Raw genomic sequence first — 72,089 nt, forward strand, 5'->3', positions numbered from 1 at the left:
TATATTCAAAGTTTTAACTCAAAGAACTGACTCTATATTAAGTCGATTTGACTAGAAAATGTTGTTTGTTGTGAATTATTGTTAATTCGAGAGAACTTAACATTTTAAATGTATAAGTGCTGCATTTTAAATCCTGCTCAGTAGAGTCAGTAAAGCACCATGCACATGTCAGGCTCTTCCAAAAGGGTCATCTGATGAGCCTGAGGTGTTTGTCATGACGATACATAAATCTGTTTCAGGCATGTCAGCACAGTTGGGAGATAAAATGTTACATGTCTTAAAACAACCACAAGTTGTTTTATATGCAAATGAAAAGTTGTGTTTTTATGTAAGAGTAATGGAAAGAAATCCTCAAACACATGGATTAGTAAGTCTGACATTGTTTGTTCAGGATGATCTGAGCCTTCAGAATCATCAGAATCAAAAAGAGTTTATTTATGCCTGGGGGAAATTCAGTCATTACAGTTGTTCTATACACAATAGGAGTAAGAATATTGGAGTATTTATAGAAAGTATGAATAAAATAAGAAAATAATACTAAATAATAAACAAAATAAAAATTGTACAGAAGTGCAGAATTTCTTAGAAATAAGCTTTTTTGCAAAAGAACCATCCCAAATGTTTGAGTATGTCTTCAGAGTGCTGAAACTTCTAAATCACATCAGTTTCGAGAGATTTTCTATAGTCCTTTTAATCCCCAAATCCTCTCTTTTGTTGTCTCTGTTTTAAGACGAGCCGCAGACTGTTTCTGTAGCATCATGTTTACCATGTGTGGGTTAGTCTGAGCTGTGTATCTTTTAATGCTGGAGGCAGTCACAGATTTCTACTTTAGTTTTATAGAATCAAAGTGTGGAAATAAGTTAGAGTTCAAAAACTTGCTTCAAGAGTGTGAGGTTTAAGCATCAACAAATATGTACAACAAGTAAAAGTACTCTTTATTTCCCATTATATATACTATATTAAATATATGTAATTATTGCATTAGCAGCTGGATCTTACTTTATTGACTATTCTAAGTTACTTATGCAGTCTGATATATGTAGAGTCATGGTTTCAGTACGTACCCTGCCTGTAATCAACAGACACTGTGTAAATTATTAGACTTTGTGAAACTGTGAACTTCTCATGTTTTATCTCAAACCCTGGAGACAAGGTCACATCTCCTGACCTGCTGTTCATCTCTCCCTTTGTACTATCCCAATATTTATCATATTTATTATTTTGTTATTATATTAATCTGCTAAAATGCTCACTCTGACTTAGGCTAATTTAACTAATTTATGTTTTTAAAAGTACTGCCATACTTTTCTTTGCACAGATAGTATTACTATTACTATTCTTTAGAGTCTTTAGATTAGATTTTAGGTTTCTACATTTATTGTCCTTACTATCTTGTTGTCAAGTACCAGTGTTTCAATCACCACGTTAAATTACTTGTTTGTGAGAATTCACATGGCAATACAGCTTTCTTGATTCTTGATTCTTGTTTCATGATATAATTTACTCCCTTCCCTTCCCTTGCTGAGTTTCTTTGAAAATTATTGTGATCCTCTGTATAGTTTGCTCCTTCCTGCAGGAATACAACTCACAGAGACAGTTTCATTGCTTAGAGAGGCTTATTGTTGAAACACCTCACTTGGTAATACAGATGTCCATTGCACTTGCATTGTTTTATCAGGTCAGAAACAGGCTGCAGTCAGTAGCACCAGCAGGGAGCAGTCTTGCTCTCTGTCTGCTTCCACCAGCTGATGCTCCGCTTCTCGCGAGATCTCCGTCCTCCTTGTCTTCTTTCCCTTACGTGTTGGTGTTAGTGACATTGAGTAGCAGCTGGTGAGAGCACCGGCTCAACGGGACTCTTCTTTTCTTTTAACGAGCCACCGAACTCACTTGGATCCCTTATGACATCGAAGTCGAAAGTAAACGGCAAAACCTCCCGGTGAGTTGAACCATCCTCGACTCACGGCTCCGTTCGTGTCCGTATTTAACGTCAGTTAGCCGGTGAAGCTACCTCGACTGACCTCCTGCCATTAGCCGCGTTGGCTAGCTGCTAACTCTGCTTCAGAGGGGGACCGGTTTATCTTTAATGAAAGGGATCTGATCAGCTTCAAGGGAAATATGTTGTTGATATCAGCAAAGAAAGTTAGTCCCGCAGATAGAGATGTCAGCCGTCAATAATGGTCCAGCTGATAGTAAAGATCAATAATGGGATACAGCGAGCTAACTGTTAGCATCCTTAGGTAAAAACACAGTGACCTCCAGCTGTTTCCTCTGCTGCATACTTTAAAGATTTTAAAGTGTTTATGCCTCTATAACTTACCCCTCTGTCATTTAAATTCAATAGTTATTGAGTTTTTTACCTGGATCTCATATTCAGATGTGTTTGCGCCCAAACTCTCTCCTGAAACATCTGATATTACAGCTCAGATTGTTTAAAATATGAGGTTTTAATGTGTTACAAGGTGTTATGGTCCACTCTTAGTCAGATTACTGAAAGGTCAAACCACCTGTGTCATGTGTAACAGAAAGACAACCACAAGGTGTTATATCTGTGATGTTATAGGTCATCCTCTCTCCTTTAATAAACAACAGCATGAAGAAGTGAGAGTGCTTCACAAAATGCTGCGTGTTAGATTCATGATTTTACGAGGTGACCTTTAGTTTATTGAGTAGAAACTTCCGAGTTTATAAACTCCATATCAAACATTTACCATCAGACAGATGCTTTGAGGAAGAATAACAAGGCCTATCATCCATCACACATGCAATACAAAATGTGGTGTACAATATTAAATAAATGAGCCTAAACGTGGTCCTTATTTTAAGACTGAGGTCGGTTTAAAGCACACTAGAGATTATTTTGTTTTAATAGCATAAGATGTGCATGAATTTAGTTCAAGAATGATGAATATGATTATAAAAAGCAAAATAAACAAAATATTTATTCATATTTTTGTGTCTTTTAATAAGATATCAAAAATAATGCTGTTATTATATGTAACAGTTTGTATCAAGGTGTTTTAATGAGGCCAATTCATAAGTTGCTTTCAGAACAACTGGGTCTAAGAGTATGGGAAAAATAATTGCTCCTCTTTTACAGAAAATATAACAAAGCTAGACTTATTGTAGTTTTAAAATCGTTAGAAGAGTAGAAATAATTAATTAGAAAATAATTATAATACATTTTTATTTTTTTATTGTTAAATATATTTAATTTATGTTTATTTTTCCATTTATGCATCTATTTATTTATTTTTATTTCTCCATTATATAGTTGGTAAGTAATTTAGAAATTGTGTGTCAAGATGTTAAAATCAAACTAAACAGTAAAAAAAAGAATAATACGATTTTATTTTTGTATTATTATTTTCATTTCATTAATACACACACACATATATATATGGGTTTTTTATTCATCTTTCTTCATCATATATTGGAAGTAATTTAGAAATTGAGTGTCCAGCGGTTAAAATAAAAATAAACAGTTTTAAAGAAAGAATATAATATATCTTTATTGTCATTGTATAAAAACAACTAACATGAATAATAAATAAAGCATACTTTTAGATACTTTTATTTTTGTGGGTATTTGAAGAGGTTTGAAGTGTTGACACTGTCACGTGGTCACACATAAAAGTGTTTGTTTAGAATTTATTGTGTCACTATATTATTGTAAAGGATGTAGGAGGATAAACTGAGTCAGAATAAAGAAAACTTTTATATAAACCCTGTGAACCTGACAGAAACACGAACGTGCTGAGCTGTGCAATGTTGCTCGTACATCTGAACTTAGCCTGTCACGTTTCCTCCTCGTTAATGATAAACAGAGTTATCAGAGGTAAACCTGCTCCCTGTAACTCCCTGTTATTCCCGGGTTAATAACTTATAGATGTAAATATGGTTTATTGTACACAGCACGGAGGTACCGCAGCAGCTTACGGTGCTCCGCGGGCCTCTTTACAGCAGCCCCCTCCCTCCTCTTCCTCTCCTTCCTCTCCTTCCTCTGCTGTGTGTACGTGTGGGCCGAGAGGCAGTGATGGCGGACAGGCAGAGAGCTGTTTCCTCATTCCTCTGAATCCGACACATACATAAACCTTAATTCACCCTCTCACTCTCTCTGTCACCGGCTGAATTGAGAGTCGAGGACGCGGCGTGTTGCGGATATTTTTGTTACCTGCTGGTTTATAACCTCTGAGTCATCAACATGAGGTACGATTACCGGTGATATACGGCTTTATCAGCACTGTTAGCTGTGAGGTTAGCCTCCACATGGCTCTGTTACTGAGTTAGTGAATATATAAGATGTACAGGACACTTGAGACCACCTTGAGTTAAGATCATAAGATATGATAAATGAAACCTAACAACTAAAGAGAGATATTAGAGGTAGCTCCTTTACTCTGTCATTAAATCCTGCTTTTAAAGTGCAAAATTCAAAGTGCAAAGCAGCATAAAATAATGGAATATAGTAACATATGTAAAAGCGCTTCTGGTGTTATAACACTAAATGTGAATCTTGTATTATGATTATTGGTGTTTTTAGTAATTAAAGCTCCAGTAAGGAGTTTTTGGCTGATAGAAACAGACTGATATTTATATGAATGTTTCCTTATGAGCCACACTATCCGCTTAAAGTCCGACCTTTTCTCTGTAGTTGTTTTTAATCCTGAAACCAATCGGTGTTGAAGGTGTCTGACAGTGAGATCAACCTGTAGAAATAGTCTTTTTGTTACATTTTCACATCAGAAAGGGATTCATTTGACTGCTTAAGTACACTTCTTACCCCTTTCCAACCAACGCAAATCTGGTTCTAGTTCCGGGATTTGACTCACACTGGTTTAACCTGCGAACCAACCTGGCACCAGTATGTTTTACCAACCGCTCGAGCCAGGGGAAGAGCCATGTTGTGACATTACTTCTACGTGACCGCTTTTCCCAGAGGCACTAGCATGAACCTTCCCTCATAATAACAACGATGGCGGACAACGTAGCATGCTTGCTGGTGTTGCTCCTGGCTTTTGGTAATCACCTGAGGTCCTTAAGAGAACTTATCCAACTTTACCAACACTTCACAGTAGCACTTTTGTGCTACTCGTCATGCTTTACGTAGGCGGCAACTTCGCCCCTCACCGCTGACATAAGAGGTTTGCAGTTCTAGACCAGCAAAGAGTTAATGCAGTTCTGGAACCTGTTTTCCTGGCCAGGAGCCGGTTCTATTGCAGTCGAAACACAAAGAACTGGTTCTCAATCGAGCACCTGCTCCGAACCGGCCTCGGTGGAAAAGGGGTACTTAAAGCTGCTGTGAGGAACTTTTGTTTTGTATCAATTCTGGCGCCCCCTTGTGGACAAAGCGATACCTCTTATCTCTTGTCCTATACATCTAAAAGCAGTGTTTTCAACAAAAACCTCATCCTGTTGTCTTTTAACAGTCAACTTTATCAGGCAATGTGATTCTTTTCCATGAAAACAGTCAAATAAAGGCTGTTTCTGAAGCAAGATGTCCATCATCTGGTCTGAAACCTACCCCCTCAGGGTGGTTTCAGGTATTAGAAATTACAACAGAGAAGGTGTCAGTGTTGCTGTTTATGGTCTTGTTTGCTATTGAAGGTCATAAAGAGGCATCTGTATCATTTCCAGTCTGTTTCTCAGCCAGCTCAAAACTCCTCACAGGGCCTTTAAGAGAACCGGCTCCTCGCCAGGAAAACAGTTTCCAGAGCAGCACCAACTCTTTGCTGGTCTAGAAGAACCGAGAACCGCTTACATCAGCGGAAAGGGGTGGAGTTGCTGTGACCAAAAAGACAAACCAAAAGATTTTCCGCCATTTTCCTTTAGTGAAAAAATAACAAAGACAAAGCTAATGGATTCCAAGGCTAAGCAGTGGTCGGTCCAGGAAACACCAGCAAGCATGCTGTGTTCCCCGCCATTGCTGTCATTGTGAAGGAAAGTTTGCTCTCGCGCTGCTGGGAAAAGCGGCCAAGTAGAAGTGACGTCATGACGTGGCTCTTCCACGGGTTCGGGTGGAAAAACGAACTGGTGCCGAGTTGGTTCGCAAGTTGAACCAGCTCTGAACCAGTGTGAGCAGCAGCCCGGAACTAGAACCAGGTTTGTGTTGGTTGAAAAAGGGTAGCAAGTTGAAACACAAAAAAAGTGTCCCTTAAACTGCCTCAGTGGATAAGGGGTTTTAAAACATCCTGTTCTTCCTGTTAGATTAAAGTAGTCATTTAGATAAGCTGTTAATCAGTTACTCTTTATATAGCAGAGTTTATTAATGAACTCGTCCTGTAATAATCTGATAACATCCATCAAAGGTTGATTATACTCAACATATTGATCACAGAGTCATGTTGAGACAGGTACAACCCTCTGGAGTCTGGTGATCAGCAAACAAGCCGATCAGTCAGATTAAAATGGCGTGGCTTTATTTACATTAATAAACAAGAACAAAACTTTATTAACAAACTCATATCTTTATTAATACTTGCATTAGTTGATGATAACTAGTTTGTTTACTGCTTTAACAACTTTTGTAAACCGTCTTTTCAAACTGAGGTAGGAGTATTGTGTTTACTTCTAGCATGGAGAGACTTAAAATGAAAGTGTAACACCAGTCATCATGTACGAAGGCTGTGTGATGGTCTGACTTCTGACATGTTTGAGCTCTTTGTGTTCGTAGAAAAATAAGATAACATTCTCTGGAGTATTGACCTCTCCCCTAGTGGAGCTGAAGCATGTTTTTGATGGATTATTCTGCTCTAAGATGAACGTGAGACCTGAGATTATTGTCTCAACAGGTCTGAGGTTGTGACAGCAGAACCAGGAAGTCAGTTTCTCCGTCTGTCAGCTCTGATGTTGAACCATCAGACGTTTTTTCCAGTGAAGGAAAGTGAAGTGTTATCAGACGCTCTGTTTACAGCTGATACTGCAGCTGCACCGCGCCCTCGCTCACCTCCATTGACACCAGGTCATGTGACACGTTATCAGCCTTTTCCTTGAAATCAGAGAATCGTAACAGCTAGGGTTCCTGGAGCTCGTGATTGGCTGCAAAGCGTTTTAAAATTCAAGATCACAGACAGAAAAACAAGTTTACCTCATAACCAGAGTCCTGCGATGAGTCTGGAAGCACCTCAAGTAGACTACCCTGTCTTGTAGTCCCTCTCAGCCCCGCCCCGGTGTCTCCAATGCTCGGGGTATTTTGGGGTTTTTGTGTCTGAAAATAGATGAGTGGTGAGACTACTTTTATCCCAGTGGATCCCAGTGAGTCAGGAAACCACCCACCAACCTCAGAATAAAACCCAGCTGTTCATAAACAGTTCAGCTGAGACCTTCACCACCACACAACAGACTGGATGAGCCCCTGATCCACAACCAGCTGAGTCAGACGCAGAACAGAACCTCACTTGTTGAACACAGTGACTCACCTGTGTGCTCTGATTCTGTTTTTAACCTGTGAGCCGAGCGGGCCGTGTGGTAAATATTGATTATACACCCTTTTTGTGTTTGATGTAATGCACTCCCTAAATGCTGCATCATTACAGAGGGTGAACAGGTTCATGTCTACAAAGGTGTTTTTGGACTGCAGGAACTTTACAACTGAACTACATGCATTTCGACCAGTGGACCCAGGGTCTAAATTTAGTTCAGGGGTAGTTAATCTCCCCCCTAAAAAGCCCTTGCTTGGGGTGTAGTACTTTTCAAAGGTCCCGGGACTTTCGGGGGGCAGGGCTTGCAATGCTGAACGTGTCTGATTGGTAGATTAACCACAGTGTTTTTATTCCGCCCTCCGTCCACAATAACATCACACACATCTGTGATTCACTTGATTTCTCTTTCTTTCATTAGTTTTTATTTGTTCTCTGTTTTGTATGTGTGTGTACTTTTCAAAAGAAGAAGCTGTGATTCTCTTGATTTAGCAGCTTGTAACAGTAGTCTTCTCTCAGCCCACTGTGAATGCGTCTCTCCCGGTGTTATGGTTTTAAAAGTGACCCTGTAAACTGGAGACCTTCAGCTGAACGTGTCAGTGTTTGTGGAGTTTACACAGCTGTTGAAACACAGAGGGAGTTCCTGGGAATGCAAACTAGTTTAGTTTTTATTAAGATTTCAAAATATCCTCATCAGATATTTAATGATCGTCTAAAGACGTTTATGAGGGATGCATCCTGGTGAAAGTCTACAGTTAACAGGGTCACTGTTTAAACCAAAACACCGTCTGATCTCTGCCACGGCCTTTTGAGTTCAAAAGGATTTTAAAGCCGTGTTGAAACGTCTTTGCTACTCACGCTTATCTCCTCTCACGTGTTGATTCAGTGAATCCATCTGTGATGAAATATAGCACCATCTAAAACAGCGCCAGCTGAGTCTCTTCATGCTAACAGGCTAACTGTTGTGTTGCTCATAATGATACCTGCCTGTCCATCTGCTTCTATGGTGTCATCTGTGATGAATGGCATTCGTCTTTGTTTTACTGCCCTCTACTGGTCTGGTGGTGTAGTGCATTTACTTTTTTTTTTCTCCATACGTCACTGGCCTGATTTACACAATCTACCCGGGACTTCAGCCCGGTGTCAAAACGTAGACAATAGGGGCACAGGAACCTTTTAGTTCCTGTAAAAGTGGTTCTGGGGGCCAGAAGATCCTGGAACTCTTGGTCAAAATGCACCTTGTGACAGAAAGTCCCGGCTCGTTTCAGACTGACACAGTTTAACCCAAAAACAAAACAACAATCAAAAAGCCCCGCTGTGAAAGTGATGATGTAAAGCAGAAGTGAAAGAAGAGGAACAGCTGTAGTGTTGGTGCAGGAAACAGAAATGAAAGTGTTGCACAAACGGAAAGTTGCTCTCACGTCTGTCCCAGAATAGAGAAGCTGAGGATCAGAGGAACGTTTTACCCTTCATGTTTGAGGAAACAGAAGTTTTATTTCCCAGCTGCAGGCGGGAGTTTTAGTAAAATCCCCCAAAGCTCAGAACTGTTCACTTTTGGTTCATTGATCGAGCTGCAGTTCATACCTGCTTATAAAACTCCACTGCAGTCTGACGTGGAGCCGCTTCTGTGTATCGTAACGCAGCGACCTAGTTTCTTTTTGACACATCATCTTTCTGTTTCCTGTCCAGGATGCCGTCAGCCGAGGCGGCAGTGAGCGGGCTGAAGCAGTGCCGGCAGGCCCAGGAGCAGCTGGAGGATGCCATCAGCAGGGTGACGAAGGCCGAGCAGGAGTTGAGGGAAAACGCCAGAGAGGTGAGGACCCTCCTCTTCTTCTTCTTCTTCTTCTTCCTTCTCTCTGTTTTTACATCTCATGATCTAGAAGAAAACAACACTTATCTACTTGTGGTGTGGATGATAGCCGGTGCTCTGCCTTGGTATGCTGCTGTCGTTACATCAGAGACTAGCAGCTGATGTTTATCCTCCATTCAGAGCTCTCTGCAAGTCTGTTAGTTTGATATGTGCTGAATGGTTCAGAGTAGGGATGTCAACAATTAATCCAGTATCAATTAATTGATTGTTAAGAACTTACTCGAACACATTTTTTGTTTAGATTTTCTGTCATGTGGAACAAACATCATGTGGTCTCATATTTGGTTCAGCTATCAGGGAGGTGTTTTAAGTTTAAAGTATGTTTGGATGTGAATCAGCTGACTGAAGGTGTTGCGCACAGCCGAGACACTCAGCTCGGGGCTGCGGCTGAGTGTCCAGGAGCCGTCGGACTGATTATGAGCCAGTTGCGCTCCCGGCTGACACCTGACCACATTCACATGCTTAATTTTCTCAATGAGAACGAGTTGACTGAAAACTGGACACTGTGAGTCTAAAATATGTTCCTGTTCAGTTCCCTTGTTGAAGTCTGAGCCTTTTCTTTTATGACTGTATATCTATTTGAAAATGACATCGCTATTTCAGAGAGGAGTCAGGAAGTCAGTCGGCTTTCAGCTTTGGTGTGGAGGAGGAAAATAAAAGTTAACGTATAAATGAGAGCTGCTGTAAAAATCATCAGAGGCGACAACGTGCAGGAGAAACACGTTTGCTGCAGCCGTCACACGACTGTCAGCGGTCCATTAGTCCTCCACACGAGGACTGCAGACCATCAATCTACAGTCAGGTGACCGTCACCCGACCATCAGCAAAAGTTACCAGCGATGTGTGTGTTGTAAGTTGGACTGCAGGTCACACATGTTTATTGATGTCTTCTGAAGTTTAGAGGAGGGTAAATCAGTTACATTTGAACCCCTGCCTCACAGTCTTTGTACACCAGGCTCATTTGGAAATCCGGTCACAACATATAAGGAATAACAACATATAACAAAGAGACAGTACGAAACAAACAGAGAGATAAACTCAAGGTACAAACTCTGATAAAACCTCATGAGACCAGAGGTACTGGTCTCTTTGAGCACAGTCTAAGCTTGACGGAATCCAGTCCGAGTCCTGCAGGTCCTGAGGTATTTCACACGTTGATCCCCGGAGCAGAAAAGGCCGCTTGTCTGAGCCCGTGACTCAAAGTGAACCACGACGTCTCAGAGCACCTGAGCGCCTGATTATGTCCACATTTATGGATCAGTTTAAGATTAGCAAACTCAATGGACTCATGAAGAAAACAGTGTTCATACACATACTGACCAGAGTGTGTGTGCATGTGTGAGAGAGAGAGAGAGAGAGAGAGAGAGAGACTATAAACATCTAAAGTCCTCTCATTGTTAAGTACTGCACTTGCGGTCGCCAGTCAGCTCACTTTGCTCAACCACCCACTGTCATGTTAGGTCACGATACTTATTTGTGTTTATGTGTTTGAGTGTGTGTGTGTGTGTGTGTGTGTGTGTGTGTGTGTGTGTGTGTGTGTGTGTGTGTGTGTGTGTGTGTGTGTGTGTGTGTGTGTGTGTGTGTGTGTGTGTGTGTGTGTGTGTGTGTGTGTGTGTGTGTGTGTGAGCGGAGGTGGAGTGATATTATAGAGTATACAGAGAGAAGTGGGCGTGGTAGAGTGAGTATATAATTGAGGGAAGAGATAGAGGAGCTCATATCACTGATGGACTGAACTCACCTTCAGCTGCTGCTCTCCCTGTTCTCACCTTCGTCCTTCGTCCTTCGTCCAGCAGGTAAAGCTGGGTGTGTGTATGTGTGTGCGTGGACTCTAGAGTCGGATGTCACAGTGTGTGCTGATTGGTCAGTAGCTGCAGCATCACCATCGCATCATGAGACTACAGCTGACAGATATCATCATTATTAACTAGTCTATTAATTAACGTCAGGATTGATTTTAAAAAACAGGGAAGGAGCAGGAACTGTTGGACATTCTGAAGTTTCCAAATCTCCAGACCCTCCAGTGAGCCCGTCTCACCAGTCTCTCTCCCTCCCTTTGTCTCTCTCAGGTCCGTGCGGAGCTGCAGAGCTGTGTGAGCCGCCAACAGGAGGCACTGCGCTGCAGGGAGGTGTGGCTGCTTGGACAGATCGAGCTGCTGGAACAACTCAAGACTGAAACTCTGCAGCAGCAGCTGCACCAGCTGCACAGGGTAACTGCTCATGGTTAATTACTGGTTATACTGGTCACTGACTGGTTACATGATGCCTCTGAAACTCCTCTCCTTACATACCAGAGAAGCATGAATCTGATTCTCTTTAGACTGAGCAAGATGCTAAACGTCTGCAGCATCTGATACTTAAACCTGGAGATCAGAGGATAAGAGAACAACGTGTGACCAGTTGGTGACCCTTCACTGTGACACTCATACACACTCATACACACTCTCACAAACACACACCACCATGTGTTTAACCCAGTCTACTGTGTTACAGCTCCGAGGTCAGTTTGATGTCCTAGTCCATCAGATGCACAGCTCCAACAGCAGCAACGACCTGAGCAACCAGCTGACCAGCTGCATGGAGAGGTAACACACACACACACACACACACACACACACACACACACACACACACACACACACACACACACACACACACACACACACACACACACACACACACACACACACACACACACAACCCTCACACACACAGACATTCACTCACTATGTAAAGACAGACAAAGTGAATCACTGTTTTGGGTTTCTTCTCAATGACAGTGTTTGTCATTGCGGTGTTTATGTGTCAGGAGATAAAGGCTGCAGTCTGCAGAGGTTCTGTTCTGACATGTCTAACTCTGTAGCATTCAGAGTTTAAAACCTACAGCAGGAATGAGCTCGGGGTTTGATACAAGCATATTTTTGGGGGCTTTTACACCTTTATTTAGAGAGGACGGGACAGTGGATAGAACAGGAAACCGAGAGAGAGTCAGGGAATGACATGTGGGAAAGGGGCCGTAGGCTGGAATCATACCCGGACTTCCTGGCTAAATCTGCGCCCAACATACCGTTTTAAACACCAGACAACATAATCAGGAGTCCTTACCCCTAAACGTCCATTTTTAAATTGGGACTTAGTGGCTGAGCAGTGTAATTACAACAACAATTGCTTAGAGGATATTTTTACGGCACATTAGCTTCCAGTTCTAAACAAATGTATCCTTTTTCACATCTATAAAGTCCTAAAAATGTTGAACTGACTATCCAGAATTATTTCCTCCAGTAAAGTGCCTCAGACGTGGAGGTGTTGGGAAGTGAGGTGTTGAAACAATAAAGTCTGATCTGTTTAATTTACTTGGAAATATAAAACATGGGTTTAGACATGGGTTAACACAGACGCTGAGAGCAAAGGTAGGAGACAAACATCTGATTGATCTTAAATCAACATGAAACTCTGACTGATGATGAAAAGGTTACAGATGTTTGATGCTATTTCACAACAGCTGTTTGTCCTGCACTCCTTGAACTCATCACCCATCATCTTTTTATTTTGCTCTCTTAAACCTGGACTCAACAAAGATGATGTTGTTGATGATCATGTCGATAAGAGGGATGATGAAGAAGGTGACCGTGTTCGTGCTGTAACCACTCTGCCTGCTTGTTTTCCCATGTCCGCAGGTTGTCCTCTCTCAGTCTGACTCCAGAGGAAACACCTGAGCTGAGTTTCCAAGGCGACGCTCGCTCTCTGAGGCAGGCCATCACCTCATTTGGCTGCATCACAGCTCAGGTAACACACACACATGCTCAGGAGTACTCTCACAAACACACACACATCAGGAGTACTCTCACAAACACACACACACACACACACACACACACACTGACTCACCCATGTGATGCTAACCGGGTGCGTTCCGATCTTCCTCTTCTGCAGCCCGTAGAAGGCGTGTCCTCTCAGAGCTCCGCCCACAACAGACGTCAGATGCAGAGCTGTCCTATTGCTGCCAAGAAACAGGTAACCCCGCCCACGTCATGCTTTCATGCTACAGAGGCAGACACACTCACATAGATGTAAATGTATTGATCTTTGATGTGGACCTGGCTGTGTGTCTGCAGAAGATGGAGGCTGCAGCTCTGGGTGAATGGCTGCTTGGAACTCAACCTGCGATCAGAGCCACGGCTAGTCACATGTTCAGCAAGAACCCTGAAGACTGGCTGGCGGCAAACAAGGAGACCAAGGTGAGACGGACAACCGGTCTACTTCCTTTGAATGAAGAAAGATGACACTTTAACATATCGAGCAGACTTTGCACTTTGTATACAGAGCTGAGGCCTGCACTGTGTCGAGAGCTCGAATAACCAAACTTAACAAGTCAGGGTTCAGATGAGCTTCTTTACTTTACACTCTGCAGCATAGGACTGCTCACAAACACTGACAGGTCCGTTGGCAGTGTTTTTTCAGGCTCAGAGCAAACTACACAAGTCAAATACAAATAAGTTAAGAACATTCAAAGGTAAAAGATGGAGATAAACAGACTGAACATTTTCAAGTGATGCTTTTTAATATCACTGCCTCATCATAAGGACACCACCAGATCGTCTCTGACGGCCAAATTCCACCAGATCTGTGTATGGACCGTCTCCAATCCCTCACAGCACCGGATCTGATAGGTTGTTATTCTAGTTGATGTGTTAACTTCCACTGGATCCGCTCCGTTGTGTTCCAGCTGTGTCTCTGATTCGGCAGGTCGGAACACAACAGATCAGATACACAAGACTTCTATTTTTTCCGAATGCCGGATCACGACGCATCAATCTCAACAGAGCAGATGAAGCGGGACAGGAAGTCAGGCACCAAAACAAAATGAAAACATCCGGTTAATTTTCAGAATAACTGGTGTTATCACCAGATGGTATTTCACTGAACTATGACAACAAACCGTTAAACTGTTAAACCATTGCGGCGCATCATCTGCTGTCCCTATGGTATCTAACAAACATAAGAACTGGATACAGAATAACTAGTACAAGGCTTCTGTCATTGTTAAAGGCTTTATGAATATTATTGATTTAAAAATATGTCATGACAACGTGCTCGTGTTCTCTGGGTCGAGGCAGATGATCAGTCAGGCAGCGGTGCTTTTATACAAGTTGAAAATAACATCCTGCCCTGGAGCCAGAGAAGTTGGTGTTTACGAATAGATGACTTTTTTATGGTGATTGATCCAGTTAAGAGTGGAATCTGTAAGCTCTGAAACGTCCTCAGTCAGGCCTCAGTTTGAAAACGAACACTTTGTGGTATAATTTCCGTCTTGTCTCTGTTGATCAGCTGTAACAGTGATTTCCTGTCTTCTCCTCAGACTTCCTGCCCCGCTCTGGCCACAATTGACTTCATGCAGGCTTGGGGTCAGCTCAGAGACCTGGAGGCATGGCTCCTCCAGGAACAGCCGACCCCTGTCAGCAGGGAGAGGACTCACAGCAGCTGCAGCTCCTCCTTCTCCATTGAGAAGATCGACGAGTCCGAGTTCATCACCTCTCCTGAAGAGGAGGATGAAGAGGACATAAGCGACTGGCTCATCACCCCCTCTCCTCTTCCCATGGACACCGTGTCGGACGCGGAGCGGTGGCAGAGAGTGCTGAAGCCGTTTGAAGACAACTGGCTGTCCAGTGATTGGCTGGTGGAGTCCAGCCCTCCGACCGCAGACTGCTCCTCCTGCTGCCAGACCACCAAGGCCGTAGAGATCGAGAATCTGGGCCTTCTCAAGTGCCTGAAGACCCCTCCCGCCTCCACCCCTACCACCCCGACCCCCGCAACCTCCCCTGCAGCCCTGGAGGCATGGCTGCAGCAGGTGGTGCCACTGCAGCAGACCTGCAAGGCCAACGAGGTGTGCTCCACTTACTCGGCCTGCGTGTGTGACGAGAACTGTGGGAGAGAAGCTCTGAACCTCTGGCTGCTCAAACAGGATGGGCGGGACAAAAACGGAGTCCCTGTAACAAAGAACACCTCACCCGCTGCCAAAAACGCCCCAGCAACCACTGACAAAAACGCCCCACCCACCACTGACAAAAACGCCCCGCCCACAACCCCAAAGAATGTCCCACTCGTCCCCGTCAAGAGCACCCCACCTCCCCTGAACCTGAGGGAGAAGGAGCAGAAGGTAACAGCTCCACCGTTACCATCAGACCACCCCACCTGTCATCACCTGTTAACCTCTGTCATCATGTTTCAGATTTCTAAAGTTATTTCTTCCAGGGAATGTAGTCATTGTATGATCCTTAAATCACTGTCTTTGTTCCTCAGGTTCAAGCTATCCTGGAGGCCTGGCTCCACCCGGCCAAACCTTCCTCCACCTGCAGGGTTCCTCTGCAGGCTCTCACCTCCTCCCTCTCCAGCTGGGTGATCCCTGAGGAAGAGAAAGCCAGCAGGGAGGAACACAGCTCCCAATTCAAGTCCTCCTCCTCTTCGTCTCCTTTCCAGCACCCTCTCGATCCAGGTCTCTGGGTTCTTCCAGGACAGACGCCCCCTCCTTCTCAGAGCTCAGAATCAGAAGGTCAACACCACCCTGCAGGAGAGGAGGACAAGTGGCTGCTGAAGAAGAGGAGTCAGGCTCAGGTAACAGGACCACTGAGACTAGACCACTAGAGACTAGAATTTCAAAATGTACAGAACTGAGTGTGTTTAGTGTTTGGCTCTCTGTGATGACACGTTGATGTCTTGTTCCCTGTGTAGGAGCCTCTGGCACTGCCCACCGTCTGTGACCTGTTCTCCTGTATGAAAGTGGGCGGAGACAAAGACAAGTGGCTGCACAGAGCCGCTGAACAGGTGAGTCAGGCTTCACGCTCAATCTGTATGCTTACGCAACACATGGACGGGTGTTAGACCCCAGGGAGAGATGATAATGGAGACAGATTTTGAGTTTACCTCACACAGACTCATGTTTTCATCAGGGTGGACTTTCTCTGTGACTAGTTTAGTTTAGCAGCAGCACCACTCCCTCTATGTGCAAGTAAAAAAACAAAAGTCTGTGTTGTGCTAAAGCAAAGTGTTTTAAATCCAGTTAATGTGTGCTCAGGAGGACTTTATAGTCCAGGGCCCGTATGCACGTCCAGCCATTAGCGAAGAAAACGGGTGAACCACACCATTACAGGTGTTAACAGCAGGATTACTGCACCTGTTAGGCTGTTTAAAGGATGACTGACATCGTGCTTATAAGTTACCGTCTTAGACAAAATATGCGAAGACAACAGATATTTAGGGATCGAACGAATCCTTTGGAAAGGTATGACGATGTTGAAACATACAGCAAATTTAGACTTAGGAGACATAACTCTTAGGTAACCTACCAGCAATAACAGTATGTTGAGACTAATGGTCCCATTTGTGTAATGGCTGGACGTGCATACGGGCCCTGGTTACTGTGTCACTCAGATGTCAGCTGATCACGAACTCTGTTTCCCCTCTCCAGATGTGACGATGACGACGATGGATGTTTCTTCTTCTTCCCTCTGGGAAACTCTGTCACTGATGTGCGCACACGATCACAACAATCTAACCACGCCGCCACTTTCTTCCTGTGAGGACCCCACGCCGAGCCGCTGCCCGCCTCTCATCCAATCAGGACAAAGGACTCATCCATCAGCTCTCTACGTGGACATTCATTCTCCGGTTTGAGCCCACAGCCTTAGTTTAGGAAGGAACAGACTCTTCTGCTGTGGTCCAGTACTCGGGATCAAACCTGTTTTTATGGTTTCAGTTAAAGTATGGACAGACGCTCCTCAATGATAGGAACTGAAAACGGCAACAGCTCTTCTTTTGTTCTTCTTCACCATCGAGTGAAATAACCGGCACACTTTATCATTATGACCGCAGTGAGCTGCTGATCTGCTTTATGGGGGACACTTCTCCCAGAATGCATTTCACCAGCTGATCCTGACGAGGAGAGGGGGCGGAGTCTGAGGAACAGGGTAGACGCACAGGGCGGAGATATATTTAGCTCATAAGTAGCCTTTGATTGAATGCAGCATATTTTAACCCGTTTTATGATTTGACTTTTTAAGAGAACCTCTACCTGCTCAGGTGGAATCCTCCTTTTCTTCTTCTATGAAGCTGCTTCACTACAGAGATCTATTTCCTGTCCAGACTGCAGGCTGTGTCATCACTTCCTCAGTCTGGGGTTTTATTCTTTTTTTAACAAAAGGTGCAGTCCGCTAGTGTTTAGGTTTCCACATGCTCCGTCGTGTTTCTTTTGCTTTCCTCACTGAACTCTGTTCTCTAACTCCACGAGAGTTTCACTTTGTGTTTGTTTAATATATCTTTGGATATAAATGACTTCATGTTAAATTGTTTTATCTCCTGAGTGTAGCCTAGCAGGCAGACTTTCATCTAACGCTTGTGAACGCCGAGGCTTGTCGCGTGTAATCAACCGTCTGAAAGAGAGAGTGAGAGCTGAAACAGATGAAGGGAACTCTGTGTCCCATGATGCCTTGGATGGAGACAACCTGCACGGTGTCTGAAGACGGGTCACGTGACTCTGCTGTCAGCAGTGATTGGTGCATTTATTGAAGCTCTGTGTAATTTTTGGTGTGTTTTGGGGGTGATGTCTTCAGTACTCTCTTCCTGATGTGATTCTAAGCTAAATAAAACATGCCGACATCTTCACTTGTCCCTGTTTGGTGCCTCCTGTTCTTAAAATGAGCAGGTTTGTATAAACTATCACTTCACTGGATTTAGATCAAGGAAACTCTCATGTTTAAGCTCACAAACAAATGATACTTTCAATCATTACAACATTTGAATTCACTAGAAACCACCAGACACCCACATTTGGACCTGTTTATTCAGCAATGACACAAAGACAGACACTATGAGCTCTCCTTTAATGTTGAAGTAACACATCTGATCAGTGACAGCAGGCCGGACTGAACGTTGGCCTCCTGTGTTTGAGATAATTTCTAGTCTTATCTTGGCAGTGAGGTTCACTAAATGCTAGAGCTCAAACACTTTGCTCCTCTGACCGGACTGAAGGCACCAGCAGCACTTAACACGTCCAGTCAGCACTCTCAAAATAACTGCTCAACACGGGTTCACTGATGGGGGGCAGGGGTCGAGTAGAAACTGGACTCCAGATGTGTTACACTACTTGGAGTGTGTTTGAAGAAACCACATGAAGGAATATGAAGCTGTGTCGGGTTCGTAAGAGGAAAACTATTCACACAAAAGAAGCTGGAAAAAAAGGAAAGAGGAATGTGAGGAGGACAATGACTGAATGTTTAAAATAGAAGAGCAGGAAGTTAACATGAGAGGGACAAATGACAAATGAGGAAATAGAGGCACAAAAGATAAAAGAAAAGAATGGAACAAAATAAAAAGGCTTAAACCACAAACAGATAATGTCAGAAGAATAAAAACAACAGATGATAAAAGGAATAAAAGCAACGTTTAGAGGATTAAAACATGCTCAGAGAACATCTCCTGTAAAAACACATCTATAAAAATGTGTTGGTGTTAAAGTTAAACATCCAAAAATAACATTTAAGGCCTCCTAAGATTACTTTCTGTAGATTTAGATGTAAATTGATATTACATCCAGCTATAAAAGTGTTTTTTCTATGATATAAAGAAGACAAACTCTGAGCTGACATCAATACGACACACTCCCTGACTCTTGAAAGGATCATAAAGAAGGAAAACAAACAACAGTCACGTTGTGTTTCTGTACAAAGAGCTTACATGACTCCACACATCACAAGTGTTATCATTTATGTCCCTTTATGTAACCACTACACACACTCTCACACACTCTCACACTCTCACACACACTTGCTGATAAACTGCCTCCAGCTGATGAAGCCACACCCTCCATCAGGAGCAGGCTGATAGACAGAGCTGTTGCGTCATCCTGAATGGACCGCCTCAGATTCAGACCTGCAGAGGAAACTCCTTCACTGCGCTCTACCTTCTTTACTCTGTGATACTTTGTTCCTCTTCAGCTGCAGGTACTTTTAACACTCAGATTTTAACCTCTCAAACCTCTGTGGTGTGATTACTACAGAGGTTTTAAGACACGACAGAGACCCAGCGAGTCCAGCAGGCCTCTGGTCTAGATTCAGAACAGCTGACTCAGGGATGTTTTGGGGTTTTTTTGTTCAAATGAAATGAAACAGTTGGTTTTAAATGAGTAACAGCAAAAGTCTGGTTACCTTTCCATCAGGCTCAGGTAAGTCTTGGGGTCAAAGATCTTTTACACAGAGAGATGTTACAGATGTGACCAACACTAGTCATTCAAAACATTGAATCTGGATATAAATGAACCGGATTAAACAATCCAATGTTTAGCTATCCAGGGTAAGGTCGACACAATCTTCTCCTGATTTTTTAAAGATGGATTGAATTAACTCGATGGTAGATCAGAATATCTGAATCACTAAGGTATTTTATGATTAATATTGTTTGTGCTTCTTCTTCTCAACCCTTGCCTTGACTATGAACACTATGTAACTGTGTCGATCACAGCAACACGAGAGCATAGAATAAAAAAAGTTAGATTTATTAACATCAGTGTGAAAGAGTGGTTATGTTTGACATACTTCACATTGATCATGTTCTGTCCCTGTAATCCAGCATGAATCCAGAACTCTGCTGGATCAAGATATTCCTGATTTTTATTGGATCAAAATGTTCCAATCTTTCTTGAAACTTTTGAGAAACATGATCCAGATGAAAACCAAGATCAGATTAATTTATCCTGTCTGTTGTTGTAATCCGTTTACCTTTGAACATCCTGTTTTAAAAAACTGTGGCATTAAGAGCCGGAAAGTTATCCCAGGACAGTCCAAACTGGAGAGAATGGAAGATAAAAACAACAACCCTGAGCTCCATCCACAATCTAATGTCACATTTAAGTCCTGAGTTCAGAGACAACCGCGGGAAGTCAAGATCAAGTCATCTGACACCTGAGGGATGAATGTAGTCTTTTATCTGGACAACAAGAGATCAGTTCTGGGTGTTAGAAATCTATCAGATGCATCTGAACATGTTTTCACCTGGCTCTGCTCGGCCCTGTGACCTTTGACCCTCACCTGTTTACACTCAGCTGTGTTTGTGAAGGTCTGAATCACCAGGAAAACACAAAGCGAGGGATCAGTGGACAAACACACACACAAGTGTTTTCAAGATTTTTGTGCCCTATGAAAACAGCCAACCCCACTGCTACAACTACACCTCCATTACACTTACAAACTTTTAACGTCTATAATTTTGTGTTGCACTCAAAAAACAAATAGATTTGTATTTTCCAAACACTGTTGTCACACATTAAGATAAGTACAGGAAGGCAGAGGGAAGGCAGAAGAACACTATCTCTCTCTTAGTGGCAAAATAAACAGACAGAGGACATCTGTTTAGCTCAGTGGTTGAATCATGCACCCCATGTACAGAGGCTGTAGTCATCAAAGCAGACGGCCTGTGTTTCAGTCTCCTTCTCTATCCTATTCCCCGTCCTATCTCTAAATAAATGTGTAAAATTAATTATTAACACATAATGATACCAACAATAAAAACAGACTGGTGTGCAGTCCATTAACTCTCCTGCTTAAAGCTCCTATAGGGAACTTTTTAGATTGTGTAGTTTTGACGCCCCCTGTGGACAAAGTGGTAGGTCACATCTCTTTGCTGTCTTAGCAGTCAAAGAAATCTCTTCCTGCTTTCTTCTAAAAGTCTAATGAATCACTCGTTGCAAATATTTGTTCTGAAAAATGTTGTTTCTTGAGGCTGCTGTTAATCGTCGTACCTGACTCCTACCCCCTGGCATTGAATATGGTCATTAAAATAATCACCCAGAGAGATTAAATCTTGATGCCAAGGGTCTTTTTTTTGTGTGTTTTTTGGGGTCATAAAGAAGCCATCCATCGATCCATCATCCTCCACTTATCCCGGCCACTTTCACCAGCTCTTCTGGGAGGATACTGAGGTGTTCCCAGGCCAGCTGAGAAATATAATCTCGCCAGCGTGTCCTGGGTCTTCCCCGTGGCCTCCTCCAAGATGGACATGCCCGAAACACCTCCCCAGTGAGACGTCCGGGAGCATCCTGACCAGATGCGGACCACCTCGTCTGGCTCCTCTCGATCTGGAGGAGCAGCGGCTCTACTTTGAGCCTCTCCCGGATGTCTGAGCTCCTGACCCTCTCTTTAAGACTGAGCCCAGACACCCTGCAGAGAAAGCTCATTTCAGACGCTTGTATTCTTTCGGTCACTACCCACAGCTCGTGACCATAGGTGAGGGTTGGAACGTAGATTGACCGGTAAATTGAGAGCTTTGTCTTCTGGCTCAGCTCTCTCTTCACCACGACAGACCAGTACAGTATCCGCATCACTGCAGACGTTCCCCCGATCCGTCTGTCAATCTCACGCTCCCACGCGAACAAGACCCAGAGATACTTAAACTCCTCCGCTTGGGGTAAAGACTTTCCTCTGACCCAGAGTGGGCAAGCCACCCTTTTCCGGCTGAGAACCATGGCCTCAGACTTTGACTGTCTTAAGTTTATTTTTATTTGTAAGTCTACAGAATGAGAGAACAAGTTACAGTGACTATAACTTGATTTCAGCAAAACAAAGCTTGACTTTAAAATGGAAATGATTCCTCTCAGTTGTTTCCTTTCCTGTTTGTTTGTTCTGAAAATGACCCGTCATTATAAACACTTTATTTAAAGGAGAGAAAGGAGCCCTGGGTAATCACTCCCACTTTTCCCTTCACCAAGACGCCCAGACACATCCACGTCTGAAGGAGAACTGGGTCAACTATTCAACATTTCCATCCCTCTCTTTTATTTTCTCTGTTCTGAAATGTTAATCTGGATTATATTCTGTCAGCTGTGAATACATTGACACTAATATTTAACCAGTTGATAAGAGTAAATATGTTGTGCATTTTTATCTTCTGTCTCAAAGAACAATAGAGAAGTTTTTCCCGCACAAAAATGTTTCCTTGTGTTGAAACATTTCCTGGTCTTTGTCAGTTTCAGTCTGACATAACCCGTCAGACAGGATGACAAGCACAGTGTAAGATTACAGTTTACTACCATTCTTGTAATACTTACAATACAGTGATACAAATACTGCTGACAGTGATAAAGTAGGACATTCAGGGTGATAACATAAGAAGGACTGATGAGAATAAACAGGAATAATCTACTCCTTTATAATAATCTGCAAATAGCTATCTTTACCAGTGTTATGCTGCCCTCTAGTGGACGCCTGCTGAAAGTGTGTAAAAATAATCTGACTGCAATAAATTGATAATTTATAATGATCACATTGAACTACATGAAGCATAAATTACCCAACTGTATGAGGACAGGAGGCCTCATTCTCAAAGGCGATGGTCAAACATCTTGGTTGTCAATGAAAAATGAACCAAACCACAAAGCATTTCCCAGACACTTCTACATGATCAGAACACATCCTGAGCTAAACCCAGCTAAGTCCAGCCAACTTGTGAGATCCTGTCCTAAACAACCAGTAGGTTATACATGTAAGCTCAGTGCTCAGGATATAAATTCTGCTTTAAAAAAGTTTTCCATCACAAGTTAAAGTCCAGAAATTCAGATTAGGTAAAAGTTAAAGAGTATCTTAAAAAACACACTATAAGCCTCAAGTTACATGATGTGTTTTTTGCAGTTTTATTATAGTTAGTTTTACTATAATTTCAATAACTCAAGCTAACATCAGTATAATTTATCTTGTATGCAGCATGTTTTGTTAAACTTTTTCATGCATATCTTTTATTATCTTATTCCCTTTATTCTTTTTTATTTTCATAAGACTCACCTCTGTACTAACTGAGTGTGTTTTAACTTGTGCTCACACATTTTTTCTTTTACTCACCGATCATTTTTGTCTTGTGTTGTGTTTTCCCCCATGTTTCTCATCTTTAAATCTTCCTTCAGAATCTAAGTTTAGTTAAAAAAATCTCCCTTTGTGTCTCCATCACAATAAGTCTGTGTTTGTAACATCACTGAGGTCAGACTGGAGTGAAAGTTCAATCACTTTTTTGTGCATGTCTGTGTTGACACATCACATGCTTTTCACATTTAAAACAACATACTGCTTTGCTTTAGCCTACATGAACAAAGGCGTGACAAATCAAATTTCTAGTTTCAACTTAATGTTTTGGCTGAGTTCCAGTTTGACTGCTGACTAAAGATGAGAACTTAACCTTAAATGTATGTTATATTATAACTTTGTCAACCACAAAAAAGATTAACTTCCTGAAGTTTAAAGCTTGAAGGTCGATTATGGTGTTCCCTTTTTGACAAAGCAGAACCAGTCATCCCTTTTCTGAATTTGTCTTGTACATGTTTGTAATTCTTTTAATTTAAAAATAAATAATGTCACTTTCTTTTAACAGTCAGAGTTCTGTCCAGCTCCTGCAGTATGCTGGTAATCACTTCATCTGACATCTTCCCTGCAGCAGCTGTTTAAGGCATCAACAATAACTCTAGAAATATTAATAAAAACATATGGTGATGGTCTCATTTGTTTTTATAGCTCACAAAGAGGCATCAGTGTTAATTTAAGTCTGTTTCATAACCAGCTGGAAAATCCTTACAGGAGCTTTAATAACAAACTCACACCTCTATACTAGTCGGCAAAGGAGCTCTGTAAACTCTATTATAGAAAATGATTTATAGATTTTAAATAAATATTTATACCTTCCTGTACGTTGAGAAGATATAAGGGTCAATAAATCAGAATAGTTAGATTTTTCAAAGTAGTTCACACTCCCTGTAGAATAATATTTAGTTAATTCTGGATATGTTTTAATCAAACACATGGTAACACCGTAGAAGCATTAAGAGAAAACACATACTGTAGAGAGACTTTACAAATAAAGATAAAGATCAAATAAAACATGAACTTTATTTAATATTCAACACTCAGGACCCACTCTGTCAGAAACGGGATGTTCTGAAACTTCACGACACATCGCGACATTTGGAGGTAAAGTGTGGTTGCCATCGCGTCGGCCAATCATATTCCATCCTCCGAACAGGCTGCGCTGGAGCTCAACCAATCACAGGAGAGAATCTGGACAGTGCGCTACCTGCCGCATACGTGCCGCTATGTCTCCTTCACTGTGCCCGGTGACTTGCCGCTCCGTGCCGCTCCACGCCGCTCCGCATCAGGGTCGTCGCTGCAGCGGTTGCTAGCCGATAGGCTGCCGCTGCTCTCCGGTTGGGATGTGACTGAGGTGCGGCAGGAATAATCGACTCTAACACTCGCTGAGGGCCGAACCGGGACAAGCAGGACTGCTCCCGGTAAGTGTTTGCGGTATAGGGGTCTCTATGTTTGAGGGACAGCAGCCTGAAGAGAGGCCGGGTGTAACGGAACGAGATGATGGTGTGTGTCGAACGCGGTGTGTGTGTGCGTGCACGCGCCCGTGAGTGTGTGTGTGTGTGTTTTGGACGGAAATCTGCTGTGACTCGACATCCACCCAGAGTCACCGCAGGTATCCGCCGACAGTCTCACCGGGGCCGGCTGCAGCAGGACCGTGACAGACCGGCTCCTGCAGGAGAGCGACGGTCACGGTGCAAGTGATGACGCTGCTGCTGCTGCTGCTGCTGCGGCTTCATAAACACTAAAGGCCTACATATCTGCTGCTGCTATTCATCTGTCTCTGATCCTCTTCATTATACCCTTCTTCTCCTCCTCACAGTCTCATCCTCCACTCCTCTGCATCCTCATCCTCTCACCTCCTCCTCCTCCTCCTTTACTTTTCTCTTCCCCTCCTTGTTCTCCTTTTCCTCTTCTTCATTCTCCCTGTCTCCTGCCCTAAAGCACCTTGTGTGCATCATTAAAAAAATGTATGCTGCCAGCTTTCACAGCACATGTTCCTCTATGCAGGGAAATCCTTACTTCCAGTCTCCTATTCCCTTGTTGCATATTTGACAGTGGTGTCTTCATTTGCATATAAAAAATATGAGGCTACTGTAGATATTTACCACCGAGCACTCTCTGTACAAAATATTATTCCTCTGTCCATTGGTGCTTCATAAGTGAAAGTTTTTCACAGACTATTCGAAGACAATCAAAAGATTCATCACACATATTCATGGGCATCTTCAAGTCATATCTCATGTGTATGGCAGGCCTGTGAGTCAGCAGTGAAACAAATAATGCCATAAATAAGAATTTGACACTATGGAGGCCCTGAAGCCTGCAAAGTGAATAGCTTTCATCATGTTGCACACAATATAGCAAGTTGGTTGGGAACATGTCCACTGTCTCTTGCTCTGTGTGATGAACCGGGCGTAAACTTTCACTTTGGCTCCAACAATAGATTAAAAACACATAAAGCAATAACTTAGCTAGCTGTAGGATAGTGTTACTGGACCACGAGGATCACTGACGGAGCAGTGATCTAGCAAGAGAAGCATGACATTGTGAGCTGCAAATCCATATCATCGCAAACCTTTAAATGGCGCTTATTACATATTAACACACAGTCTGCCTTTGTTGTCAGAGCTGGACCGTGAAAGTGACCCTGTGCATCTCCTTTTTGCCTCCTCTGTGGGAACGTTAAAGCTGCTCCCTTCACTCTGAGCCTATGCACATCACACATGTCTTTTATGTTTTAAGGACAGCTGGAATATCAATTTGAAGAAATACTATCACTTTAAACAAAATTGTAACACAGAAATGAGAAATGGAGCCAATACAAAAGTTAACTGCAGTTAAGGATGGCTGCAGAAGCCCCAGAAACCACATACACACCCATTCAAAGAAGACGATCTTTACAGCAGAATTAAACATATTTACAGCCTGGTTCAAAAAACAGTTTAGGTCTAAATAGGGCTGCACGGTGGTGCAGTGGGTAGCGCTGTTGCCTCACAGCGAGAAGGTTCCTGGTTTGAGTCCCCGGTTTCTGTATGGAGTTTGCATGTTCTCGCCGTGCATGCATGGGTTCTCTCCGGGTACTCCTCCCACAATCCAAAAACATGGTCACTCTAAATTGCCCGAAGGTGTGAGTGTGTGAATGGTTGTCTGTCTCTCCATGTTTGCCCTGTGATTGGTTGGTGATGTGTCCAGGTCGTCCAGAGTCAGCTTGGATTGGCTCCAGCTCCCCGTGACCCCAAATTGGCTAAGTGATGAAGATAATAGATGGATGGTCTGAAAAGGTAATTTCTCTATCAGCACACACTGAACTTGGGGTGAATTTTTTCAGAACTTGTTGGTTTTGAAGATATTGAATGTCTGAGTTTTGCCTGATTAAGGGTGTGGCTGACTTGACTGACAGACGGGCACACTGTAGCTGTTAGCAAGGAGGCTAAAGGCCCGCCTCAACTCCACCTCTTTGCCTCATGCTAGGTCGTCCTAAAGTTAGGTTGAATCAGCGTTTTCAATATGCCGACGATAGGCTTCAAAACTCTGCTTCAAAAACCAATGGGTGAAGTCACAGAGATAACGTCAATGTGTGGTTCAAACCCGATGTTGCTGTGTTTTAAACTCAGTATTGTGTGTAATGCTGAAGGTAGCCAGAAGTTATTCATTGGTTGTCAGCTTCCTCTTTGAAACCTCAAGTTAGCTGCTGACATGTTGGTTTTCTGGAGCCAGAAGAGAAGGTGTTGTTTAAAAGTAACAGAGTTAGCAAACACCATGCTAACAGTCTGTCATTAGCTTACTCGTTGGCTTGAGAATGACAAAGGTATTGATTGAATAAGATTCTATTGTGCTGCTAAGCAAAGTTGTCCACGTATTAGAGCATAGAAGCTAAGATTGCTTGTGGAAAGTAGTTGCTCCTAGCTCATTTCTCCAGAGAGAGGGTGTGGAGTGACTGAGAATAACCAAACTTCTCATCACTAAGACCTCTGCCTTTCTGTGGAGGAAGAGTCAACAACAAATCTGGCTCCTTCACATTGGCTGACACAATAACTAACCAGCCAGGTTCTGCAGTCATCAATATCTGGTGATTACTGTTAACATGTTAATGATATCATACCAGATTTTCACTCAACCAAAGAACTGGTGCACAGACTTTTTTGGTTGGATTATGAAACCACGTAGACTACAATCCAACATTCAATCAACCAATCTGTATTTATAAAGCACCAAATCCCAACAAATGTTATCTGAAGACTCTCTCCAAACAGAGCAGGTCTAGACCTAGACCGTACTCTATGTTATATTATTAACAAAGACCAGACATCAAGACAGGATAAGATCCAGTCCCATCTTACAGACAGGACTCAGTCTGATCTCATCTTAATCCACCATGAGCAGAGCACTTTGCAGCATTTAGCAAGTTACAGTGGCAAGGACAAACTTCCTTTAACAGAAACCTCCAGCAGGACAAGACTCATGTTAGACACACATCTGCTGAGACCCTGTTGGAGAGAGGGATTGAATGTTGTCCAGCTCAAAAGAAAATCTCACTCACCTGTCACTCAAAGCCACCATGCCCTGATCTATACATGGTTTTTAGGCTTGATTTAATTCAACAAGGGAGTTAATTTAAAGCTAGGGTTGGTAGTCACGGAAAACTAGCATGAATTTGAATGTAGCATTTCCTCAGGACTCGGTCTAACCCCTCCCCCACTACCGTTGGAGCTCCTCCAAAACAGGCCCCCCGCTCACTTGCACAAGCGTCGCTGATTCACGACCATATGATGGTGACTGATTCAAAACCGGTCCTCAGCACATGGTTTGTGTTTTACATTACGTCACCTCATGTCTCACTCAGCGGTAAGAAAACACCAAAACATTCTCATAGTGAAAGTTAAAAACACAAACAAACATGAAATGTACGCTCTGCAGGAGGCGGGCAGAACCAGGGTTTATGTTAGCCGGTATTTACTGGCTATTAGCCGGTTTCACGTGCAGTTGTCCGGCATATAGAGACATCATCGGCCAAAATGTTGGGCGGTAAAAATACCAATATAAATAACCATATTGCTCATAATTTAAGCTGGGGGTTTTCCCTTTAAAACTGCATGTGAAAAAGTGGACTAGTCTTATATTCGGAGTCTACACCTTTACATACCAACATTCGTTCATGACCGTGCCGTGAAGCATCAGAATTTTTTGGGTCACCTAAACGCCACACGTCACGTTTACTGATTGACAGTGGCACGGAGAAAACAGTCATAACTGAATGCTCAAAAACATCAGGAGAACGCTTCTCCACTCATGACGGACACCTGAAGATTTGTATAACCACAGCTCTTACTTTGACAAGTTTACAGAAGGTTATATGATCATATGCTTTATGAAGAGTTTAATCAAGTTAAGCCTCCCAGCATGATGAGATATGAATATCAAAACATAGTTGGAGATGGCCACCTCCCAAAACACTTAAAGGGGACTGATAGTGTGCACGTGGATTACTCCCTTCAGCGCAGTGTGCATTACCAAAACATCACCAAACATTCACCCGTTACGTGCACGCAGCATTCAGAGTGGAGTCTGGTGCAGAGGGGCACAGAGGACACCTGACTGACAGGTAGGTCACGCCTGTTGGCCCCGGACCAGAGAAGGCTCAGGTTAGAGTGAAAGTGCGGGGCTCTCAAACTTTAGTTCTTATTAGATCATGAAGCGCTCTATAATGTCCATGTGAATGTAAACCGGATTATGCAAACTGCACTTTAAGAAAAGAAAGTCCAGGCGCTCTGGTCCGTTACGCTACGATACAGTCTGGCTCCCTCCCCCTCTTTCTCCATGCAGCAGGTTGGCATCGACGCGCTGTCCCCCGGTGCTTGATCATATTATTTACTAATTGATTAATTTCACATTTTAGTGTTTTCAGTCTTGTACTGCTGGTAAATGTAAGTTATTAAGCAGATTGAGCTTTCAGAGTGGATGTCCGGCAGTTATTCTATATGGCTGGAATTCTGGAATATCACCGGCCAAATTAGCCAAAATAAAAAAAAAAGCTCTGGGCAGAACGGCAGGACGGGATTTGATTGGTTTCATAATTTGGCTCCTGATGGCAGGGATTGGTTGGTGTTTTCCTAGGTTTACTCGGTTGTAGATAGAGGGTTTTTTCACTCTATTTTAAGAACAAGTTATGTATTGATTGACATCGGGACAGAAATATCATTTTAACCAGTATAACAAAAAGTGTATCTAAATCTGACTACCAACCCCAGCTTTAATAAAACTCGCCTCACTATAGTTTGACATGAACGCCAGCACTGGGCTGCTGTAATTCTGCTGTAGATTTGGGCATGGTAATGTCAAGTCTGATGGGTAGTGAGCCAGCTTAAATGAGCTCCTGTAAGATCCCAAATGTTTTGCTTTTCAATGTAGGCTTCATTTCTCAGCCCCAGAGGCTACTGCTTGATACAGCACAGAATGTTCAGAGCTACAGTAGCTAACATCATCTGTAGAGTGGAGAGGAGCTCAAAGATATCCTGAACATTTTACCTATACTTTGCTCTGTTGCATACAATATATAAAGGAAACTTGTACCATTGGAGCTTCCAATGTACACGTGCCAACCAGCTCCATAAACTACAGCTTTAAATGAGAGCTGAAGTTTCTCCAGCAAAGATTCTCCAGAGCACTGTCTCGAGAATCTGTGATGAAATATAGCACCATCTAAAACAGCGCCAGCTGAGTCTCTTCATGCTAACAGGCTAACTGCTGTGTTGCTCATAATGATACCTGCCTGTCCGTCTGCTTCTATGGTGTCATCTGTGATGAGTGGCATTCCTCTTTGTTTTACTGCCCTCTACTGGTCTGATGGTGTAGTGCATTTACTTTTTTTTTCCTCCATACGTCACTGGCCTGATTTGCACAATCTACCCGAGACTTCAGTCCGTGATCGAAATGCAGCCAACAATGGGGGCACAGGAACCTTTTAGTTCCGGATAAAGTAATTCTGGGGGCTTAAAAGACCCGGAACTCTTGGTTGGAACGCACCTTTTGTAAAACAGCTCTACTCATATTTTTGGGACTTTAAACACCACATGCACATCCATGCAATCAGATGACTCGTATGGTAATCCCCAAAAAATGTTTGTTTATAAGATCAGATAAGAAAATCCAAAGTACATTGACAATATACCTATGAAGATAGAAATACAGGTACAAATTACAATATACTTTGTACACCTTTACTTGTCAGTAGATTAATTATTGCAAAGAAAATAGCACCTGGTTGTTAAAACACACATGGTGTGTATCATAATAAAATGATAAAGTGAATGCTACAGAGTAAACACTGTTTGCAGCATCAACACATCCCTGTGAAAATACAAATGAATCCACTCAAACCACTTCAAGCACATTAACATGGCGTTATATATAGATGTGATATGGATTCAAGGAGTCAAGCTTTTTTATTGTCATACCAACGCGAGCTGTTGCATGAGGTGGAACAAAATGTTTTTTCTCAGTTCCTGTTTAAAAGGCACAATAAGAAGACACACAATTTAAATAGGAGACAAGAAAGAGCATTTAGACTGAAAGGAGCAGCATACATACATAATAATAAATAGAAAAATATAATTATTGTGCGTATATGAGGAAAAATAGACTGATTTGAGTTGGAATTTGAATAGTTCAATTGAATGTGTGCAAATGTGCAATGATACAGATTTAGATAGATTTCTGATAATAATAATAATAATAATAATAATAATAATAATTAGTTATAATTATAATAGTGATAATAAACAGTATCTTTTAATGCTTAGTTAAAAAAAAAGTGATATAGTCATTACACTGTTACCGTGAATGTAGCTCTGTAACACCTACTGGAGGAAGAGAGTTTGATAAGTTGGCTTTGTTTCTTCTCATTACGAGTGTGACAGCATTATTAACGGTTATAACCATCAACACTGTTATATGTACCATATCATCAATACCCAAATATAGTTTTGATTGTAAAAAATCTAGTTTAACAGTCTATATTCAACTAAACTATTCAACTGTTTATATATTTTTTAATTAATCTACCTATTTTTCATTTTTGTACATATTTTCTTTTTTATCCCCAAATTCTTTTCATTATTTTTCCTATTTTTTTTTACAACATCATAACCTAATAACTGACAGAAACAAATCAATAAACTGAATAAAATTACAAATAGGCAAGTATATATGTATAATAATAATTTATTTACATAGCACTTTTCAATACAGGTAACAAAGTGCTTCACAGTGGGCAATAAAAACAAGAAGAAGTGCAAAACAAAATGAAGCAATAAAAAAAAACCATACAGACTTTTAAAACAGAGCAATAAAATCAGAGTTATAATTTAACAAAAAAATCACACAGTTAAAGCTTTCCTGTTAAAATGTGTCTTGAGTAATGTCAAAAACACAGGACTGACTCAGCAAGTCTGATCTCCTCTGGCAGGCTGTTCCAGAGTGAAGGAGCCCTGATTGAAAAAGCTCTGTCCCCTTTAGTTTTCAGTCAGGTCCTTGGAACAGCTAGCAGAGCACTGACGATAATAGAATAAATAAATAAATAAATAGATAAATAATAATGTTACAATAGAATAGAATAGAAAATAATGTACTTTATTCATCCCCGAAGGGGGGAATTCAGTTGTCTGTCAGATAAAATGATAAAAATCACATAAAACAAGTAATTCAGGTGTCTGTCAGCTCACCTTCCATTGGTTAGAGAGTTATCAAGCCCAATGGCTGCAGGGATGAATGATTTTCTGTATCTCTCGGTCCTGCAGCGCAGAGAGATGAGCCGTCCACTGCTGCTGTTTCTCTGATCCTCAAAGAAGTTGTGAAGTGGATGATCTGTGTAACTTAGAATGACCTCTAGCTTCTTCTGTGTGCATATCTCCACCACAGTCCCCAGTGAGTCCAACCTGGTTCAAATCACAGTGCCAGCTCTTTTCACTAGTTTGTCCAGTCGCCTCGCATCCTTGTGTTGTATACTGTTTCCCCAGCAGACTGCAGCATAGAATAACACACCTGCCACCACAGACTGATAAAACATCTGCAACATCTTTCTGCAGATGTCTAAGGATCTGAGCCTCCTTAAGAAAAAGAGGCGGCTCTGCCCTTTCCTGTAGAGTGCATCTGTGTTAAAGGACCAGTCCAACTTGGTGTCCAGGTGTACACCTAGATATTTGTAGGTTGGCACCTCCTTGATGTTCACCCCTCACTGTGAATACATAAGTTAAAGAAAGGTACACTGACATTAGTATAAAATGAGTAGTCTGCTATTTACAGATTGTAGTACCAACATCAAACTGCAGGGGCTGTAGGTCTAAATCACCAAACCAAGGTTAGTCAAGCTTGTTAGATTTAGATAGTCTGCAGGATGTGTACAGTTTTACATTCACAACATACTTAACAAATTATTATTTAAGTAATAAAATAAATGAAAAAAGGAAAGATCTGCACGAACACTTTGTACATGTATGTGCTTTAACACGTTCAACATGTTTTCTGTATTTTGGCTGTATTTTTATTTATTCCTTTGATATTATTTTATTTTGTATGATGTTGATTTTATTTTGAAGGACAATCTGTCGTTCTTCCGTTCTTCGCAACCATTTAATCCTTTCCCACAATGCTTTGTTTCCACGTCCCCTGCTTCCTGTTTATTGTGACCGTCTCCACCGGTGAAATCTTAACGTTTACGCCGCCGTGCCCCCGCCGAAAGCTCGGTGAGTAACCCCATCCCCGCTCTTTCCCCCGCCGGTCCCGGCTGCTGTCGGTCATTTATCGGACGGTTGGCTCTTTTATTTTGACAGCTAACGGTCGGCGCAGAGTAAATCCCTCCGCTGCTTCCTCACTGACTGTGAGGCGGTCGAGCCCCGGACTACACTCACAAACTAACACATTTAACATCCGCGCTTAGAACACCCAAAAGACCAAACAATCTAAACGGGTTTGAACATTTTTGGAGACAGATGAACCATATGAAAAATTCGGCTTATAGATAATGAATAAAAAGCTCTTAGTTTGGATGAAATGTCATCCTTTGTAATGGATGCCCTGTCAGAAACCGCCCTCCGCGGGGTTTTAAGTGGGAAGTCAACCCGGCTGCAAAGAGGAAATCTGTCATTTCTCCTGATGTTACACTCAGGTACAATGCTTCGTGTTTTAAAGGAAGCATGGATGGTTGAAAAGTGAGAGAAGAATGTGCAGAAAGCACAAAGCCCCGTGTGTTATCCAGAAGGCTGAGTGTGAGTAGGCAGATATCTGGACGGAGTTTGGCACGATGGTCTGTCTGTATTAAACCGATAATGAAAGTGTCTCTGTGTTTCTGTGTGATAGCTCTGAACCCACAGATTTACGTCACCATATTAAGCTCACACAAAGCTCATGTCACTTCCTGTTCACGGACAGGAGGTCAGATGTCACCTTGTATTATTATTTATTTGTTTAACCTTTGTTTCACTGAGAAGAGCTCTTGAGATTAAGCACAATGTGCAGCCATACATATAAAAACTATGATACAGGACTGTAATGCATCAATCTTTATTTATACAGTGCATATCACAAGAGACAATATTTCATCTGTTTCCAAACAGAGCCAGTCTAGACCATACTCTATGTTCTATTATTAACAAAGACCCAACATCAAGACAGGATAAGATCCAGTCCCATCTTACAGACAGGACTCAGTCTGATCTCATCTTAATCCACCATGAGCAGAGCACTTTGCAGCATTTAGCAAGTTACAGTGGCAAGGACAAACTTCCTTTAACAGGCAGAAACCTCCAGCAGGACCAGACTCATGTTTGACACACATCTGCTGAGACCGTGTTGAAGAGAGGGATAGAGGGAGATGAAGAGAGAGAGATGATATTGGTGAGACAGATAGTAATAGTTGTAGCAGCTGGAGTCTGGCACGTCCACAGCAGCAGGCCGTCTACAGCAGAGATCCAGAGAAACCTACCAACGTATTTTTAATTAAGTGGCAGGGACAAATTTCCTATTACAGGCAGAAACCTCCAGCAGGACCAGACCCATGTTAGAGACACACATCTGCTGAGACCGTGTTGGAGAGAGGGATGGAGGGAGATGAAGAGAGAGAGATGATAGTGATGAGACGAGTAGTAGCTGTTGTTGCTGGAGTCTGGCACGTCCACAGCAGCAGGACGTCTATGGCAGCGACTTTGCCTCCTAGTTATTCATACTCACTTTGATAGTATTGTATAAAATCAATACCGTAAGTTTCAGGGTTTTTTGTAATTCAAGCAGCAAACTTTAACACCTGTCTCCCGAATTCAGTTCTGACTTTAAGAAAAGTTCCTGGGACTGAAGGTTGTAAGATCCTGTACTCGTTTGTATGGTGTGCAGTGATATCACTGAGAACTGACCTTTTAGGGTGTCAGAGTTATTGTGGACCACTGATGTTGACTTTTTTTTAGGGTTGATAATGATGATTAGAGAGCAGGTGGACAGACAGCAATATATATAATGCTGATTATTTTGCATACAATTAAACACAACAACTTCACAATAACATCCATTATTCCATGCACTTCCACAAACATGTTGTAGATGTTTTTTGAATAGCTAAAGAAAACAATAATACATCAAGTTGTGCTATTGGCTTAAGTCATAGACTGTATAAATAATGGACGTACTATTCGTGACGTCACCCATCTGTTTTTGAGCGCTGTTTTGAAGCCAATCGTCGGCGGGAGCCATATTGGAAGTCAGGTGTGCCTCTCATAATGGAAGACTCGTAATCTTAATATCTTTGAAATTGCAGCGTTATGAAAAAATCACCCCCCATAGAGTGTGTGTCGATCGAGAAATGAGCTATCCAGACTATACTTTTTTTTTTAACCAGGCTGTAAACATGTTTATTTCTGATGTAAAGATCAGCTTTTTGAATTGGTCAGCCTCAAGTGGACACTCAGGGAACTGCAGTTTTTAACACATCCACATTGGCTTCAATTCTCGGCGCCGAAAGTTTTTGTGTCAGAAGTAATACTAAACTGCATTATTCCATTCGTCATAACATAATATGAAACAGGAGTCAGCAACGGGCCGAGAGGTTTAAACGCAGCGGTCGCAGTGGTCGCAGGTTGGACTCCTGGTCTTGACTCCTTGCATTTCCTGTCTCTCCTCAGCTTTCCTGTCAAATAAATGCCCTAAAGTGTAAAAAACATCAGCCAGTAAAACTGTTTCTGCTGTCCTTTAGAAGAAACATGTTATTATTTAGCATTAGGGTTACACAGGACTTCCACCAGATCCGTGTTTGGTCCGTCTCCAATCTGCTGCAGTCCGGCTCCATGCTCTCTCGTCCGTGAACACCCACTGGTTGTGTTTTCAGAACGCAGCAACAGCGCAGAACCACTGGACAGCTGGAGTCATGTGACCGAGGTTTTCCCTGAAAACCTCTGACCTGTTGACTCCAGGTCTGGCTCCGCTCACCATGACGGTTTGTTGTTGTAGTTAAGTGAAATACGATCTGGTGATAACACAGAGTGTTTTATTCTGAAAATCAACCTGATATTTTCATTTTGTTTTGGTGCCTGACTTCCTGTCCCGCTCCATCTGCTCTGTTGAGATTGATGCGTCGTGCTCCGGCATCCGGCAAAAATAGAAGTCTAGTGTATCTGATCCGGAGGACTCCGACGGAGCGGATCCAGAGGAAGTTAACACATTGACTAGAATAGAAACCTATCAGATCTGGTGGCGTGAAGGATCAGAGACGGACTGGACAGGGATCTGGTGGAATTTGTCCGTTAGCATTAGCATTAGTCCACAGCAGCCACACTGACGAGACTGCCTGCAGTGTCGGCAGAAGTTATGTGTTTATTCTTTTAATCGGCCTCATGAGCACCACAGATTATTTCAACATGCCGTTAATCTGCCTGATTAATCGATCTGTGTCTCCTGCAGACTCATCAAACAAACATCATCCCTTTGTTTTCTGAATGCCTAATAACGACTACAAATAGCTGCAGATAACTCTGCGATCATCACTCGTCTGTTTGTCTATTTGTATCTCTACATTTTAAACAAACGTCAATGTGAACGATCCACAGATGGGAAGTTCCCTGTGATGGACATGAGTAAGAGAGACTGGCGCCTTATCAATTATTAAAAATGATATTATTTTACCGTCTATAGGATGAGTCAGCTGGACAACCTTCTCCCCGTCTTCCTCCTTAAAACAACCCTCTCCGTCTCAGCGTCACTGAAACTCCTGTAACACACACAGTCACCACACTGTGGGTATCGACACAGGAGGCGGTTTCTCACAACGTTTGACACTTCTCTTGCAAAAAATCTAACACTTGTCATATACTTCAGTCAAATAGTGACCTGTACATGAGTGAAAGGTTGGTTCTGTAAATCTGAAACAAAGGGAACGTGCAGCATCAGTTACCATGGCACCGATCCTACATTCAAATGTCTGTGTTCATAATCTGATCGACTCCAGCTGTTCACTTAGAGAGCAGTGTCACAACATGTATCCTCTTTCTTCTTTAACATGTTCTAATTCTTGGCTTTGCTCTTCTTCTCCTCTTTCATGCCCTCTTACTCCTCCCCTCCTTCTTGTTCTTCCTGTTCTCACTATTTATCTTCAACTTAATTTATGTCCTCCTCATCTCCTTCTTCCGTATCTTTCTTTTCTTCTTTCTTCTTATCTTCCTCTTGTTGTTGTTGTTGTTGTACTTCATCTTCTCTCCACTTGTCCTCCTCAGGCCTGTAGCTGCGCCTCTTTATCTCCATCCCCGCCCTCCGGACTCTGCTCAGGATGGAGGACTCTGAAACAGAGCTGGTGGTTTCAGAGTCGGATGCTCTGGGTGCAGACTTCATCACAGTGGAGTTGGACACCCAGCCCATCGAGTACGTGGTGAAGTGGGCGGAGGTCGGCTCCAAATTCACCATCTCCTGCGTGAAGAAGGACTCCGATGACCCGTCGGACCTGACGGCCGAGCAGCTGAAGATCGAAACGGACGAGGCCTTCTTCGCTCCGTATGAGGAGGTGTACCCCTGTGAGGTGACGGAGCAGAGCGTGGAGATAAAGACAGACTCAGATGAGGATGATGAGAATGAAGAGGAGGAGGAGGAGGTGTTGGTAGAGGCGGGGAGCAGCCGGCTCGATGGCGACCTGGACTCGGACCAGGCCGATTTTGAGCCGGACGAGCGGCAGTACCGCTGCAGCTTCTGTGGAAAGTGTTACAGCCATGCTTCGAGCTTGTACCGACACCAGCAGACCCACACCGGGAAGAGCGGCGGGATGGTGCCGCCCACCAAACGGGCACTGGAGCCGACTCACCAGGATGCACGTTACACCTGCCCTCATTGTGGGATGAGCTTCAAAGGAAGCAGGTCTGTATGTAGAAATGTATGAGTCTGTACTGACTGACTGAAGCCGGCAGTACAGACTCATATCTATAAACATACAATGTATTTAATACTACATGTTGATTATTATTATTAACAATATAAATCATATTACTTATATAGGCAGCAAAGACTTTTTAACAGGTTTGACCTTTGACCCAAACTCTAAATATTTGTTTTTAGTTTAAAGATCATCAAGTCATTATCATAAAGTGTTTTCATCTTTTTCATAATTAACTTGAAACACAGTTTAAACTGTTTTTTGAGGGACTTTCTCTGCTCCTATCTCAGAGCTACACCGCACTTCCAGCTGGGACTGGACGACAAAACAATCAACATAGAAGAATAAACATAGACACATACTGTTATAGACAACAAACATGAACATATTAATTAGATATGGACAGATCCTACAGCCTATCACAACGCAGAAGTAGTGACACCTGCCATGTTTTTCTGTGTGCACAATCAATCAATCAATCAATCAATCAATCAATCAATCAATCAATCAATCAATCAATCAATCTTTATTTATACATCGCCAAATCACAACAGATGTTATCCTCAGACTCCGTGGCAAGGCGAACTTACTTTAAATGGCAGAAACCTCCAGCAGGACCAGACTCATGTTAGACACACATCTGCTGAGATCGTGTTGGAGAGAGGGATGGAGGGAGATGAAGAGAGAGAGATGATAGTGGTGAGACAGATAGTAATAGTTGTAGCAGCTGGAGTCTGGCACATCCACAGCAGCAGAGATCCAGAGGGACCTACCTACGTATTTTTTTATTAAGGGTCTATAAAAAGCTGTTTTGTCTGATGCAATTTTATCAATAAAAAGAGGATCAGAACTGAACGTGAAAGAGAACTCCAGTCTCTCTTAAAAGAGGAGAAAACTGTCGACTGTAAATGTTAACATGACGTCAGACATGTTTGGAGGTTCATGGTAGCTCAGCCAGAAGAAAATATAAGACAGACAACTGTGTGCGTATTGAAAAACACAAACTGGTTATATCAGGCTTCAATGATAGTAGATGTATTACCTATAGGGGATCCTTGTCCCCCAAGGTCCCTTTGTTTAGAAAGACGCTGGAGAAACTGAACTGAGGCTCGACTTTTGACCACTGCAGACGGGTCAACTTTACCACATAAATTAAACTAAACAAACTCAAACACTAATGTCAGTATCTGCTCTATGAAGACAATTTTCAAAGCTTTATCTTGCCCTCAGAAAGCAAATTTGCTTTTGCACTATTCACTTTTCCCCAGTCACTGATTTATTGTGGATTTTGATATTTTTCATCATAGTTTGACATAATTTTTAACAACAAAAGCTGAAAAATATCTGGCTCAGTCTTCGCCTTCAGCAGCTGACACAGTGTGTTCTGATGAGGCAAGCATATCGTGCAGACAATGGTATGTGTCACAGTGAGAGCTGAAGACTTACTCTGAAGACGCTCTTCCATTCAGCTTTCATGGTTTGACTTCTGAAAATTGAAGAAAGTGGGTAAAACAGTGGTGTTCACTGAGGTAGGAACTCTGGATAGTGAGTGATGCAGACTGCAGCCGTATGTGAGCCGCTGATACAGAAGCACTGTTGTTACCAAGTCCCACTCCTGACAGCAGGAGCTCTCTGGGTTCATGGGCTCACAGTTTGCACCACCAGGTAACTCAGGATCTCCTTACTCCAGTTCATTAAGTTTTCCTCCTGTGTCCACAGTAAACAGCATGTCATCGTCTGTGTCAGAATCACGAACCTTTAGTCTGTATTTTGTCTCATTCAAAGCCTTCTGACGCAGGCAGGGGGACATGTTTGGGTTGCATCAGCGAATAGTGCAAAAACAAAAGTGGTTTTCTTTCAGCACAAAGGCAGAGAAATTATAAACAGAAGGTACACTTAAGTTTCATAAAACGTACTAAATAATGTTGTAGAGTTGACCCCGTCTGCAGCCCAGCTTCTGTTACATTTCTCCAAGATCCTCTGTGGGTAGAACACTTACTACTGAGAAGAATCCAACTTAAAAAAAGAATGAACTCTTTTGAAGTGAGGAAGTTCTCTTTTTAGCTCTTCAGAACAGGTCGGTTTAAAAATGCAACCTGCAGGAATAAGAGCCGTTAGAGGAGATCAGCAGCTTGGAGTTTGGACGGGGGCAGCTTGGAGGTAGTTCATATAGTTCCACATGTGAGAAACAAGGTGCGTCTCAGTTCTAAAGATGCACCCATGCGTCCCCCACATGCTTCTTTCACTTGCATCCTAGTCCCTCCCTCCAGAGATGCATGGAGAGATGCAAGGAAATAAAGAGTGGAAGAGAAGCAATGAGGAAATCAGTTTTAAGAGTAACAAGGCGTCCTTCGAAGCATCCTGGAAGCAACTTCCATTTGTGATCATGGTGTCGGCTGATCACCACTGCCCAGCTGTTATTCAACATCAACGGCTGTTTGTGACTTCACACATGTGCACTGTAATAACTCTGATTAAATACACACAGTAACAGTGTTTTGTCTCTTTATGTCACCTGTCTAACAAACACCTGCACATGAAGAACAGCCTGAAGTCTGTACTCTGAGTCCTGCTCAGAAGCACACGGACCATTTATATCAGATAAAGGTGTCATAAGGTATTTGTTAATTATTTGCATACACTGTCTATGAGTGAACTCTATATTTTATGAACACACAGACTAATGATGCGTCAGGAACTCTGAAAAAGTAAATCTTGTAAAGCTCTTTGTATAAAACTATAGTGACATGATGGTAAATGTAAACAGACAGACTTCATAATAAAGTTTAACAGGAGAAGTTCTATCATGCAGATAAATTAACTGTATTCCTGATGTCATACTGTATGACTAATCAACCAAGGTATGTCTGTGATCTGTTTCAAGGCACCCCATAGTGTCTGTTTTAAGGTCTCCATTATTAAACTCTGTTGATGTTATGAAGTCTGACCCGTTACAGCATCCATATTCAACATGGTGGCCAGTCTGTCAGCTAAAGACTTCCATGAAGGCTACTCTCGTTTATCCTCACATATTACTTCTCAGATTTCCCTCCTCTCTCCTTGATCCTCTCTCCTCCGAGCTGCAGTAAGAGCTTTGGGATGCTCCATCACATTGTGATCCGTGACTACTTTGGTTCATTTCAGAGAACTGAGACATAAAACTACAGTCTCTGCTGTCGACTGCACCAACAATAAAGCTATGCCGACTTTAATCACGACACAATAAAGGTTCAGATTTTTTTTTTGTACCTGAATAAAAGTGTGAAACAACTTTAACTGAGATTTTACACACAACAAACAGAACAGAACAGAACAGAACAGATACACTACTGTATAGACAGGATGCAAACTCAAACATGAAAAACAATAGCAATGACTTGGGACGACTAAAATCCATCCGAATATTTTGCATTTAGTATTTCTAACCTGGGATCAATTTGATATTTAAGTCGTCTATCTGTAGGTTTCTGGTTAGGTTATTATGTAAAATATCATCTTTCTCTGTATTAAACAAAGAGCTGACATATAAGTCTTTAACATCTTGTGTGTTTATGTCTTCATCAGGATGTTGGGGAGTCACCTGCGACTTCACGGTAAGCGGCGGATCCACCCCTGCAACATCTGTGGAAAGGAGTTTAACCACAGCTCCAGCCTGTCACGCCATCGCCTCATCCACAAGAAAGGAAAAGGCCTCCCCAAGGATGTCACCCTTGGTCCCAACATGGCCTCTCTGCGCCACTCTTTTAAGGCTGGCGGCAAGGACAAGAAGAACAAAAGGCAGCAGCAGCAGCAGCAGCACCACCATGTGGCCACCGCTATCATCCAGAGTCAGGGTGGGGATAAGTTCTACGCCTGCCCGCAGTGTGACATGAGCTTCAGGACGTCCACGCAGCTGTCCAAACACCAGGTGACCCACGTGAAGGAGCTGCTAGACAACTACACCCCCGGCAAGGAGAATTTGGGCGAGAGCTCATCCGACCTCAAGATCCGCCTCAAGCTCTGCTCCCGAGACAAGCCCAACTTCTACACCCTTTGCAAGAAGAACCGTCGCCGCAGAGGGGGGCGAGCAAACAAACGGGGGCCCGCCATCTCTGAGGTAGAGGATGGCGTTGGAGGAGGAGGTGGAGCAGGTCGCCACTGCTGCACTCAGTGTGGGAAGCGGTTCAGCCACGCCTCCAGCCTGGCGCGACACCAGCAGACCCACAGGGCCATGGATGGCATTGGAGGGGGCAAGTTGCAACAGCACCAGAAGCAACTTCAAGTCAAGACCGGACTCCCCACAGCCAAGACCAAGACTTACACCTGTGCCGCCTGCAACAAGACCTTCATGCACTCATCCAGCTTCTCCCGCCACAAGAAGGCCCATATGGAGGAGGAGCAGCGGGCCCGATCCGCTGCTGCAAAGCGCCGGAAGAGAGTTGTCTTAGACGAGACCGCTCCGCTGGAGTCCGACTCTGAGTGACATCACCTGGTTTTGGACTGGGGCTGACCCAGTTCTGGACCATTTCTGGGTTGGCTCTGAATCAGCACTTACTGGTTCTGGACTGGTTTGGGACCAGTTCTGGTAGAGTTCTAGTTTGACAAGGTTCTTGAAAGTTCTCCACCAGTTCTGGACCAGTTAGGGACAGATTCTGGGCTGCTCATGGCAGTTTGTTTAGCTAGGGTTCTGGAACTGGAACTGGTTGATTCTTATCTGGTGTAGATATCAGCAGGACATCCATATATGATCATATGCTGAGGGGAACTCCACATATGGTCATACCCATATATGGTCATCACTGAACATTAGATGAATGCTCTAAAGGATGGGATTAGATTTCAAGTGTTACCCCCCTGCCCTGCCCCTCCCTCACAGATCATTTAGGTTGCACACAGACCTGTTCGCTTTGATTCTGCTCTCTCTACACTCCATTTCCCATCAGCCACCTGGGGAGGGCTGGGAGCTACTGGGCACCAGAGTCACCTTCTAGCCAACCTGCCATCAGCTCTGGGAGGTGTTCATCTGGTGGCTTCCAGTCAGAAGTCGGCGTGCAGAGCATAATGGGACATTTAGTCTCCACAGACAAGTACAGCAGCACAACCAACCTGTAGATCCAGTTCAGACCGGGCTCCACGCTCAGATCAGACCGCGGAGGATCAGTTTGAATTTACCAACAACAAAACTACAGAGTACTCCAAATTTAATGTGAGAATCTAATCAGAGAGCAACAAACAAACTGTCAGTGACATCAATCAAAAGACTAACTTTAAAAACCATGAGGTACTCTGAATCAGACTGAAGCTCTCTGTTATTACAGATCAAACCCTCGCTCTCTGTTTGGATCTTATAGTTTCTTTCACAGTCCGTATCTACCCTGAACAAAGCTACGACTCCAGCTGGGACAAGAAATGCACGACATCACTGAAAAGATATAAACCCAATATCATTCTCCTAATTGTCTAAAAAAGACCTCTTAATTATGACTTTCAGGTACATCTTTGGTCTTAAACTCTCAGATTTGTGTCTCCAGGTAAAGATTTTTCCTTTTGATTTCTTTGACACTTTTGAAGGAAAGGTCCTCTACACTCTAACTCACCTGAATCCTACCCTGACCTGTGATCAAATACATCTACTGATAGTTTTCCATCCCAGTATCTCCCACAAAGTTCACTGAAAAACATAGAAATCCTCATTTAGACCCAAAGATTGATCGAATATCAGAACGGTTTTAGATTCCCGATGATGGTCTCATCAGTCCGGCCCCTTAAAGCTCTGATTTCTCTCCTCAGTGGTTCTGTATTAGTCGTGTTAATGATTGGTTGAAAAGCTGAACACAGGTTTGTTGTTCGTAAACTTCCGCACAGGTCTGATGAGGTTAATCACAGATCTAATCCAGACCAGAGACTCCTGCTGGTCTACATGAGCGTGACTCCCCCGGTTCCTTCATGTTTTTTTTCTTAACAGAGTGATTTGATTGGCTGCAGTTCCTTCTGACGCATCGTTCTGATCGGTTAACAGTTTAGTGACTTTGATATTTTGACAAGGTAAAAATGTGAGATGTGAAGCGAACGAGCTGATTGGTCAGACCTAGCGTTCCTGCACATTTAACATTTGCATGAAGACTATAAGCTGCAGACAGTCAGCCATATTTGTAGTTTTCCGGCTGTGTGGCCGATGACTGATCTGCGGCGTTCTGATTTGTCGTACACCAACAGAGCAGTCGTTTTGTGGAGGTTGAAGAGAAACTGCACTTCTTATTTATGAATTTGGAACAATGTTGTAATATATAAATATAAATAGTATTTAAATGTGATTGACCAGTTAAATAAAGAAAACAACAGAGCACCTAGCCAGGCTTAGCTGTCCTCGTCATCATAGCACCACCACCACCACCACCAACACCACCACCACCATTATTGTTCAGCATCCTCATCGTCAACATCGGCCAACAGGAAAAGACTGACTCACTACAACAACGCCCTCCTGTAGACACCCAGATTTTCAAAATAAGAGCCTCCAAATATGTTAAAAATAAGGCAGTCGCCGGCCTTCAAAGCAAAACCCCCAAAAATTCACTCCAGCCCACAAAGGGAACTATTGTGTGTTTCTTTTTTTCTAGCCTTTGTGCTAAAATAGACATAATTTATTAATGGTAAAAATAATTTATTGAATTTTGTGAGCTGATAGCAAAGGAAGCTGTTTCCACTAAAGTAAGACATGACACATTTTGAAGATGTCAGAAAATCTGGACTCGTCAGGCTTTCCTCTGAGGACGTCTGGACCAACACGGACAAAGAAATGAAAAACTTGTTCGTATCTTCGTCAGCTGTTTGAAAAGTTTGCTGGCACAAACACTCAACAGTTGTTTCTAAAAGGTTAAATTAGTGAACGATCCAGACTTGGTGGCGATGTAAGCGTTGATCCACAGAGAGAGCCCGGAGCTGTGGACGAGCTGAAGGATCGATCCTGTGACGAGTTTCTTTTCCACACTGTTGGAACAGCTTCAGCCAAAATACCCCCTCACTTATTTTCCTGCTCCACAAATCGTCTTTGGACCGCAGACGCTTTGAGTTTGTGAATAACATTTTACTGTGTGAATTGGATTTGACTTAATTTAGTTGTTACCTATTTATAAATGTGTGTTCGCACTACGAACCTCCCGAAGAAAATAGTGAAAAACAAATTCCTCCTCCTTCTCCTCCTCTTCCCTCCTGCTCTTCATCCTTCTGGTTTGTGTTCTCTCAGTTTCAGGACTTAAAGATGCTGTTCTCCTCTTTTAGTCCACAGTTTTGCATTTTGATCCATGTTGTGTTGCTTTGTTTTCTGTTCATGTCGTGGTTCCTGCAAAGCTTCACCCCAAGATAGAAGGTTGTTCGTCATTGTATTGTGTTTGCCAATAGAATAAACCCAGTGGACATGTATTGTCTTGCGTTTTGTAATAAACCTTTAAAAGAAGTTTCTCATGTGAGTGTATGTACGTGTGTGTGTGTGTGTGTGTGTGTGTGTGTGTGTGTGTGTGCCTGTGTGTGTGTGTGTGTGTGCGTGCGTGCGTGCGTGCGTGCGTGTGCCCGCGCATGTGTGTGTGTCTGTCAGTAAGTCATATAGAAGCTCAGAAAAGACATCAAACCTTCTCAGATTTACAACCCTTATTCCAAAAGCGTTTGAACACTGTGTGAAATGTTGATAAAAACAAAATGTGATGGTTTGCAAATCAATTAAGCCCTTAATTTATTTTAAATAGTGCAAAGACAGCTGATCAAATGTTGAACATTTAATTGTTGAATGAATACTTTATAGAAATTTGAAGCCAGCAACACGTTTCCAAACATTTGGGGCAGAGGATTTTTGATCAACACTCTGTAAACATTGGTGAACCAGGAGACCAGTTTCTGAGTATAAGTGAAATGTTCTCATTCTTGCCTGATAGAGGATTTCAGCTGCTCAACAGTTCAGGGTCTAAGTGTCCTCATTTGTTGTATGCTGTTGTAATATGTGCAGAATGTGGTTTGGCATTATCTTGTTGAAATATGTAAGGTCTTTCTGAAGACGTCATCCTCTGGATGGTAGCATATGTTGCTCCTAAACCCATATATATATTGTTCAGCATTAATGGAGCCTTCACAGATGTGTAAGATCCTCATGCCATGGACTCTTATGATCCTCATACCATCAGGGATGCTGGCTTTGAGCTGATAACAAGCCGGGTGGTCCCTCTCCTCTTTAGAGCGGAGGACACAGCGTCCATGATTTCCAAAAAGAATGTCAGATTTTGATTCATCAGACCACAGGACAGTTTTCATCTTCACCTCAGTCCATCTGAAATGGGCTCAGGCATTTCTAGATCAGGCCTATGGTTTCCTCTTTGCATGGTTCAGTTTTAACCCGCATTTGTGGATGCAGCGACAAACAGTAGAGACAATAGATTTTAGAAGTGATTTTAAGCCCATGCAGTGACTCCCACTACAGAGTCATGTCTGTTTTAATGTAGTGCTGTCCGAGGGCCTAAAGATCACAGCCTCCCTGTTTGTACAGAGGTGTCTTCAGATTCTCTGAATCTTTTAAAGATATGATGCATGTTTTCAGATATTAGATGATACATTTTAAGATTGTTTGCAGGTTTATTCAGATGTTGTTGAACTGTTTGCCCACGCAGTCTCTCACAGAGTGGTGAACCTCTTCATATCTTTTCTTCTCAGAGACTTAGCCTCTCTGTAAAGCCTTTTTCTACTCTGTCATGTTGCAAATTAACTGCATAAGTCAGAAAATGTTCCTCCAGATTTTAATAGTCATTGCACAACTTTGTCAGAGTTTTGTTGTCCCTGTTTGAAGCGTATTTCTGGCATCAGATTTGAAAAATGAGCTTGTATTCTTCATCAAACAATACCATGTCCTAGTTTCAGCATTTAAATGTTGTCTTTGCACTATTCAATCAAACATTAGATGATTTGCAAACCTTCAAGTTCTGTTTTATCAACACTTCAGTGTCCCGTCTGTTTGAATTGTGGTTGTAGATTTCCTGTGCTGCAGTTCTTTGGTGTAACTACTACAGCTCACTTTATAACCTCCCTGATACTTGAATAGATGTTTAAACTCCTGTGTGTGCAGAGTGTTGTAGCTAATCAAAATGAACACTAGAGGGCAGAAAACACTAAGAGGAGAACTGAGAGCTCATCCCCTTTGGTCAAAGTGAGTAACTGCTGCTCCCTCCACTGATCAAACCTCATAGTGCTTCTTCCAGGGAGTCCTTTCAGAATAAAACTGCCAGTGAAAAGTAACCTTTCATTTCTGTTTCATGTGTAACAGGAAATGACGAGAGGAGAGTCAGAATCTGTGTTTGGATGAATCTGAAGTGATCCAAAGACAGCTGAAGGACATGTTCAAACCGCTGACATTATGTAACATTGAGAAAGTGCACATGTCAGCACACTGGCACATGCCTTGTCATTCCATCTGATACTTCTCAGAGTTGGTTTCGCTGGTTATTTAGGGGATTTCCATAAACTGAAAACCTGTAATTACTGTCAGCTGACTTCTTTCAGTCCTCTGAGGCTCCTCGTCCTCCTAACGACTGACACATCTCAGCTCAGTCTTGGCTGTAACTCAAACCAGACTCACTTTTTCACTCACTGATAATCTGGATCTCCTTCACATGAGACACAGCTCTGTCTTTGCTCCAATGTGGAGACTTTTCCACAGCTGGACAGAAGACTTTGACATTCTCCTGCTTATACTTGTTCTGTAACCTCAGAGGAAATATGTTTTTACCTCCCTACATCCATATGAACACTACAGCTACAGATTGAAGTGTGATCTGGCTGAAGTCAGGCGGTAAACAGGAAGTCATTTTAGCTACAGTTGTGTCCTTTTATGGTTTGTGGACTTCCTTTTTGAAAATCATTTTTAGCCTTTTGGACTTTCCCGTTCTAGTGACCACACTTGGATGAAAGCTAAGTTACCCAAAGCTGCATTTGGTTCCTGATTGACTGGTCATCATGACTCTCAATCAGAGGTAGCTACCATCCCTACATTTCACTGTCACTGCGAATGGAAGCATAATTTAAAAACAGGATGCCATGCTCAGTGAAAGAAGACTTGAAACTTCTGGTTGATACCATGAAATCTTTCAGAAAATGTTTGCTGTATCACTTCTGCTACACCAGGGGTTCCCAAAGTGTGGGATGGGACCCCTCGGGCAGTTGGGAAACACAAATGGGGGGTCGTGAGATGGCATCCAGAATGTTTTTTTTTTTATTATTATCTAAAAATAGTACATTTTACCCATTATAGAAAAAAATATAGGCAAAAATAGTAGCTAACCTTGAAATAAGACGTTGAAATTGGAAAATGAGTTTTTTCCTTTCTTTGTTGCCAGATGACTCCTAAGTTTAGGGTTAGTGAACAGTTCATTATCAAAAGCATCAGTAGCAGCAGGTTAATTCATAACAGCACAGGAAACACAGACACATTCTCATATAGGTAGGCTGATTTTCTGCAGACTGGCTAAATGGAGACATATTAAATCACTATGAGGGACAGTGGGGGTCACGAGTCTTTGGCACCTATATTTTGGGGGTCATGGGCTGAAAAGTTTGGGAACCCCTGTGCTACACAATCAGACGTCTTTGCACAGACACGTGAGTCTCCTCTGCCTACAATACCACGCCCACTCTGTACATTCAGCCTGTGTGCACTAACAGGTACAACAACATGAGCAGAAGTGCGATGAGCTGTTCATAATGCAGCACTGATAAGGGAACAAGGTGAACACAACTGAAAAACTAGAGATGAGCACAGTTTGCAGCTCTCATTCTTCAGGTTATAACGATACTTTAGTTTCTTTTAAACAAAGTGAATGTAGCGATCGTTGATGTTTATTTTTATTCACCTTGTCAGGTACTGAAAGGACTTACGAGACAATACAAAACACACACACGAGAGCGACAACATCAGGAGAAAAAGAGAGAACAATTACAGAAGAGCACAATCCTTCACCTCAGTGTGGACACTTCAGCACCTCTTTAGTGATATTGAAACTAAGTCAAATGTGAAGTGTCCTCTTCAGCTGTTGAAAGGCATTAAACACTGTAAAATGTCACTGTGTCTAACAGGTTACATCAGCAATGAGCACACAGCTTTCACATTCAGTTCTTTACTCTTTCACATTCATTAACTCAACACAAATATACTTCCAGTCCAGAAGCTCACACTTTTCCAACAAAATCATACATCTTGCCTTCATATCACATTACACATTTAAAATAGTACATTGAGAGTGGACGATATAAATACATTTACTTTAGAAAGAGAAGAGAAGAAATAAAAAATAAATAAAATAAAGTAAACTACATAAATAAATAGAATAAAATACTGCCACTGTGTCATAGCGTACCTTCCAGACAAGGAAAACGCAGCCACCAGACCCCCCCACCACAGGTCGATGTCATGCATATTGCCATTATAATAAGTTCTCACATACCAAGTACAAGCAAATATAATACCTGATAACAAAAGACAAAGCTAGCTAAGCTTTAATGATAATAGAGACACAATAAATAAATAAAGGAGGAGTTCCAACAATTTTCTGACATGTTGGAAAAATGAGGTGACATCTAAGATCAAGATATTGTATAACGGGCAACAGAATAAAAAGTGAATCTCATTTTCAACCCTCTAACTACCTTGAGCTCAGGTTAGATTAAAGGTGACACAGAGCTCTGGATTTTGAACAGACATTCTTTATTCTTTATTGGGATCCCCATTAGCTTCCACAGTGTGGTTGCTAGTCTTCCTGGGCTCCACACAACAAAACAAAAAAAGGAAACTTAATTATCTGAAATGACACATTATCCATAAAACAAAAATGTAATATCAGCCAATTATAAAAATCAAAAATGAAAATGCTAAATAAACAAAGTGTCTGAGAAAATAAGCAATGAATAGCATTAAACTACAAAATAATGGAACCAAACATTATGCTCTCAGTTTGGGTTTACACAGGACTTCTTCTGACCATCAGTGTTAGTAACTTTAATCTGACTCAAACTAAACATGAACTTATTTCTATAGATGTGTTGGAGGCCTGCTTTGTCAAATATCTTTGCAGACTCTGTAGTGAAGATTTAGTTAGTCTATTATTCATCATATTAATGAAACTATTCCACAGCCACTCCGTGCCACCCATAAGCCGTATGTCACACAGTTCCCATCCCATGTCACCACATAATGTAAGTTAAGAGGCCTTTTAATGCACCCCCAGAAAACAGCACACAGATGAGTTGATTCTGATTGGTCCAAAGCCCATATAAATGGAAATTAACTCGCAATAGCAAAAGTGACACCAGGGATAACCTGATCACACGTCATATCATATCAGGAGTCCGACACATTTCACCTGCCTGTATACGATGTGGTAAAAACGTTGGTGTCATCTCAGGCTGATCCTGTATGGGGTGCCGTTTGTAAAGTTGTGCACACTGAATATGACAGCAACATTTCTCTACATTAAGCTCTAAAACGTCATAAAAACATTGTGTGAATTTTTAAAAGACCCTTTTTTTTATCACATTTTTTAATCACAAAATATTGGAGACCATTAAGAGATTTAACAAAGCTCAGAGACATTGCTGACCCAGTCTGTGGTACACACAAGCTAAGTTGGTATTGCTAAGTCTGTATCGCTGTATGATGCTTTTATTTTGGTATTTCCGCTGGACGCCAGTGTGAATTTCAGTATTGGCTTAATATTCAGAATCGCAGAACAACATTTAGCATTTAGGTTTAACATTTAGATTTAACATTTAATATTTAGCATTTAGCATTTAGATTTTAACATTAAGTTTATATTTAACATTTAGATTTATATCAAACATTTAGATTTAACATTTAATATTTAGATTTATATTTAACATTTAGATTCAACATTTAATATTTAGATTCATATTAAACATTTATATTTAACATTAAGATTTAAAATGTATATTTATATTTAACATTTAGATTAAACATTTAGTATTTAAAATTTAAATTTAACATTTAGATTTTAACATTTAGATTTAGATTAAAAATTTAGATTTAACATTAAAAATTGAGATTTAATCTCAGAGCAACATTTAACTTTAAGATTTAAAATGTAATATTAAACATTTGGATTAACATTTCGCATTTAACATTTATATTTAAAGCTCCTATGAGTAACTTTCCATATGTGTTAGCTTTGGTTCCCCCTGTGGATGAATTGAACTTCTTATCTCTAAAGATTGTGTCCTTTAAATGTGTAGGAAGTGTTCTCTGATGAAAAACAGTCAATTGTATCACTTACTGGAAATATTTGCTGTGGAAAAAGTGAAAAAAAAAAACCTTTTTGAAACCCTCTTGTGCGACACCTACCCCCTCACAGTAGACACAGGTGTGGAAATATACAAGCAGGAATAGTAAGTCTTAAATAAGTAAGGACTTATTTGCCCTTTTAGGTCAGAAAAATGAATCACTGTCAATATCAATCTGTTTCACAAACAGCCAAATACTCCTCACAGGAGCTTTAACATTTAAATTCATATAAAAAAAAATAACATTTAACATTAACATTTAACATTTCATATTGAGATTTAGATTTAACATTTAGATTCAACATTTAACGTTTACATTTATATTTAACATTTATATTTAACATTTAACATGACTGAATGATTTTTTACAACACAATTAAATTTGAAGAAGATCACAAATATGTCTCTAAATGTGATTTAAAGGTGACTTTTCAAAATTCACTTTTCATTTTTTGAGACATTTAAGATGTGTGTAAATGTGGAGAATTGTTGCTGTTTTTTTCAGCCAGCAGGAGCTGGCAGACCCTCTGATGGGGAAAAGTCAACTGAAAAGATCATGTCTGCTCTCCTCTAGTTGATAACTACAGTGATAACTAGAGTGTGAACAGGTGTGTGGATTGTTTTCTGACAGATGACGGCTGACAGTAGATTCATAACCTGCTGTGTCTCGTCCGGTCTCGTCAGATCAGGTTTGCTCAGGTGCGACACCCACAGTGTGCCTGAGGTATTGAGTGGGTGTGAAATGGTTTGGCTCTGCTTTTTTTTTTTTAAGTTTTGTTCTCATGTTTTGATTTGTCGGTGACCGTGTCAGTGACGTCCCACCGCCTCGTGACCTGCTGCTCAGTCTTGAGTTCCCCTCCTTCCTCCTCAGTCTAGTTTCAGTTTAAAGGTCGGTCCTGCATCGTGAACATCGTGAAGGTCTGTACAATACTTTTTCTCTTTTCTTAGTCTTCAGAGATTCTGTGCTCGTTTCGTGTTGTTCGTTTAACTCAGATAGAAAGAGCTCAAAGCTCCTCTCACAGTCAGTGATCTGAGGGTGTCAGCGTTCATCAGACAAACTCAGGTGATTCATTTTAATTAAAGTTTAATTACCTGACGAGCTGCACCTGGATGCTGTGCTGTGTGTGTGATAGTTTGGATAGAAAATGAAAAGTTAGGATGGGTTAAGAGCTCCTCAAAGTTTGTGACGCAATGAATATTGTTCTCCGTGAATGCCTTGCATCAGATGTGACTGCAGCCGCCCCGCCGGTGAACTGTCACATGACTTTATTTTGTGGTGAGGCAATAGTTGCACGATTTATGTAAACACATGATTTATATTCAGTGACCTGTATCCACAGTCTGCAGCAGTCATAAAAATCATACTGCTGTATTGAGACGAGTTTATCGTCATAATAATAATAATAACAATAATAATAGTCTCAACTCATTTTTATTTATATAGCACTTTTCATACATATAAACATGCAGCACAAAGTGCTTCACTGAATAACAGACTGAAAACAACAGCAATGGTAAAATTATAAAAGGCATGATTATTAAAGAAATACTATGAAATAAAATCAATACAGTAAAATTAATAAAATGAGTAATGGTGGAAAGAAAAGTTAAAAATAAAGTAGCGTTAACAAGATCAGATGAATACAAGAAATAAATAGATAAATACATTATAAAATAAGATAAATACATGTTAAAGCAATTATTCAAATAATAATGATTTAAAATAATAATTAAAATAATTAAAATAATAATAGGTAAAAGTGGAAAGAGAGGGATATAAAACATTTCAAAATAAAACCAAGACAATCAAACATCAAATCAATAAAATAAAAACAGATACATACCAGAAAATAATTATAAAGATTAAATATAATATAATAAGACAGAATAAAAATAACATAAATAAAAAATGATGTTAAAACTGCTTATAATGGTAATAATAAAGTTCAGGGATTAAAGGAAATTACTCCAAGTTAAAAGCCAGATTAAAAAGTCTTAAACTCTTTGAATGTGTGTAACGATGTGGTAATCTTATACCCTGAAGAGAATAAGTAACGTGTTGAATCTTCACTCTGGGTCAGTTGAGCAGACCTTGTCTCGCTTGCTAGATCACCCTGCTAGCTGACCGCTTTGCAAAGCTCACTGAAGGCCAGAATGAAGCTCACAAAGACAAACCGTCGTAGTTTGAGTCTTTGATTTTCAGATTTCCGCCTCTCTAGAGGGACGGCAAAATAAAACAAGCAGGTATTAAAGTCACACAAGATATAAAACATATTTTAAAAGACAAAATTCCTTTAGAAGAACTCTAAAGGAATACAATTATTTTAGGATATGTTTTTAAAAAGTCTATGTCATACTTTAGCGCTTGTACAAATGTACTTAAAGTACAACTGTAGCTGACTAAGTACAGAACACTTACTCTTAACCCAAGGCAGCAGGTTAGGGAGAGTAAAATACTCTGTACCAAATTATGTAAAAGCATATTCTCTTAAAGGTACAGTGTGTAAAGTTTAGCAGTGTTTAGCAGAACAGACAGAAGTGGAATATTATACGCATAAGTATGTCTCAATGAATGGATAATCACCTTATTTAAAAATGATTTAGTATTTGTTAACTTAGAATGAACCTTTATATTTAGATAAGGAGAGGGACCCCTTCCATGGAGGCCGCCATCTTGCTCTGCAACATTTCTACAGCAGCACAGAATGAACAAACCATACACCATGCACATTTTTTATAAAGATTACTCGATAAAGGCAGGATCATACTTATCATGCATCACAGGAGCTTCTTTTCCGGGGGTTGAGCATTACCGTTATATATTCCCGTTTCTAAACACTGTACCTTTAAATACATAGTTGTAATATTAAAACACCAACAATACATGTAGAGATTTTCACTAGTCTGCCCCTATCCAGGTGAAGTTATGAACTATGTTTGCTGCATGTTTTGTCAATATTGCACTCTGTAGATGTTGCCTGCACAGTCAGGTCAGAGCTTGCTGTGCATACAGGCGTGTTATTACAAGCCCAACTCAGGACTTCATGGATTATTATGAGTAATGGCCGAAAGTGCTGCAAGCAAATTTTTCTTTTGACCTTCAGAAGTTTCTTGAAACACATGGAAATACTTATCTCAAGGCATTTATCAAGACTTGTATTTGGACCTGTCCAGTGGATGTAGTTTAAATTAAGTGTGATTAGATATTTGGTCTCGAAACGAGAAAAATTAAGTTTTTTACAGTGAAGGCATCATCCAATCAGCTGGCTGTCAAGCAGTTGGTGGAGAACTTGTATTTTTTTTAGTTTTTATTTCTATTTTTTAAACTTGTACATGATGCTGTATAAAATGTAGATCAGTTTATATTCACATTCAGTTCATTAGTTTTAAACAGTAATAATGTCACTACCAAGGCTTTAGAGCTGAACCTCGATGATTCAAAATTCAAGAAGCTGCATTGTCAGTGCAGAGCGTGTTAGTGCACAAACAGGAAACATGTGGTTCAAAGAAAGCAATGTTAAAATGAACAGCAGTACTATGATAAAAAGACCGACTAGGATTGATGAGTACAATAAACTCTGTGTCAATGAGCATATACAGTGATTTAACTGTGTTTAAAAAGATGTAAATGCATATGAAATAGTGTGTTTATAAAGTTAAATTTATAAACACACTAAGCTGGACGTAGACGTTGTAATCCAACACTTTATGCGTGGGCTCTAAAGATGTGATCAAAAGTTGTTTATTAAACTTGAAGTGAATCTGATTTGTAGTGGCAACAGCTGATCAAGTGCTAACTGAACCTGTGAAGTTAAATGTGATGGCACCTTTACCTGACAGACAGAAGTCCTCATGTTCTGTTTCATTGTCTCTTTTAGTTCAAATCAAGAGAAGCCTGAATAGGCTGACAGGTGTCCTCTGCAGGCTGCTTGTCATGGGACAGGTGGGGGTGATGGACACCATCTCTCTGCAGATGTGTTGTCTGTGTGGGAAGGACACTCCCACCTTGAAAACCGGCTTGTGTGGGGATGGGACTGAAGCTCAGAGGTGAGATAATTGTTTTTGTACCACTCTTTTTTTCCATGTCACAAAGGGTTTGACTCACCGTTCACAACACAGACGTGTGTCATCAGAAGTATGCAGGGCTGAACAATACAATCTAGATCTGCTTCATAATGAGAACATGTCATGCAGGAGATTACAAACATAACAGGTATGTGTGTGAACCACCCATCCTCATGTTCTGCATGCTTCATTTCTGTCTCTGTCCTCGGTCTGAATAAGTCCTAGTTTAGTCTGTCTGACCACTTCCTAAATCTGCTCTCCAGGACTGGACTTGAGCTGATGTGTGGATAAACAAGTGATTAGCTCCTATTGGTTGCTGAGGCTGATCTCACTTCCTTTCTGTAGGGAACACTATGTAGTTAGCCGATGATGGTTATGAGAGCAAAGACATGGACGCTGCTGTATTGTGCTGGAGATGCAAAGACATTCAAATGGGTGGGGCCATGGTGCTGATGTCACATTCCCTCTGCTAACCACAACACACATTTAAACTCACCTGTTGAGCAGCAGAGGTCTCTCAGGTGGTTTCAGCCTGCAGCAGAGGGCAAACACAGTGGTATCTGGTGGCTTCTTAAATGTATAGCAGCCCTCTTAATGGCAGACTGACACCCGTCTGCACACTGATGTTACTAGGTTTAGTCTAACGTGATTAAGAGAGTCTGCTCTGTTATGAATTAACCCTATATATAAACTTTTGTCCCAATACTCTACATTACAAATAGATACAGTTGTGCAATATGTTGCAAAAAATAGTAGAAATGGTGTTTTGGTGTCATCAAATTTTAATTTGTTTTTATTTCATTCTTTTGATTATTTAACATTTTTGCTGCAGTGAAACATGATGAGCATGTTTGGTGTAGTTTATAAGTTCTTCTGTGAGCTCATGCCATTTAGCTTTATGCTGATATTTGTGACGCTTTTCATAGACCAGACATAACACATGAAAGGCCAGTATGTTAATGTATTCAATTAATCAATTAATCAATCAATCAATCAATCAATCAATCAATCAATCAATCAATCAATCAATCAATCCATCCATTAATCAATCCATCAATCAATCAATCAACCAACCAATCAACCAATCACTCTTTATTTATTAAACGCCAAATCCCAACAAATGTTCTCCTCAGACTCTTTCCAAACAGACCAGGTCTAGACCGTACTCTATGTTCTATTATTAACAAAGACCCAACATCAAGACAGGATCAGATCCAGTCCCATCTTACAGACAGGACTCCGTCTGATCTCATCTTAATCCACCATGAGCAGAGCACTTTGCGGCATTTAGCAAGTTACAGTGGCAAGGACAAACTTCCTTTAACAGGCAGAAACCTCCAGCAGGACCAGACTCATGTTAGACACACATCACAGAGAGAGAGATGATAGTGGTGAGACAGATAGTAGTAGTTGTAGCAGCTGGAGTCTGGCACGTCCACAGCAGCAGGCTGTCTTCAGCAGAGATCCAGAGGAACCTACAAGACAAGGGAGCTAAGGGACTCCAGAAAGGTCTTTAATGGGACAGGGAGAGTTAAAGTAAAGACAGGCAGACAGAGGGGAGAGAGGGAAAGACAGAATCCCAGTGTGTCAGTTCCCCCGGCAGTCTAAGCCTATAGCAGCATAACTAAGAGCTGGTCCAAGCCTGATCCAGCTCTAACTATAAGCTTTATCAAAAAGGAAAGTTTTAAGTCTGACTGGTAGATGATTCCAAAGGAGAGGTGTCTGATAACTGAAGGCTCAACCTCCCATACTACTTTTAGAGACTTTAGGATCGACGAGCAGGCCTCCATGTTGGGAGCGTAGTGTTCTAGAGGGGTAATAGGGCACTATGAGCTCTTTAAGATATGAAGGTTTCTGACCATTAAGAGCTTTGTGATGGTTCACACTGTGAGGGTTTTTAATTTTCCCTGTGCAGTAACTTATCTATACATAAGTAAGAAATGCACATATCCACTTTATTTTATTTTGACCTAATATAATTTATTTTAACTAGGACAAGATAAGATATACAGTATATATTATCTTATCTAAACTGTCAATCTGGATGAAGCACTGTTCAAAACACTGATACAACCTGAAGCTTCGTACGTCATCAGTCACGGGACTTTCAGTGTTCAAAACCAGTTCTGGCTGTTTGTAAGAAAACAGTGCAGTAACACACGGTGCAGAGCTTTGGTATCATCCACTCACATCCTGAATCAGTTATGTCAGTAATGAATACATGTTCTGTCCAGCTTTGTATCCAAACTGTTTAAGTTTCACATATTCTCAGTGAGAAGTTTTCTGAGTCCTTGTACTCATTTTGATTTCTTTCTAACAGGATCCTTGAGCGAGACGATCCTGAGCCTGCACCCAGTTATTTGTCCATGAAGAGCAACCAGTCGATGGCGGACCCGATTCAGTTTGGAGTATCTGGAAATGAAAGGTAATAAACAGAGACATTTTATTCAGTGATCAGAGATTAAAACTGTTTCATGAAGCTTGTTTTGTTATTGAAAGTGAGTCTAAGCTGTGCATGTTTCAGGCTACAGCTGCAGAGACCAGACTTTTGTGAGCCCAGGTGTCTGTCCATCAAGTCCCACCAGTCCAAGTCTGACTATATTTACTTTAACGGAGGACCTCCATGTAAGGATCAGATGTGAGTAATAACTGAGAGTAAGATTCAGAAAGAAGCAGACAGGACAATAAAGTGTTTCATCTGCTGTCTGAGAGCAGGGTGGACCTGGAACAATATCTGTGGAGATACAGAAATATAAACTGATGTAATCACAACATCAAGGTTTCAAGCAGATTGAAGCATGATAATGACGACGTGATCCAAAGTCTAACAGCCACTCTCTTCTTTCTTATAATTGAGCGTAGTTTTAGTTCAGGCAGACCACAAAGTCAAGCTCAGCCTACAGAACATCAGCTGCTTTTACACCAGCTACTCTACACATCCAATCAGCAAATACCAAGAAGTTTGCCTTCTCTTGCTGCTTCTCTGCATCCCTCCCCCACCCCAGCTCCTCCTTTCTATTGTGTCATATGTATTGTCTCTGTTCCCTGGTGTCTTTGCTGATGCTCTCCCTGCTTTCGCTTTTAATATTTATACAAGAAAGAGAGAGGGGAGGTGTGCTCTCCCCACTTCAGGCTTTGGCATTCCACGTACGCACATGGAAGGGCAGGGAACTCCCAGAACAGAGGCGTACCGCCTAATGTAACTTATTGCATGAAAATAAATAATTGATTCTTTTCATGAGAGTGGTCCTGAATGTAATGCGTTCCTCACTAGTTTGTCCGTTCTGTTCTACTGTAGAAACATGGGGCTGCAAGATGGCGGCCTCTGTGGAAGGGGCCCACTCCTTATGTAGATATTGTAGCGTTACTGAAGTCCTAGAGGTATAATGTCAATTCTAAATGTATGTTAAATTAAATTTGGCCCCAGGCGGACAACCATGTCTGTGGTTTAAAACCTCAGGGCAGAATCAGTGGAGAAAAATTTAAGAAAAACCCACGCTACAAAGAAATTGAGATTTCATTTATTTTCAACTAATACCTAAGACAAAAGAAATGCTCCAAAACATTGAATTCAAATAAAAGTTTCAGAGTCCCACAACACATTCTTCTAAACAGGATGAAAACAAAAGTTACAGTTATTTATATTCAGTTGATCGTGTATTTAAATATACTTCTGAATATTACACTCCACTTCTACCAAGTCTGTTCTGCGAAATGTTGCTAAATTCTACACACTGTCCCTTTAATGCACATCACTTTGTTTCTTAGTTTTTCTCTCTCTTCCTGTTTCATGACTTTGTAAGCTTGATGAAGCCTATTCAAAGCACCTGTGAAGTTTGAAGAAGTTACCTGTTAGGCGTTCAAACCTAGATCCAAGGATTAGTGTATAAAGCGGGTGTGCAGGTCACTGAAGTAAAACAAGCCTCAGAGTTTTAGTGTCATCCGCCCATCACTCATTCAAAGTCTGTAATGTCATTTCCTGTCCAGCTCTGTATTCAAAAAGTTTTTAACTTAATGAGAAGTTTTCTAATTAGTTGAATTCATATTGATTTCTTTGCAACAGAATCCTTGAAAGAGTAGACGATCCTGAACCTGCAACCAGCTGTTTGTACATGAAGAGCAACCATTCGATGGCAGATCCGATTCAGTTTGAAAAATCTGCTGATGAAAGGTAAATTGAAGAAAGAAAGAAATGTATGTTTGAATCAGTGTTTAAAGATTACTGTTTTATGTGACTTAAAATTAGATGATAATCTAAGCTGTGCATGTGTCAGACTACAGCAGCAGAGACCAGACTCTTATAAACCCAGCTGTCTGTTTCATCAAGTCCTACTAGTCCAAGTCTGAATATGTTAACTTTAAAGCTGCTGTTGGTAGGAATGGTGAAAAAACGTTCCTTTTTAATCTGCTGGGTTTGGAGAAAAGGTCATAATACCCATTGGTACTCATCAGTAAGTGGAGTAATTTGAGACTATTGCGAAATCACTGTGTATTCCATTGCCTTTGTATCAAGCGATGTTATTATTCCCCTTATTCCCATTATGACGGACTTATCAGAGCTAATCCCCAATCCTCCGTCCTGATTGGTCGAGGGGCGGCCCCTACTATGTCCTACGATCGGTTATGAGTCCAGCACTGTCATGATTTTGCACGCCGATCTGTTTGTGGGGTTAAGAAGAAATCTGGTTGGAAGGGATAGTGAAGTCTCTCTCTCTGAACAGATGTTTACTCTGTGATTACCAACAGCAGTTTTAAATGAGGACTTTGATCTCTAGACCTGGAAAAATATCTGTGCAGTGGGAACAAGGTGGCATCATGATTTTGAAGCGCAGCAGAATTACAAGGTAGAGGCAGATGACATGAGTCTGGTCCTGCTGGAGGTTTCTGCCTGTTAAAGGAAGTTTGTCCTTGCCACTGTAACTTGCTAAATGCTGCAAAGTGCTCTGCTCATGGTGGATTAAGATGAGATCAGACTGAGTCCTGTCTGTAAGATGGGACTGGATCTTATCCTGTCTTGATGTTGGGTCTTTGTTAATAATAGAACATAGAGTACGGTCTAGACCTGTTCTTGTTTGGAAAGAGTCTGAGGAGAACATTTGTTGGGATTTGGCGTTTTATAAATAAAGATTGATTGATTGATTGATTGATTGATACACTGATGTTATATCGCAAGGTGAAGGTTATTATCCACGCTGCTTGAACAGTAAAGATAAGTAACTTTACCTGCAAGCTACAATTTGGAATTGAAACCAAACAATATCCAGAGAAGAGTGATTACCATCCTGGTGTGAACGGTTAAAGGCTGATGTTTTAAATTTAGGGAAAGCTCTGGAAAATGAAGCTACTGAGGAGTGGAATCCAGACCTACAAACTGCCCTCTCTCTAGAAACAGAGCCAAATGGGAGTTATTTCCAATTCTGTAAAGTTAACTTCAGCATTCAGAATCTGTCCGCACCACAAATCAGAGTTTTGCTCTTGACAACTTCTGACCAGCCACAAATGTTGGATGGCAAGGCGCTTTGTCTACCTATGTTGGTAACAGAGCACATGTTCAGGTATACACTCATGAACACAGTCATAATATAGGGCTGAGAAAGAAGTTTCTATTCTACATTTTATACAGAACACTGAGAAGATGATAGTCTGAATCTTCAATCACACAAGCTGCTGGTGAGCCAACCTTGGCTCCCTTTGTAAATCCCATATTCTAATTTTTACTCCCAGTAGTGTTTAAAAATATACAACCCTATTTCCAAAAAAGCTGTGACACTAGTAAATACAAACAGAATCTGATTGTGTGCTCAACATTAAAACTTCATATTTAAAGGCTGCAGTACATACAGAACCGTGCAGCCAGAATCCTGATGAGAGTGCGTAAACATGAACACATCACTCCACTGGCTCCCGGTTTCACACAGGATCGACTTCAAAACCTCTCTGCTGACACACCAGTGCATCTATGGAAACGCCCCCACATACCTGAAAGAACTGTTAAACCCACAGACCACCACAAGAACCATCCGCTCCACCAACACCAAACCGCCTCCACAGCCCTCAAACCAGACTCCGCACTATGGGAGACCGGGCCTTTTGCTCTGCTGCCCCGTGACTGTGGAATGCTCTCCCCGACCACCTGGGAGCGACCCCTAACCACAGACTCCTTCAAAAAGGAACTGAAAACCTTTGTGTTTCAGGGGACATTTCCCTAGTTTTGATCAGACCTCCCCTGCTGCTTTTATCTGTTTTAAGCTTTGGAGGTTAATCTGATTTTCTTATCTCTGTTAATTTGCACTTGGGACCAAAATCACGAGGAGCTTTATGACGACAGGAACTTTCCCCGGGGAGCTTTTGAGGAACTATGAGCGTTTCGACAGCAGGAGCCGGTATCCAAGGTTATCCTGGGTTAATCTAGCACCCTGAAAAGTCCCTTTTGGAGGGAAGTACTTTCCTAAGGTACAAGAACTTTTGGAGGCGGGGCCTGCAATGTTTTTGATTGGTAGAACAACCACTGTGTTTTATTCCACCTTCCAACTACGATAACATCACACACACACACACACACACACACACACACACACACACACACACACACACACACACACACACACACACACAAACACACATGATTCACTTGGTTTAATAACTCCTGAACATTGGTCTTCTCTGAGCCTGATAGTGTGAATACATCTCTTTCAGCTCCCGGTGTTACAGTCTGAAGAGTGACCCTGTAAACTGGAGACCTTTAACTGAACGTGTCAGTGTTTGTTGAGTTTACAACAGCTGTTGAAACACAGAGGGAGTTCTCAGGGATGCATCCTAGTTTAGTTTTTATTCAAATGTCAAAATATCCCCATCAGATATTTAATGATCATCTAAAGACAGAGAGGGATTGTTGCAGCTGAAAGTCTTCAATTAACAGGGTCGCTCTCTAAACTGAAACACCACTCGATCTCTGTGATGGCTTTTAAAACTGATTTAAGTCAAACTAAAGGTTCTGGGATCTTCTGGTTCGAAATCACCTTTAGTTAGGAGCTGGAAATACCTACAGCTCTCCCTCTACATGGAGACGGCTTATCTGCTGTTAAAGTCGTACTTTAAGGATGTTCACCTCGTGTCTCTCTTTGTGATTTCTCCACAGAGTCGACCCACAGAGTGCAGAAACCAGCAGTCAGTCAGATCTGCAGAATCAAACCGACCTGGACTCTGTATTTCAGGTCTGTTCATGAGCAACAGCTTTAAAATGTTATTATATCACAGTCATCTGGATCTGTTTGCTCCTGAGTTTAGTTTGTTTGTGTCATTCATTCAATTTTCTGTTCCAGCGGCTGGAGGACAATGTCCTCACTTTGGTGAAGGATGAGCTGAAGAGGTTGAAGAAGGTTCTGAGTTCAGACTGCGCAGAACCCTCAGAGAGTTTGAAGGAGGAAGAGGATGAGGTACAGAAAAGGAGCAGCAGTGCGGCTTTGATGAAGATTGTAGTGTACCTCCTCAGGGCCATGGAGCACGAGGGGCTGGCTGACATTCTGCAGAGCAGTAAGAGGATTTCTACTGATATGCACATACATCACAACTAAGGATGCAGGGTATATGTTGACTGATTGTTTATCAGATAGAGACAACCAGTAAAAGCAGTCTCATTTACTCATTAACAAACCTGTACATTCAGACACATTAGATAACACAGTCTATGATGCACACTAACACTCACACAGGAACGCCACACGTTACTGTTTACCACTTGCTCTGGACGAACAGCTACTATGCTTATAACAGAGAGACTAACTGAATGCTCATTTTAGTTTATCGTTCTATCAAACTGCACAAGGCTTGATATGTATTTAATCCGTGAGATGACGCAATCTACTCTGCACAGAGTGCAGTCTCCGCTCCGTACAGCCACCACACACACACCACTCCTCACTAACACACACACACCGCTCCTCACTTACACACACACCGATGGTCACTGGATCAGCTCTGTTTGAGCTAACAGCACAAAACTTATCACAGGTAAAGGAAACAAAGCTCTGAATTTAGTGTTTGTTGAGAAAGTCACTGTGCTGAAACCAATGTTTTAGAATACTTCATGACAGGCTACACACACTTTGCAGTGTTTCCCCTTAGTTAACAGCCTTGGGGGCTTGAAGTATTTGAACATTGGAACACAATGACAATTATTTACAAAGTGTGCAACTTCTGTTACTGCAGTGGATTTTCTCGGGTTTCTGAAGAACAATTCCAGAGCCTCTTTATAAGGGAAGAGAGAAACATCTGGCCCATATCTGTCTGTCTATTTGTCTGTCTAATCTGTTTATTTATTTATTATTAATTATGTTTGTACTTACTACTTGCCAAGATCAGTCTTGTACAGCCAGGGGGAGTATTTCCCCTCTGACAGCTAAGCTAGGTCAAAACCTGAAATAAGATGGCGACTGGACATTTGCTGCTGGTCAGGGGCAGAGTGTGGAGCACTTGGGCTATTTTCTGTACTTGGACCTGGAGCAGGAGATCTACTCCGGCTGCTACTCACAGGAGAGTGAATGTTAAAAAGGCAGAGATTTATTTCTGCTCTAATAAAAATAAAAATTAAATAAAAATTAAAATTAACTGAACTGGGGCGCTGGTGGCCTAGTGGTCTAAGTGCCCTACATGCAGAGGCTATAGTCCTCATCGCAGGGGTCGCCGGCTCGATTCCCGGCCGGTCGACCATTTCCTGCATGTCTTCCCCCACTCTCTACAACCCACATTTCCTGTCTCTCTTCAGCTGTCCTATCCAATAAAGCCAAAAAGGCTCAAAAATATAACTTTAAAAAAAAATTAACTGAACTTCCAGGGGGGGGCCCCTCCCCCCAATATAATGGTAGAGGAAACTGCTTTGTGTTTGGTACGTTCATGTTTTTAGTCAGTATGGGGACCTTGGATTTGCAATAACTTTAGCCCTTCACTGAACTGCTTTGGTACGTGTCTGCACCAAAAATGTATACGCCTGAAATCCGGCGCCATGTTAGAGTCCTTTAAGCCCTGGAAACAGTGAAACTCCTCCACATGGGTAACGCCATCTTTACTGTTTGTTAATAAGTAAATGAAACAGGTTTGTTAATAAGTAAATGAAACAGGTTTGTTAATAAGTAAATGAAACAGGTTTGTTAATAAGTAAATGAAACAGGTTTGTTAATAAGTAAATGAAACAGCTTCTATGGGTTTTTTCTATCTGATAAACAATCGGTCAATATATACCGTGCATCCCTTAAAATAAACCTGACAATTAGGGGAGCTGGACTACTTTAGCAAATTTAGCAACAGTAAACGCTGGGGAGAAGCGAGCTGTAATTGAAGTCGTGGGCGCTCCCTCTCACTGCTCCAGCACACTCACTTACAGATGAGTGGCGCCATCTGCTGTAATGATTATTGACACTTAGTGGTTAAATCCTGACTGAAGGATGATCACATTTTTTTCAGATGTATTTGAAGGAAAAACAACGTCTCATATTTTGGTCAATATGGCATTTAGATTTAGATGTATCTTCTTTTACAAAATATTTTCCTTTCTTGCCATTAGGTGTGTATGAAGTGCCTGAATAATAACCTGCACATTTTAATGCAGGTTATTATTGGTCATTGGTTTTGGCTAAAAAAAACAAACATTGTGCACCCCTGATCACAACAGATGAGAAATGTGTGTTATGTACTCACTGATTATGAATGGTCTAATCTAAATCTAAATATTTCCTTCTTGTGTGTTCTTTCAGGATGTCCTGATCAACTTTGTGTGCAGCAGAAACTTAAATCTAACCTGAAGAAGAAATTCCAGCGTGTCTTCGAGGGGATTGCTAAAACAGGGAACCTGACCTTACTGAACCAGATCTACACAGAGCTCTACATCACAGAGGGAGGGAGCGCAGAGATCAGTGATAAACATGAAATCAGACAGATCGAAACAGCATGCAGGAAAACAAGCAAACCAGAAACAACCATCAGACAAGAAGACATCTTCAAACCCTCTCCTGGGAGAGATGGACCAGTCAGAACAGTGCTGACAAAGGGAGTGGCTGGCATCGGGAAAACAGTCTTAACACAGAAGTTCACTCTGGACTGGGCTGAAGACAAAGCCAACCAGGACATCCAGTTCACATTTCCCTTCACTTTCAGAGAGCTGAATGTGCTGAGAGAGAGAAAGTTCAGCTTGGTGGAACTTGTTCATCACTTTTTCACTGAAACCAGAGAAGCTGGATTCAGGAGGTTTGAAGAGTTCCAGGTTTTGTTCATCTTTGACGGTCTGGATGAGTGTCGACTTCCTCTGGACTTCAGCAAAAATCAGATCCTGACTGATGTTACGGAGTCCACTTCAGTGGATGTGCTGCTGACAAACCTCATCAAGGGAAACCTGCTCCCCTCTGCTCGCCTCTGGATCACCACCCGACCTGCAGCAGCCAATCAGATCCCTCCTGCGTGTGTTGATGTGGTGACAGAGGTCAGAGGGTTCACTGACCCTCAGAAGGAAGACTACTTCAGGAAGAGGTTCAGTGATAAGAAGCAGGCCAGCAGAGCCATCTCCCAAATCAAGACATCACCAAGCCTCCACATCATGTGCCACATCCCGGTCTTCTGCTGGATCACTGCTACAGTTCTGGAGGATGTGTTCAACACCAGAGAGGGAGGAGAGCTGCCCAGGACCCTGACTGAGATGTACATTCACTTCCTGGTGGTTCAGACCAAACGGAAGAACATCAAGTATAACGGAGGAGCTGACATGGATTCACACTGGGATAAAAGAAACAGACAGACGATCGTGTCTCTGGGAAAACTGGCTTTTGAGCAGCTGCAGAAAGGAAACCTGATCTTCTATGAGTCCGACCTGACAGAGTGCGGCATCCATACCAGAGAGGCCCCAGTGACCTCAGGAGTGTTCACACAGATCTTCAAAGAGGAGAGAGGACTTTACCAGGACAAGGTGTTCTGCTTCATCCATCTGAGCGTTCAGGAGTTTCTGGCCGCTCTTCATGTCCATCTGACCTTCACCAACTCTGGACTCAACCTGCTGTCAGGAGCCCACACAGCATCTAACAATACTCAGGAGACACAGTTCTACCAGAGTGCTGTGGACCAGGCTTTACAGAGCCCAAACGGACATCTGGACTTGTTCCTGCGCTTCCTCCTGGGTCTTTCACTGCAGACCAATCAGACTCTCCTGAGAGGTCTGCTGACACCAGCAGATACTAGCTCACAGACCAATCAGGAAACAGTCCAGCACATCAAGAAGAAGATCAGTGAGGATCTGTCTGCAGAGAGAAGCATCAACCTGTTCCACTGTCTGAATGAACTGAATGATCTTACTCTTGTGGAGGAGATCCAACAGGCCCTGAGATCAGGACGTCTCTCTCCAGATGGACTCTCTCCTGCTCAGTGGTCAGCTCTGGTCTTTATCTTACTGTCCTCAGAGAAAGACCTGGACGTGTTTGACCTGAAGAAATACTCAGACTCCGAGGAGGCTCTTCTGAGGCTGCTGCCAGTGGTCAAAGCCTCCCACAAAGCTTTGTAAGCACAGAGAGAGCTACATGTAATGATGAGGAATAAATACACTGCCATCTTTTAAAGAGGTGGAAAATAACATCTGTTGTTTCTTCTGCAGGCTGGGTGGATGTAACCTCTCAGAGAGAAGCTGTGAGGCTCTGTCCTCAGTTCTGAGCTCACAGTCCTCCAGTCTCAGAGAGCTGGACCTGAGCAACAACGACCTGCGGGACTCAGGAGTGAAGATTCTGTCAGAGGGACTCAAGAGTCCACACTGCACCCTGGAAGTTCTCAGGTCTCAAGAATGTTTTAAACTAATCACTGCTTAAATCCTGATTTTCATTAAATCAGGACTGTAAAACCCAGAATATAAGTCGCACTGATTGGAGGTCTGAGATACGGATGAACCTTCTGCTTGCGACCAATTTGCCAAGACTTGTGCTACCCACCTCTGCTGGTCTCTTGAAATCTTAAATTGAAGAGTCTTTTCAATCAATCAGCAGTCCAAAAGGTTAAAGAACTGTGGTGTGACTGATTACCTCTCCCTATTTTATAGTTGTATATTGGTTGCACCAGTTTTGAGGATGCAGCTGACTTTTAAGATAACTAAAAAGGATGAAATGGTGCATCTTATACACGAAACACTGATAGATGGAATTATTTCTCACTCTACATCAGTCTATTAGCACAATCACTAAATTACAAACATATCAGAGCTCCCTTGAGAACTGATGCAACCCAACACAGAGACTCCAAAGTACACAGAGGAATAGCCAAAACACAGAAGATGAGATAAAGCACCCTCCTTATAGTGTAACTATTTCAGACATACCCTTTTGCCCTTTAGGCCGTGCGTCATAGTTTGTCTCAGACGGGTCAGATCTTTCTGACGGACAACTCGCCTGATGTCTTCGTTTTTTATTTAATGATGGCGCCACCCCCCCCCACCCAAGACAGATGTCTGCTATGTACACGGTGTCAAGAAGAGTTCCCTTGGTTTGCATGCGAGCAGCTTTCGGTCCTTCTCTTAATCTGAACCAGGTTGTTGCCACCTTTGGTGCGTACTTCTTTGCTCACACAAACCAGAGATCCCCCTTTTAGTTCCCAGTATTCTTAGCAAAGTGTTGTAACATCTCACAGTCTGCACCCTTTGGCATACAGATTAAAATTAATAATGATTTTAATTGTATTTTATTTGTTTGCAGGCTGTCAGGCTGTCTGATCTCAGGAGATGGCTGTGCTTCTCTGGCCTCAGCTCTGAGCTCCAACCCTACTCATCTGAGAAAGCTGGACCTGAGCTTCAACAATCCAGGAGACTCAGGAGTGGAGCAACTGTCTGCTGGACTGGAGAATCCAGACTGGAGACTGGACTCGCTCAGGTAAGGGGGGCCACCTGGTGTTATCAAAGTCTTTCCTTTTGTTATCCACCAGTAAGAGTAAAGGCGTTTTTCAACCGCAGCAACTTTACCCTGGAACCAGGGACTTTACCCCTGAACTCTGTGCTTTTCGACCAGAGGAACCAGGGTATAAATTTAGTTTGGGGTAATTAATCTCCCCCTGAAAAGCCCCTGCTTGGGTGGTAGTACTTTTCAAAGGTCCCGGGACTTTCGGGGGCCGGGGCCTGCAAAGCTGAGCGTGTCTGATAGAGAGGTAGATTAACCACTGTGTTTTTATTCTGCCCTCTGTCCATGACAACATCACACACATCTGTGATTCTCTTGATTTAGCAGCTTGTAACAGTAGTCTTCTCTAAACCCAATGCAAATGCGTCTCTGCTGGTGTTACGATTTTAAAAGTGACCCTGTAAACTGGAGACCTTCAGGTGAACGTGTCAGTGTTTGTGGAGTTTACACAGCTGAAATACAGAGGGAGTTCCTGGGAATGCAAACTAGTTTAGTTTTTATTAAGATTTCAAAATATCCTCATCAGATATTTAATGATCGTCTAAAGACGTTTATGAGGGATGCATCCAGCGGAAAGTCTCCAGTTAACAGGGTCGCTGTTTAAACCAAAACACCGTCTGTTCTCTACCACGGCTTTTTGAGTTCAAAAGGATTTTAAAGCCGTGTTGAAACGTCTTTACTACTCAAGTTATCTCCTCTCACGTGTTGATTCAGTGAATCCATCTGTGATGAAATATAGCACCATCTAAAACAGACCAGCTGAGTCTCTTAATGCTAACAGGCTAACTGTTGTGTTGCTCATAATGATACCTGCCTGTCTGTCTGCTTCTATGGTGTCATCTGTGATGAATGGTATTCGTCTTTGTTTTACTGCCCTCTACTGGTCTGGTGGTGTAGTGCATTAAAAAAATGTTTTTCTCTCCATACGTCACTGGCCTGATTTACACAATCTACCCGGGACTTCAGCCTGCGGTCGAAACATAGACAACAATGGGGGAACAGGAACCTTTTAGTTCAGGGTAAAGTAGTTCTGGGGGCTAAAAGACTCTGGAACTTTTGGTCAAATTCACCTTAAGGTTGAATCAGGCAGGAGTCCAAGGCCCACACCTGGCAAACCTGGTTGTCTGCTTTGTTTATGACACACAAATCTATGACAGCAGACAAGGGCAAAGACAGAAAACCAAAACCAATAAACTCAAAGCAAAACCAACAGGAATGAGCTGAGAGGAAAAATGTGCTGCAAAAATAACAAATGATGAAAAGACCCCAAAAAACCCCCAAGACAACAAAGAAAAGCCATGTGTGTTCTGTCATTACGATAGAGGTGGAACTTCAAAAGTCCTGCATATCTTCATTGGAAATGCTACTGTTGATGCACACCCTAATTAGGATAATTCAAATACACATGTTCATTTATTTGCAGAGAATAACCAACCTCTGTGTATGATGTGAAGAGATCTGACCCTTGTCCTTCTTTCAGGTCGAAGCCTGGTGGAGACCAGTGGATGAGACCAGGTCTGAGGAAGTGTAAGTGTGTTACTGATGCAGCCCACATTCAACTGTCCTCAATCTGTCCCTGCACTCATTCAGATCTCTGGTGTTATTGATGTATCAATTAATAACCGCGGCTCTCATTTTCTCAATCAGATGTCTGTGAGCTCACCTTCGACACAAACACAGTCAACACCAACATCAAGCTAGCAGACGGAAACAGGACAGGGACATATGTGGAGGAGTATCAGCCGTATCCTGATCATCCAGACAGATTTGACAAGAGTCCTCAGGTGCTGTGTGAGACAGGTCTGACTGGTCGCTGTTACTGGGAGGTTGAGTGGGTTGGACTGGTGTACGTGTCGGTGAGCTACCGAGGAATCAGCAGAAAAGGAGACATGTCCGACCGCAGGTTGGGAAGGAATGATCAGTCCTGGAGTTTGGAGTGCTCTGAGGATGGTTATTGTTTCTGGCACAATAACAAAGCCATATACATTACCACCACCTCCTCCTCCTCCTCAAACAGAGTTGCAGTGTATGTGGACTGTCCTGCTGGCACTCTGTCCTTCTATAGTGTCTCTGGTGACAAACTGATCAACCTGTACACCTTCACCTGTGCCACCTTCACTGAACCTCTTTATCCCGGGTTTGGTTTGGGTTTCTGGCCCAACAGGTTCGGTTCTACAGCGTCTCTGTGTTCTCTGCAGGAAGAAGGAGGGTTGCCTCTGTCTGAAAAACTCTGAACACAAAATCCACTGCGTAAAGAACAGTGCAGTGCTGTAGTGGAGGAAACCAAACCTTGAGTCCAATTTGAGTCTGAAGTCCTCAGTGTTCAAATCAGAGAGGAGTCTGAGTCATCAGAGAAGATTCTAATCAAGTCCAGGTTGAGTCACTATTACCTGAGTCTGAGGCCATTGCTCATTGATGATATTGATATTTTTATTACAAGAAGGGTGGCTGTTTGACTCCAAACTACTGACTGCCTGATCCTGGACTGACTGTGGGACACTTTGGATGTGTAGAAAAAACATTTCTCCTGTCGTGTGTCTGGAGATTGAAATGATCAATGAAGTTACCCTGCTGTAGGATGCACTTATTGACTCTGCTGCAGGGGGATGTCTTCAGGTGTCAAAGAAATCCAAGAAGTCTGCCAAAGTTCGAGCTCGTCTTGAACATGTTGCTCTGCTTTGCTGCAATTATTGTAAAATCTTTGATTGCAAAATGCTCGATTCGCAGCGTCTCTTTATCCTGGCAGGGACTGTAGCTGAACAAGACCGCACATGAACGTGCATGCAAGGGAATCCATGTGCTAGCTGTGAACTGAATACATTACATTAATAAATATATATAAATATAGTCTAATATAAAAATGTATATATCATTTTTAAGCTGGAGTCCTGGAATTGAAGTTCTACAACACTGGAATCATGCATCTGATTTAAGCTAGCATGAGGTCAAAGAGGGGGCGAGAGAGGAAACATGAGGGACTCATAGAAGTTAAAGGGATACAAAAAAAAATGTAGAGATGCATTAGTGTGTATATTCTGTTTTAAGATTCATCTTCCTTTATTTTTTGTATTATTTATTTTAATATAATTTTATTGTAGGTAAAACATTTTAGGAGTCAAATGGAGCTGCTTATTTCTCAAATCTGTTTAAGACACCTGATAAGAATAAGGCTGAAGTGCTTCTACTAATGAAGCACGATGAACATGTTACATAAATATAGTTCATATGAAAACCACACAGGAACCACAAAGTGCTTTCATATCTTGCTTTAGTTCCTGCCTGTTTAAGTTATGAGTTATCCTTTTGTCTTGTCCTGTGTTGCGTAATAGTGATTCATGTCCGGTGTTACATTATCATTCGTTACCTTTGTGTTCGCGTGGTGCTTGTGTGTTTGGTATTTCACTTCCTACATTGTCCTGCCTTGTGATTGTGTGTCCTGCCTTCATTGTCAACACCTGTGCCTTGTGACTTGTGACTTGTTATTAAGGGTTGAAAAAAAATACTTATGACAGTAAATAACTTTTCTAAAGAGTCTTGGTCACTCTATGTGGACAACAACTTTCCAACTTTTCATTAGTGAATTTTCCAACTCAGAAACTTGTTTTTCCGATGTGTCCGACATCATATGAATGCAGCATCTCTATGCTTCCTCCCTTCTGTTTCAGGTTGTTGTCAACATTTTCATGGTCCTTGTGGTTTTCTTTGTGACTTTTGTGGGGACTATTTCATTGTAAGTTTTCTTTGTTTTGCTTTTTGGATTTTGTTAATAAAATCTTCATCATCTGCTCGTGAGTCTTCCTCCTTGTTTTCATCGCACGTGACAGAACCCTCAGGTCAGGTAAAAGATGACTTATTGTTCCCAGAACCAAACAGGGTGAGACAGCTTTTAGTTTCTACACTCTTTTTCTCAAGCTGTCAGCTCTTTTAAAATAGGCATTAAAATATTTGTGATTAATGCTGTCTTCCTGTAAGTTCAATCACTTCTCATCTTCTTTTACCCCACTCTAATAATGAACATTTATGTATTAGTTTACTCGTTTATTGATCTACATTTCAGTATATTTTGTTTTTAATGTTTTATATTTGCTAAATGTCCTGTGTTTGACTCTGCAGCACTATGAATTGCTTTGGTCCTGAATTGTATCCCTCCTTCCATGAGTCATGATGTGTGAAACAGGGAGTAGCTGGCCTTGAAGGTGACATTATCTGTAGGAAGCAGAGCACCCTTTCTAAATATAA

General features: G+C 41.8%; 3 protein-coding genes across 5 annotated transcripts; all 3 read left to right on the forward strand.

Annotated features, from left to right (window-relative positions):
• Positions 1–1,720: 1,720 nt before the first annotated feature.
• On the forward strand, positions 1,721–17,940 carry ncoa4 (nuclear receptor coactivator 4). 2 transcript variants are annotated; one of them, XM_034681937.1, is made up of 11 exons: positions 1,721–1,936; positions 9,105–9,228; positions 11,352–11,492; positions 11,776–11,867; positions 12,960–13,068; positions 13,216–13,296; positions 13,398–13,520; positions 14,642–15,439; positions 15,583–15,894; positions 16,012–16,104; positions 16,748–17,940. In XM_034681937.1, the coding sequence occupies exons 1-11, from the start codon at positions 1,899–1,901 to the stop codon at positions 16,751–16,753; spliced, it is 1,917 nt and encodes a 638-aa protein (XP_034537828.1). In that variant the 5' UTR covers positions 1,721–1,898; the 3' UTR covers positions 16,754–17,940. The 2 variants fall into 2 exon arrangements, with proteins under 2 accessions (XP_034537828.1, XP_034537829.1); XM_034681938.1 differs by lacking the exon at positions 1,721–1,936 and adding an exon at positions 4,011–4,206.
• Positions 17,941–24,416: 6,476 nt separating this feature from the next.
• Positions 24,417–45,004, forward strand: LOC117811466 (zinc finger protein 135). Of its 2 annotated transcripts, none has more exons than XM_034681749.1 (3): positions 24,417–24,595; positions 36,923–37,553; positions 41,134–45,004. In XM_034681749.1, exons 2-3 carry the CDS (start codon positions 36,976–36,978, stop codon positions 42,029–42,031), a joined length of 1,476 nt encoding a protein of 491 aa, XP_034537640.1. In that variant the 5' UTR covers positions 24,417–24,595; positions 36,923–36,975; the 3' UTR covers positions 42,032–45,004. The 2 variants fall into 2 exon arrangements, with proteins under 2 accessions (XP_034537640.1, XP_034537639.1); XM_034681748.1 differs by lacking the exon at positions 24,417–24,595 and adding an exon at positions 32,806–32,914.
• Positions 45,005–51,713: 6,709 nt separating this feature from the next.
• On the forward strand, positions 51,714–71,637 carry LOC117812136 (NLR family CARD domain-containing protein 3-like). The gene is made up of 12 exons (XM_034682752.1): positions 51,714–51,792; positions 54,753–54,921; positions 57,260–57,364; positions 57,464–57,577; positions 59,003–59,110; positions 62,078–62,153; positions 62,262–62,472; positions 64,689–66,474; positions 66,569–66,742; positions 67,653–67,826; positions 69,331–69,377; positions 69,498–71,637. Exons 2-12 carry the CDS (start codon positions 54,809–54,811, stop codon positions 70,082–70,084), a joined length of 3,495 nt encoding a protein of 1,164 aa, XP_034538643.1. The 5' UTR covers positions 51,714–51,792; positions 54,753–54,808; the 3' UTR covers positions 70,085–71,637.
• The last annotated feature ends 452 nt before the right edge of the window (positions 71,638–72,089 follow it).

The sequence above is a fragment of the Notolabrus celidotus genome, chromosome 4, assembly GCF_009762535.1.
Source record: "Notolabrus celidotus isolate fNotCel1 chromosome 4, fNotCel1.pri, whole genome shotgun sequence".
Taxonomy (NCBI): Eukaryota; Metazoa; Chordata; class Actinopteri; order Labriformes; family Labridae; genus Notolabrus; species Notolabrus celidotus.

Excerpts from the sequence above, each read along its gene's own strand:
- LOC117812136 (XM_034682752.1), top strand. The coding sequence starts at position 54,809 with ATGGGACAGGTGGGGGTGATGGACACCATCTCTCTGCAGATGTGTTGT. Across the intron at positions 62,154-62,261 it reads ACCTGGACTCTGTATTTCAG|CGGCTGGAGGACAATGTCCT; the intron begins GTCTGTTCATGA and ends TTTCTGTTCCAG. Across the intron at positions 69,378-69,497 it reads GAGACCAGGTCTGAGGAAGT|ATGTCTGTGAGCTCACCTTC; the intron begins GTAAGTGTGTTA and ends TTTCTCAATCAG.
- ncoa4 (XM_034681937.1), top strand. The coding sequence starts at position 1,899 with ATGACATCGAAGTCGAAAGTAAACGGCAAAACCTCCCG. Across the intron at positions 11,868-12,959 it reads CTGACCAGCTGCATGGAGAG|GTTGTCCTCTCTCAGTCTGA; the intron begins GTAACACACACA and ends CCATGTCCGCAG. Across the intron at positions 13,297-13,397 it reads CTATTGCTGCCAAGAAACAG|AAGATGGAGGCTGCAGCTCT; the intron begins GTAACCCCGCCC and ends GTGTGTCTGCAG.
- LOC117811466 (XM_034681749.1), top strand. The coding sequence starts at position 36,976 with ATGGAGGACTCTGAAACAGAGCTGGTGGTTTCAGAGTCGGATGCTCTG. Across the intron at positions 37,554-41,133 it reads ATGAGCTTCAAAGGAAGCAG|GATGTTGGGGAGTCACCTGC; the intron begins GTCTGTATGTAG and ends TGTCTTCATCAG.